The sequence below is a fragment of the Agelaius tricolor genome, unplaced genomic scaffold, assembly GCF_023055355.1.
Source record: "Agelaius tricolor isolate 1412-34295 unplaced genomic scaffold, bAgeTri1.0.p SCAF_2, whole genome shotgun sequence".
NCBI lineage: Eukaryota > Metazoa > Chordata > Aves > Passeriformes > Icteridae > Agelaius > Agelaius tricolor.
The window spans coordinates 9,797,765-9,858,712 of NW_027269262.1; the positions used below are offsets into that span (position 1 = coordinate 9,797,765).

Here is a 60,948-nt window from a genome sequence, read left to right on the forward strand (position 1 = left end):
TACAATGGTGGCACAGGGAGGGCAGAGACCCTGCACACAGGAGGGACAGGGCAGTGCAGCAGCAGAAGCAGGGGCCAGGCTGCCCAAAGGGGGTCTCCAGGAGCTGAGACTCACCAATGAACCTGACAGCCACCTCTCGTACAGTGGCCTGAGGGTCCTTGAGGTATGGCAGGCTCTGATGCAGGTATTCCTCAGCCCTGCTCTTGTCCTTCACCAGCTGGAGAGAGGACGAGGGGATGGGCATGTCACACAGCCCCCCCAGTTGGCTGGGACAGTCCCTCCTGCCAGCACTGATCATTACCGAGAGCCCTCCCTCTCAATGGGTGCAGGGAAGGGAAAGACCCCTTGGGGCTCTGTTCTTGGAGACAGGAACAAGAGTGCAGCTCCAGGCTGTGGGCTCAGGGCTGCAGCAGGGCTGGAGGGGGCTTTGGGTGCAGGGCAACTCTCACCCAGCCTGCACCCTGGGGCTTGTCCTTACCAAGCACTTGCTGATCCTACGTGTCTGCTGGGTCTCCAGCAGGTGCTTGAGCTTCTTCCTCTTGAGGAGCTTGGCAGCAGCAAGGAGAGCTTCCCCAGAGGCCTGCACAACAGCAGAAGCTGTGAGATAGCACCATGGCTGGCAAAGGAGACCTCTTGGCTTTGTTCCTGAGGTGATCCTGCCTTTAGGAAGCTGGGATATGCCCTCACCAAAGCATCTAGGGGTCCCTTGAGGACAGCCCTGAGGTACAGGGATGGAGTCTCAAAGCCCTGGCCTCGGACACATGCCAGGGACAGCAAAGAAACGTGTGGGAACACACCTATTCCAACTTTGGTGGCCATGGGTTGCTGCCAAGCACTGCTGGAGCAGGTAGGGCAGGTGCTGGAAATGGCCATGCCAGCTTCTCCACCCCTGCTCACACTGGTTCTGCAGGGACCTTTCCCACAGGCTGTGCTGGGGGAGCACTGCTCACTGCCAGCAGCCCACCCCTGTCTGTGTCACTGCTCAGCTTTGAAACCTGTACCTTGGCCACACCAGGGCTCTGGTCATTCATGTGAAAGAAGAGTGGGATCAGTACACTCCTTAGGTAGCTGTTGTTCCTCTTGCTGCTCCCCACCACTGCCTCTAGCTGGTCTCTGAAGATGCAGATGGAGAGCTCTCGCAGCTGGCTGCACTCCTGGTAGGAAGGAAGATAGATAAGCTTTGGAAACAGCAGCTCCCTGCCCACTCTGATCGTGGCTGAGGTGAGGGGATATGATCTAGGGTCCGATTCCACAGTGGGGAGAAGTAGTGCCAGGCTGCAAGGCCCAGAAGCCATAAGAGCCCTCAGGAGCAGAGCCTGCTCCGAGTACTGCTCACACAGCTGGGCTGCAGGGCAGCTGTCACTGCCCAGAGCCTGCCTCAGGGCTCAGGGCCCCACATCAGCCTTACCGAGTCAAAGAGGAGTGGGAGGCTTTCCAGCAGCTGCCCGGTGATGGGGCTGCCAACAGCCTCCTCTAGGTTTTGAAACGTGGTGGGTTTGCCCATCACATTTTTAAAGAACATCAGGCTCTTTATCTTGAGGTCTGCACTTCCAACCTGCAGGACCCCCATCATATCTGGCAGGAGGACATGCATTTTTCTTGCCTGTATGAAAGACAGTTTATTTTTTGTGAGAAGATTCCCACCTGGAAAACTCCTCAGGCAGTCACTAAGCCCCACCATGGCAGGGAGGGTGTTTGGAGGAGTCACCTCCCTGCCTGACACCCAAGCCAAGCCAAGCCAAGCCAAGCCAAGCAAGCCAAGCCAGGCCAAGCCATCACATTGCCACAGCCCCAGAGTCCAGCTGCCAACGTGGCTGTCCCCAACACCACCCTGCTCACCATGTCACGCATTTCTGACAGCATGTGGAGGCCTCCGACTAGCAGGGAGGCTGTCACCATTCTAGGATGCCTCTGATTGCTCTCAGTGTCGGGCTTGTCACCCAAGTCCTTGGATGGAAACTGTCTGGAGGATGGCTGCAGAAGTAACCACAGGAGTGAGATACACTGGCAGAGCCTGCAGGCTTCTGGCAGGGGATCAAGGCCTTTTCTGGTAACTCACAGCCATGTCAGGGATGCAGGTGCCCTCTGCAGTAGAGCTGGGAATGTTGGTCATGCAGAGGTGCTGGAGCAAGCTAACAAATGCCATTAATATCTTCTCTTGAATCTGGGGCTTGTGGAACATCTGACCCCACAGCTGCAGGGCAGAACTGCAAGGCAGAGCACTCTGTCAGCAGGGCTGCCTTGGCCACAGCATGGTCTGGGCCAGCCCCATGGGGCTTGGCAGGCCAGGGGCCCTGCCAAGCAGGCAGGAGGGGATTGAGGTGGTGCTCCCCAGGAACAGCATGGTGGCTCTGGGCTGGCTCAGCCAGCTTTGGCTGCTGCAAGCCCTGACAACATATCAGGGCTGGAAATCTTGGTGGGATGGAGAACCCTGCTCCCTGCAGCATTCCTTCGGTCTGGAAGTCAGAGAGTCTCAAAGTCTCTCTCCCCACAGCAAACAAGCCCTGGGATTGTCAGGGCCAGTACCTGTCTCCTTGTGGAGCAATGTTCAGCAGTGTTGTGACTACCGCCTCAGGGTTCTTGTCAGCCATCTTCATAAGCAGGGAGTTGAAGCAGTGCCGAATTGCTAGTTTCTGGATGTCCTTCAGGCTGTCATAGATGCAGCTCACAATCTTTTGCACCTGGAGGGAACACAGGTGAAATTGGTGCTGCCACTGAAGTGCAGCTACATCCTCAGCTTCCCTTTCCATCCTTCTCTGCTGCCTCATGGTGGCTTCAGGCGCCTGAGACACCTGGGATGGGAGGGAGGGATGGAGAGAGGAACAAGGCTTGACAGGGCTGAAGGGCAGGGCAATCCAACCACAGGCCACTTACATCCGTCAGCCAGAAGTCCGGGTCTCCCATGGCTACTTTCAGAATGTGTTTTGCCACTGTCTTGTCAAAGACTGAGGTTTCTGTCATTACCTCCATGGCCGCAAGGATGATGTGTGTCCTCTCACAAGGTGTGAGGTACCTTTCAAAGGGCTATGCCAGGAAGGAAGGGAGCAGAGACATGTCATACCAAGCACCCTGATGGTGCTGCTTAGCTGGGTAGAGTGAGCTGTCACAGGTTGCTGGCCCTACAGAGAACCAGGGCTCACTGGTGGACAGGAGGGCTGGAGCTGCTGCTGGCACACCAGAGTGCCACCCTCAGCTAGTCCCTGCTTGGGGGACAGCAGGAGCTTTCTCATCAGTGAGGCCTCATCAGCACCTGTGATTCTGGGTCCCTTTGCTCTCACAAGTGCCCTGCCCATGGCACAGACAAGAGTGCCAGCAAAGGAGGAGCTCATTACCTTGATATTGCGCAGGTTGACATAACGCAGCAAGGAGGTGGTGTCACCTTCTCCATGGAGCTGTGTGTTATCCTTGAGCCTGGACCTGCCTAAACAGCAGGACAGAAGTCAGTAAGACAGAGCAGCTTTGCCAGCATTCTGGAGGGTGTCATGCTGGGGTTCACAGGTCAGCAGGGTTGAAGATAGTGAAAGGAGGGAGGAAGGAGAGCAGCAGAGGAAAGATCTTGGATATGAGGAGAGCACTTGGTTTCAGTAGCAAATGACTGCTGGATGATACAGGAAGCATCCAGAGGAGCAAAAATGGTCAAGCAGAGAGGCAGAGCTTTGAGGAGATGTCTGTGTGGAGGGGAATGAAGTCCACCACAATGTCCCTTATCATTTTGCTCACAGATGAATTCACTGAGGTAATGAAGAGTGCTCAAAGCCATTTCCTTTTCTCTGGAGGAAGTTTGTAAAAGGAGAAGACGTCCCAGCAGCTGTCCAAGGATTGAGATCTGGATGTCTTCATAGCAGATAGTGCAGTCCTTTCTAATAAAGAGGTCCCAGTCCTGTGTGAGGGAGGCAGAAGAGCAGCAGGGCTGACAGTAGGCAGCTGGTGCTGAGGCCCCACACCCGAGTGTGTCCAGGGCTGGATGCCTGATGAGTGCAGGATTTACAGAGCTATCATCCCAGAGCAGTCAGCTGGGCAGCAGCCCCAGCAAGAGGGTGCCATGGCCTTACCTTCTGTGTGGAATAGTGGTACAGGAAATGGCTCAGCATTTCAATCCTCCCCAAGGCTCTTGACCACACTTCCTGTATCTCAGAACTGGTGAAGTCCAGCAGCACCTGGGCAGAGAGAAGCTGCCAGTAAGCCCTGGAGCAAACACCCGCTTCAGCAGCAGCAGGGCAGCTCCAGCCCTGCACAGGTTTTGCACAATCCCTCAAGGCTTCCTCTGACCTCGAGCAAAGCCTACAGGAAGGTGCCTGCCCCTGAGCTCCCTTGCGAGTCTGGGGCAAAGGCCCTGGGCCAACCAATTGACCATGCAGGAAGACAGGTGCCACCTTCTGTGCTCCTGAAGGAGCCTGGTGACAGCCTGGGGACAGCCCCTGTTCCCCCATGGAAGGTGGGCATTGTCCTGCGAGGCACTGGTCTGGAGGAGCACTCACCCATGAGTGGGCAACACCTCCCTCTCAGGGTGAGGAGCAGCTCTGGGACCCCCACCTTTTGCACAGGCCATACCTGCAAGATGTTCTGCAGCTCCTCGCTGATTTTGGAGGGAGAAGAGCTGAGCACTATTGCCCTCAGCATGGAGTCCATGCTTCTCAGGGTCTGCAAGGAGGTCAGAGAGTGGTGGCAGTGATTCTTGACCTGATTTGAGACTGATCTTTGTTGCCAGTGTCAGAGGAGGATGCCCATGCTGCCCGGGAGAGACCTAGGAGCTGGCAGTCTGCTGCAGACAGAGCAGCCTGCAGCAATGGACATGGCTGGGCCCTGAGAAGGGGATGGCAGGACTAGGGCAGGAAAGCAAAGCTGAGACCCTACCCTGCCTTGGATCTCCGGTCATGGGGCAACACAGGGTGGCCAAGAAGCAGCCCAGAGGGACTGGGAGCTTCCACAGCTCAACCAGAACTTACATTCTTTAAGAGGCGTTTTTGATGTCTGTTTAAATGAGCGCGTGGAGGAAGCCAGAAGACAGTTCTGAAGCATGTCTCTAGGAGGCTTCTCTTTTTGTCTACCAGCACCACTTCCACTGTCTTGCTGAAAGAAAAAGCCTATCTAGACACAGGGAGCAGTGCCTTGGGGCCTTGTGCAGAGGGATGCTGTCCTCTGGGGAAGGGTCCTTGGGAGGGATGGGCAGGTACCTCAACATTTCAATGGTGAGCATGGCCACCTGCCGCAACTCTGTGCTCAGCTGGTACCAGGGCTCATCTTCCAGCAGCACCTGCAGAGCACAACAGAGCTCTCACAGGGTGCCAGTGCTGGGGGCCTTTCCCTCTTCCCCTGAGCACTGTGTGTCCCCTCACCTGGATCCTCTCTACCAGGTTGTATCTGCGGCAGAAGTCAATCAGGCGCCGTGATGAGCCAAAGAATGCGGTGTTCATGCACAGATCCATGATTTTGTAAAGAAAGGTGATCTTGCTTCTCACATCCTGGCAGCCAGGTTTGTTTGATAGACAAAGAGAGAGCATGAGAAGGGGGGATGAATGGCCAACAGGACTGGAGTTCTGAGGGGCAGCACCATGTGCTGCATGTGAAGCATGTGTACCATGTGAAGCAGCAGCCCTGTCCAGCCAGGACACCTCCAGCAGCCCAGCCTCTGCCAGAAGGTGCTGGAACAGTCACTATCCAGCTGGCCACTGTTACCTGACCAAGGTCACTGGCAAGGATCTGGATGGAGTCCAGAACTTCCTCTTCCTCTCTGGACATTTGTAGCCAGCTGGCATCTAAAAGAGGGGTAGAGCAGGGAGGGCTACTGAAGGTCTGGCAACAGGAGAGAGCAGAGGAAGATCTGCTCTCTGCCCAGTCCCCCACGAGTTCCCCTGGCATGGCCTTCCCATGTAGCTCCCAGCTGAAGGGTTCCCAGCAGAGGAGCTGCCATGCTGGAGTGCAGCAAAGTGCCAGTGCCCGAGGCTGAGGAATGTGCTGGCAGACAGATGGAAAAGTTCAACGCTCCACAGCATTGCTGCCTCCCACCAGCCAGCTGCCCTTCACTGCCCACACTATGGAGCAGGAGCTGGGGCCCCTCCTTGGGAGAGGCTGTGCTGGGACAGCCCTGAGCAGCCCCAGCACTCAGGCATCACACCCATCCTCCAGGACCCTCGCTGCCAGCATGCCAGGGAAACATGATCCTGGCATTGTGCAGGATGTGCTGGCAGCCCCAGCCATGCCCAGTCCAACAGGGCTCTCTCACTCACTCACTTGCTCACTCACTCACTCACCTGTCTGCAGTGGATCCACCACAATCATCTGGCAGGGCTCTGCTGGAGAGCAGTTTCTCTGGGGAGCACCATCCTCCACCCAGGCCATCCTGAGCAGGGTAGGGCCTGCCTCCTCCATTCTGCAGGAGGAAAAATGAAACATGGGAAAGGGACAAGTGAGAAGCTTTGCAGAAAGACCTCAGCATGACAGGGACTGCTGAGACAGCAGGGGAAGTTGGGCTATGCTTGCAAGCTCCTTACCTCGAGCTCTAGGATCTCATCCTATCCCATCATCCTGGTGGACACGGCAGCTGTACTGACCCGATGTGCTCTGGTGGGGTGTCACAAAGGGACCCTCTGTGACCTACACCTGCCCCTAGCACTGTTGCAGTGTTTGCAGACATGGAACCAGCCCCTAGCTGTGGGTGCTGGCAATGAAGAAAATCATGCTGTGTTTTGACATCGTATATTTTCAAGTTAATCTTATTTTGAAAAAACATAAAACAAACAAAAAAACCCCACCAAACAAAAATCCACAAAACTTTATTATTATATAGTTTAAAAAAATAAAAGACTGTATAGGGGTAACATTGGGAGTTTCTTCCTAAGCTTATTCAGCCACAAAAATCCTTGTGTCTCTGAGATTTGCTTTTTCTAAACACACAGTGGTTTACTGAACTGTTATTCTTCTTGTAAACAATACTGAGGTCTTACTACTGATTTTAAAAATAATTACAATTTAAGTAAATGCCTAAGCCTAGTACTTCCCATTGGCATGGACTCAAGCTTTGCATATTCCAGATATTATAACTAAGATGATAAAAAGATTTCCTTCTCTGAGATGAACATATTCTTATACTGTAGGTGATCATTTTAAGCTCCTCCTGAGGGCTGCAACTCCTGGTACCAGAGGCATTGCAGCATTTTCTTACCTCTGTATACCAAAAATGCTGCAGTATTTTACCTACCAAAAAATGACAATCAGTATGCATTAATGAAGGTGCTAAGTCTCCCAGAAGGGTAACTGCTCTTCCCTGCAAATTATTATGTTGCCTTGGCTTAATGTATCATCACAGCACCATTGGATAGTTCTGGTTGGAGTGGTCATCTAGTCCAACTCACTCATCAAATGCAAGGCAACAGTATGAGCTCAGAACTCTAGAAATCCTGAAGAGTTCACAAAGACATTGTACATCTGCCATGAGCTGAAAAGGTTTATCTTTCTGTGATTACACAGGCCCTGATGGTCTTTGGCTGTCCCTGTGACATGGATAACAGTGGGGGCCTGGACTCTAGTTTGCCTTGCTGTGAAGCTATTCCACAGCAAAGGAGAAGAGCTGTCTGGACACTGTTCAGTTACATGATATTAAAGCAATTAACTTAGTTTGACAAAAGGCAAAAGTAACTAGTACGTCTATTTTTATTTTTTCCAGTTAGTTTATTGATATTTTCAGTAGATTTCACAGATCTAAAATATTGTATAAGAATTACTTCATTTTACTTGTTTACCTATATATTTATTCTTCCTTAAAAGTGTTACAATATATTTAAAGTCCTCTTTGGTACATTTATTGCCCTTCCACTGACAGGCATAATTCCCTGCTATCATTAATGGGATAAAATTAATCTCAAGAGGACTTCATAATGTTGCAGTGATAACAAAGAAATACTTTTTAAATTGTCCTGTAGTTTGTTTCTAGACTTGTTCTTCCTGAGGAATACTCCATTGTCTTTGCCTTTCAGAAGGAAAGGGACCCCTTCTAAGATTACATGGGAGATAAAGGACAGAGATGGGGCTGACCAGCTCAAGCTACTTCTTCATGGGGAGAGCAAGGCAATTAGTATCTACAATACAGCTGAAGAAGGGTCTGGCAGAGAGAGATCCATCTTTGAGAACATGGGAAAGGTTTTGGATGGAGCCTGGCACAAACTTTCAAGGGAAAGCCTGCTAACTGTGTGTGTGTCAGCCCTGTCAGTCCCTACAGAGCAAGCAGGGCAGATGGAGATGGTGCCCTGGCAAGGTAAGCCCAGGACAATGCTGTTCCCTGGGTGATCTTGGGGACCTTATTGTGTATGGAGATCTCCACTGGATCTCAGCTGCCAAGAGTTAGCCCATGCATGACTTTGGTTATGTGCTGCAATAGCAGGAATTTATCACTTCATCACCCTTGTTATTACTACGATTATTACTGTGATAGAAACAGAGCTGTAGCTAGTGGTCTGAGAACAGTTTTTGTTTTACTCCAGGTGCAAAGGATGCGTTCGCTGTAACTAGAAGTGACTGGCTCAAAAGTCTTTAAAGATTTCATTTATCAAGAGACTGATGAGTGTGTTCTGCCTTTTGCTTTGGTTCCTCCAAAATACAGAACAAGTCTCTCTTCCATAGTCAAAATAACTCTGGAGACTGAAACTAAAGTCATAGCATTTAACTTCCCTGTGTGGCCCTGACTTACTATAAAAAGTCACCACTGAAACAACACAGGGTGATCCAACCTGGGAAAAGCAACATAGGATTTCATACACAAAAAAATTCTAGAAACTCACTTCCTGCTGAGATTACTTAAGATCATACCTCACTCCAAACTAAATGCACAAGATATTTCCTTGATGTTTAATTTTTCCACAATTAGTTCTTACAATGAAAGCACCACCACACCAGAAATCCTCTCTATGCCATGCAGACAAATTCACAAAATGACCAAAGTCCTTCTCCCACAAACTGGGAATTAGTTTTGTCCTATATTTGGAAATGCTCGCTATGCTAGTGAAGGCGTCTGTGTGGATAGGCAAACTGGAGAAGGTGTGTGTATGGGTAAGGAGACAGACGGGACCTAGGCTGTAGCTGTTCAGAAAGTTTAACACTTATCTTCCAGTTCACTTACCCTGTAGATTAATGTGCTGCTGCCTGAACTTCTTCTAGATCATAACATGGCAGCAGAGGAAACCTGCTGTGAAGTTCCTGGAGTGGCAAGCTGACTGACAGCAAATAAAACATCTTTGTGGTTTCTTTTCCCTTTTCCCTAAATTAATTTAAACTAATTTGCCTAGTTTTCACTGTTGCTTTTTCCTTCATGTCTTCCTTACAGGAAGATAAGCAGGCAACTTTCTTACTTTATCAATTTGTAAATATGGAAATTAGGTATACATTTATTTTTTACAACTTGGTACACGCAAGGGAAGTGTATATCAAGTAATGCTTAAATGAACCAAGTTTAGCCTATCAGTTCTTTAGTTGTTTGCTTTCCTTGTTGCATGTTTCCTCCCTTTACCACTAGAAAAGAATGGGAGAGTGTGCTAGTTTGGGATATATGGAAACTCCCTGAAGACTGGAGCAGTGCTTTTCAAAGGGCCAGGTCATGCCAGTTCGCCTGGTAAGAAGGGCATGCATTTACATTATAAAGCAGAGCAAGCATCTAACAATACATGAAACATTAGGGGGTTGCAAGACAGTATTACTCATTTGCTTTAAAAATTGTGTTTGTTTGAAAATATTAAAGGACTAAGGTGGAAAACTCGTCCCACTGGAATCAGTCTGTTCCCTGCTCTTTCTGTAGAGCCAGAACTTCATCCTAGATCTCTAAGAGGCAAAGCCTCTCTCTCTATAGCTGCAAATGAAAGTCCTTCTCATTTCCCTTAATTTACCTACAACTACAAAGAAGTATGGTTACCCTAATTGGGATCTGTATTTGAATCCAAGTATAAATTTCAGTTCTAGAGCCACTGCAAATTTAAATTTTCAGAAGATAGGCTTTGCCTAGTCTCTGAATATTTTTCTTAACTCTTCATGGGCACATTAGTTTTTACCAAGAGTGAACCAAGTGGTTCCAGCTTTTTCCTTGGAACCTGCCTTAGCCCAAGGCTGTATTTACTGCCTAGGGTTAGGGTTAAGCCTAGGGTAGGGTTTTGAAACCACAAAGCCCAGAGCTCCAGGTACAGTGCAGCTGCAAAAAGCATCCCAAGGGCAACACAAAACTGCCACAACGTGGCTTCCACCACAGCTTTTTCCTTAGAACCTACCTGAGCCTAAATTTCTGGCTGGCTGCTGAAATTCCATATTGCACAGGATGCCTCACAGAGCCAAGCTGGCACCAGTGCCAACTTGGGCTGGTTTGACAGTGCCAAGTGGCTCCTGCAATATGCCATCAGGAACCTGGAATGGTGAGTTTTGTTTGCCAGGGAAAAGGGTTCTTCTCCTACTGGGTTGGGAGAAGAATTAATAAATATCAAAGACAGAAAAATGTTCATATTTTATTTATTATTCTGCAATTCTACAATTGTCAGGAGGACAACCATGTAGTCACACCTAGGAATAGCAAATAATACTTATCTGTCAGATGTTTAGAAATGAAATCATTTTTTTATGCTCTAAATTTATTCCAGATACAGAAGACAGTATCTTGCATTTGAACTGCATCTAACTGAAAGTGATATGGCCCATTAATGTTTCTTAGACAGCCTCTCTCTGAAACATTAGAAGGTTATTATGGTTTATATATAAAAGTGCTTTCTTTTTCTATTTATTTCCCTCCCCATCAACCTGCTTTTAGGCCAGCCTAGTACTTGTGATACATAAAATCATAAGGCATGTAGGAGTTATTGCAAAGCGTACTACCACTGGGCAACCACTGCTGTAGAACTGCCTTTCACAGAAGCCCTTCTTATCTTTTTTCCCATCTTTCAGGTACCAGAATATCAGCTTGAAACTTATTTCATCTCATCAGTGATGTCCCTGCTCCAGAGTTACCAATCAGTACTCACTTTATAGTTCACAGGTCGTCTCAGACCCAGCAGACTCTGAAAGATCCTCTGGCTGCTCAGACATGCGGCAAATAATCAGAATCCTTGAACAACACACATAATTACACAGCATATAGCAGTTGCCATGTTCTTTTGTTCCCTTCATTAAATATTATCCTTTTTCTTTATCAGATACCAGTTACCAGGGATTAGGCAGACCAGTTAGTTGGTCTTCAACAGTTTTGGGTTTGTGTGGCTCCAAAAGAGAAAGACTTTTAACACATGTTTGAAAGTTCTTACTTGCATTAAAAAGTCCACATAAATAACTGTCTACATGAAGGAAAAGGTAAAGTTTGTCCTCAAGGTGGAAAAGCCAATATTTTCCATTGCCTCATATCTCAACTTTAATACTAAATATCAGTTATTTAATTAGTACATAACCATCTCACCCTTGTTCAAATGTCTTGTTCACTTGCAAATGAGTATTCTCAATAGTGACATTTCAATACAAGTAGACAATTACTTTACCTTTTGAAAATGTTATTTTTAGGATAAATTTCAGTCCAAACACCACCTCTATGCAACTGAAAATCTCTTTTACCACCTTCCACTAATTTAATGCATTGAGACACATCATTGCTCATTAAGTATCTGTACCAGCCACTGGGACAGGAGGCTGGGATGGATTACAGGTGTGGTTTACAGTCAGCAGCAGCCAGTCCTAAATCCACACCATTCCTGAGCAGATACACATTTTCTATGCCTCTTTTTTTGTGTGTTTTTGTTCCAGTTGTTGCTGTTGGTTTGGGTTTGTTTTGGGTGGGGGGAGAGTTGTTAATGCATTGGTTTCCAGCTGCATCTCTTCTCTGTTCAGGCTGTATAAGAAAAGTCAGTAAAAGTGGGATTAATGCAGGATTTATCCCAGTGCTGGTGCTCCCAAGGGATGCCAACAGGCTCAATACCTTCTAGACCTCACCACTGTAACATAAATGCCTTTAAAAATTCCTATACCTGCTCACTCATGGAAACACCTTTCCCAAAAATGAGTCTTCCTGGTTCCAGCAGGACTGAGTATTCAAGCACTGAGAAGACCGCAAAATCCAGGCTTAAGGAATATTCAGTGATTTTCAGCAGCATTACATGAATGACTAGGACTACCAAAAACTGCCTACTCCTAAGGTTGCTGTTTCTGCACAGATAACTTAGGAAGGACACAAAGCACTTGGGCAATCTCACTGTATCAGCCAAAGGACAGGATTCAAATATACACCCACATGATAGGCAGAAACACTGCAGTGTTGAGATTATTTTACTCATTATTCTAAAAATTAAGGGAATTATTATTACTATTACTAGCCCTGACTGTGGTCTTTGCAAAACATTTTCTAATGTTTGTTATTCAGAGGACCACAATCTTCCTGATGTCATATACTCTGTACCACATGCAGTTTCAGGCAACTCATTTGCAGCGCCAGTCCTTTAATTTCTTTAATATTAATTATTAAAGAAATTCTTTAATTCTGCTTTAGTCAAGATTATATAGGAGGTACAGGAGAGACTGAGAAGGTGAGCATATGCTATTAAACAAGGTCATTTTGAGTTTGGGCCTACATCACTGATATCAATGGTGCCGGAAATTTCTGTAAAGCAAACAATTTTTTAAAGCGATTTTTAGGGATCCACAATGAAAACATTTTTACCCTATTTTTCCCCTTTTTGGAAATAGCCAACATCCTTGCTGTGAAACAGCACCTTATTCTTACTCCTGGAACTGCAATACTTGGAGTCCACTGCATGATGGCATGCAGAAAATGCCTTTCCCTAAAAGACTGTCAGGATCTTTTCTTGGGTGACCATGAACTGGAGAAGCAAAAAACTGTTTGATACATTGTTCAGGTGGCCTGTAATCAAAGTTATACTCTTGATCCTGAAGATGTCTAACTAAAAGCATGCAAGTGGAACACTATGGGCAAATCTCCAGCTTTGAAGCAGTTCCTGATTTGTGTTGGAAATAACTATTAAGTGGTATGAATCAAGATTATCAAATAGCAAAACACAATAGCAAAACAATCCTCTGACAAACCAAGAAATATTGAGCAAAATGAGGGGCTTTATTTGGAGTGCTTTGTCAGTTTCACAGTGATGAACGGAATGTGGGATCTCAGGAGTGGATGGCAGTTCAGGGAGGTGAGTTAAGGTTTGCTTCAAAATTCTACATAAATCAGTTTTCAAGCAAAAAGGCTTATCCTGGCAAAGATTTCATTGTTTGCTCAGGGTCCCCCAGAGACTAGGAGGTAAGAAAGGATTTCTTGGTCCCAAAGACAATAGAGTGTGGCTGGCGCAACAAATCAGTTTCAGTACTCAAAATAACTGGGATGAAGAACAAATAGAAATAAAATTATAGCAGAAAGTAATGTCTTCCAAAACTTTATCTTCCAATACTATGCAACTGACTTTACTGCAAAAGGCCTTGCCAAAAATCTGATAGTGGCTAAAGAACTCCAGATGATTTCACAGCCTATTTTTTTTACTATGATTACAAAAAGAGGCTTGCCATACAATCCAGTAATATCCTTGGCTACTACTTTCTAAGCTTCTCCCTTCCTGCTAGTCAGGGTTGTTGTAAAAATGAACTAGAAATAGATTTTTTTATTATTCCTCCAGAACTAAAAAATAAATAAAAGTTTCATAATTCTTGATAATTGTGGCTTTAAAAACTCTCCAAAGATTCATCTTAACTGCATATTAAACTTGTATCAAAGTCTGTTGTCATTAACTGCCCTTTTCTGGAAGTGAATGATCTCAGATGTTTTCAAGTGCCTTGGCAGGAGATAAGGGTGAGCAGGGCCAAGGAGGCTCCTCAAGAAGACTGAGCTTTATTGTAATACACAGCACACACAGCCTGCATCATCAATAGTGGAACTTGGGTACCAGTTTTAGGTCCCAGTGTGGTACCAATACACGTGACAGTGCACCTGTCATGTGCCAACATAGTAAGAAGCAGCATTTAAATTTTTTTTTTACTTCTTCAAATACTATCTCCAGTTTGCTGCAAAGCCCAGCAGGACATTCATGTCTGGAGGAAAGCTGGCAGGCAGATACCCTGATGCTAAGGCCTAATAGCAGCTTCTGAGGGAAATACATAACTACAGTCTTCCTGTGAATTACGTGGATATCTGGGATGTGGCTAGGACAAAGGGAAGCGTCATGTCCCTGCTACAAGCAGAGTCCTTCTTACCCCTGGAGCAGATGCACATGGCACTGTGCAACACTCAGAGCTCAACGAGGTGTGATGAGAGTTGCTAACAGAAGGTGTTTCCAAAGTTTCCAGCAGAAAGGGAAAGCCTTGTTTCTAGGAGTCACTTTTTGTTTCCAGACACGGAGTAGAGGAAAGAAAGATCTTCATATATATTTCTGGAGACCAGAAATATAAAACTAAAACTCACCAAAACGTTGAGAGAGTTCAAGATCCAAGTCTGAGTTTGACTTTAAGATAAAGATATTTCAAATACTAAAATTAAAGGACAGTAAAGCAGGCAGATGTCGGAAAACCTGTTACAAAAATGACCTTAAGAAGAGGAATAAGCCAAGAGTGTCATACGTGGGTGAATAGGGGGTAGGGGTGGAAAGCAAACTTACAAACCTCTCACTAAGTATATATAAAAATAACTAAAGAAAGTTGATGCACTGTCGATGTCAAGCAAGATATAACTGAACTTTTATGCAGCCTCTGCACATTAGTGCAGAGCTCAAGGCACTGCCTGCTATTTTACATCCTCTGGAACAGGTGAACAGAGAACTGAAAATAGTTCTTACTTGACTTGTGAATATAAGTAAAATGCCCACAGATGTAAAAAGAGCCTAATTCAAACAACAGTAGGAAATCTTTGCTTGCTGGGAACTTGAGAGTACTAATTCAGCTAGTAGCCTGTAATTGCCCTCATAACACTTCCCACATGTACCTATAAGAAATCAAATGAGTTTTATATTACTGACATTTGTGACCTCCTGAACTTGCTCCTCAGGTGTAGAATTCTCAGCCATTCATCACTGCATCAACAAGTGGTGATGGTTTACTCTCATATCTAACAGTTATATCCACCAGAAAGCCTGATCTGCCTTGGCAGGTTGTGTTTATAGAATTAATTTTTATGGTCTTTTAAAAGTGACTCCTGAAATATTAGCCATTTTTTAGCTTCCGCTGCCAATCGTTCTCATAACTGGTTGTGCCTCTTCACCCTTCCATCTTGAATGGAAGGGCAATACCCACTAATATGCAAGCAAGTCTCACCCTCTGCTCAAGAGCACCAACAGTTCTTGAGTGTCCTCCCTACCCCTTGCCAGAAATATGGCATAGCTTAATTGCAGCACAGCAATGAGCTTTCTGAGACAAGTGCCCCAATGATGCTCAATCCAGCTTCACTAATTTTATCCTTTCCAAAGCTCTCAATCACACAGCCCCACATGTGTGCAATACAAGCAACTTGGTCCCATTCAAACATTCCTACATTTGCTAGTCTTAAGGCCTAGGAAAAATGAGCTTTGGCAAGAATATTTCCCATCTCCCAAGACTAGTTCCTCACCACCCACAATTCTGAGATCACCATGAACGATCTGGGGTTCAAAATGGAAGGAATTTTCTCTTAATCACTACCTGCCACAGATCATAGTTGTTCAAACTTTATCTATACCTACCAGATGACCAATCCTGTGATGTCATCTGACAACTGGGCAATTTGGTGCAGACTCTGGACCTGAACACTAGGAACCACTCCAGAAGGTGTGGCAGTACCCAGACATCCATCCCAAATGCTGGAATAGAGGATGACATCACAGGTAGATAAAAGTAACCAACTCTGGATCCCTCAAATTGCCAAAGCAAAGATTTGTAGGTACCTGGCTTTCCCATTAACTTGGCCTGCTAAGTACATCAGTCATGGGATAGTAGTTCAGGATGCTTATTGTGTCAAATGGCTTCAACAGAGCCTGCTCACCCTGCTTTTACAACCTATTCAGTTTTCCCAGTAGAGGCAGCTTAGATATTCCAGCCCATGGGTCCATATATAGGCATACCAAGGTATTTTTCTCGAATGATCTGGATCAATCATATTGAGGGATGTGCCATTTATTGCCTACACCAGACAGCCACTATTCACATAGGGGTCCTTTGCAGGCTGGATGTGGCACTTCTCCTGTGTTTTGAGGTATCAAATCATAAGGGACCTATAAAATTTCTGGAAAAAAAATTTGCATTCCATCCCAAGATTTTCTTAATAGAAAGTCATCTGCAAAGGTCAGTTATGCCCATTGCATTCCATCCCAAGATTATCTTAATAGAAAGTCATCTGCAAAGGCCAGTTATATCAAATGTGTCTAACAATGCTGGGACTCATCCCCTTCCTCCTCCAACTTGCACAGCAGAGGGTCCACAGACAAGAATACATTGGGCAACATTAGATTATAATCTCTAATAGCAACCTGAAAGAAATGGAGGCTGTAATATTTCCAGGCTATAGATAAATGCATTCCTCCTACTCTCCTCCATACACACCCCTCTAATAATTTTCCAGAAAAACTGACATTGCTAGATCAATTATAGCTATTTTGAAACACGTGCTAAATGCTGTGGAACAGATACACAGATGAAAAAAGAGTTAGAGAGGTTTAAAGATTTTCCTGCTATTTCCTAAATGTAAATATTTATAGCAACATTTTAAAATTGAACTGAATTTAATAATAAAGTTCTAAAAATAAAACAATAAGAAAAAGAAATGTTGGATTATGTTTTTAAACTCTTTAGCTCAGCCAAGAAACCAAGCACTATCCCAGTTCTACCCTTGGCTGCTTTTAAAAATCTTTCCAGTACTTTGCTTTCATAGGAGAAAAAAAAAGAGCAACCACATTACTCTTGGCCCAATTAAAAAATAAATAAATAAAATCTGCAACATTTTAAAAAAGATAAATCTAAGCTGCCTGAGCTTAATGGCGAGCCTGGCCCCAGAGGACCTAAGGGATTTTTTTAAGTGAAAGAAACAGCTGGGAATGCAGGTAGGAATCCAAAAGCCCCTAGGGCTGGTTCACAAAGAAGAGTTGTGGCCAGATGTGCTTCTATTATTTTGTGTCCTGCAAGAGACAAACGCTGTAAGAGGTAAAAGGGCAGTTTGGGTAGAGGTCTCTCTGGCATAGACAGATGCCATGGTCTTGGAGGTAATGTTCACACTGAATGAGAGCCACCTCTTATGGAATACTTTCATCCTCTATTTGCCATCAATTCAACCATTAAATGAAATGTTTTAGGCGTGGACAGCATTGTATACAGTATGGGGCTTATTTGTAATCCAATAACAGTACTCAGCAGCAGCAGCTTCCATGCATTTACTGTTGTACCTGTGCTGCGATACCAGTGCTTATTTAACATCTTAAGAAACTGAGTTTACCCCACAGCTCCCACCAAGCAGGCAGATAATGGGATGTGTCCCTAGTCATTTCCCTTGGTGAGAGAAATGGCACAAGCACACATGTTGAAGGAAAGGGAGAGAAAGATGCCTTGTGTTCCAGCAGCCTTTTCAGTGCCAGGGAACCCTGCCACTCCCCCTTAAGCACCTGCCCTGTGGTGATTAAGTGATAATGACCCCAAAGCCCGAAATGGGACACTTAGAGACATGGTTTGGTAGTGGACTTGACAGTGTTAGGTTAAGAGTCAAAGATCTTAGAGGTCTTTACTATCCTCAGTGATTCTATGACTTGCATGAGGAGGGTGCTGCACATACTGGAGAATCTAAGAGAAGGCATGCCCCTACCCAGTGTTTTGCTGCTCAGTTTCCACTGACCTCCCAATCCTCACTGGTATCTCTCATGTGTATGTGCTACACTTGGATCCTCCTCAAATTTTACACTAGTACAGTTTCACCCTGTCTCACAGGGTCACTCCTGATCAAAGCAGCAGGAATTGGTCTCATATTTTTTGGCCATGTGAAAAAAGTATTTTTGAGAGTAGCATTATTCTGAGAGCATTACACAGCCTATAAATTCTGCTCATCTCAGAACAGCTGAGGATCACAGAAACATTAGCAAAGTAAATTACTCTTACAGATTTATATTACAAAAAAATGTATAAAAATTGCAACTAACTCAATCCAAAAACTGACTGAAACCCACCTTCTGCCTAAACACAATTTGCTAGTAATTTAAACATGGTTATACCAAGTCATATTGCTGCTATTCTGTAAATCTCCCCACCTCTCTTCCATATTGATAGGGCTTGACTCTTAATTAACCATGGCAGTGCACATTTCCAAACAGCCTAAGACAAACAAAACTATGTCTTGAGTACTGCTGTGCTGGGAAAACCTCATGGTGCACACTTGGGCCCTAACCAGCAGTCATTTCCCAGCTTAAAAATGAAGGACAGCAAATTCACAACATCAAGGCCATTAAATCAGTCAGTAAAACCCTCATGAATGAATTGCTATCCTGCTCAAAGCCAAGACCAATTCTCTAAAGAGTTGAGCCTGCTAATGAGAACCCTCCCCAGCCGAGTCAGCACACTGGGCACACATTTGCCATTGAACAGGGTGAGAATCACCTACCCCGAGGCACAAGGAGGAAGCAAGAGGCAGCAAACTCAGAGCAGTGGCTGGAAATATGAGGCTGCCAATGAGTACAGCCAGCTCAGCACTCCTCCTGAACAGGGAAGTGCTTACACCTCCAGGCTGAACCAACAGGTACACTCAGGCTTTTCAACAACACGGAGTTACTGTCTCAGCAGCAGAGATCATCCAAAGTTGCCAGCAGTTCATTCCACCTTTGGTGCAAAAGAGCTACAGATCTTATGAACATCCTGCCCCAAATGCACAGCAGCAGCCCTCAACTCATGCCCGTGCTCCTGCTACACCCCACCATAACAAACCACAGCCTTTCTACTCTTCAAGCCCCAGGCAAGGCTCTCCTAGCCCAGAAATGCTGAGCACTGCTGCAAAACACAGTCTCCACACTGCCCTGCTGGGTGTGCTCAGCTGTCATGTCTCTCTCTGCCAGCTGACTTCCCACAGGGCTGCAAAAGAAAAAAAGAGATTCTTCCAAAATTCCTTCCTCAGCATCTTTTGATGGTGGAGGAAAACTCTCCACTTATCTCTTTAGCGTCCCCCATTAGCAGTGCCCTGCCCCATCTGCTGCCTACTGTGGTTCAGCTGCTACTCTGACCCTGGGCACCTGGGTCCCACATAGCTCTGGCACATAAAGCCACCACTAATACCACACTGGCAGGTGCTGCTGGAATGTGTGCAAGGAGAAAGCACTGTCACCATAATTTCTGTGATATCATCTCCTATTTTGGTCACTCTGAGAGGGCAAAACGTTGACTGAGCAGTATAAAAGGTAGAATGCAAAGATGGAACTTTAAACAATGTAACAGAGATGCCAGGAATGCCATGAATAAAACACCTAAGCCCAGTCTGCTGTGGAGTGTGTAGGATTTCTCAGCCCATGCAAACTGGTGTGTGCATCCAAGAGTGAACATTCCTTTGGTAATGACCAGCTTTACTCTTACTGTAGACCCTAGGAACCCTACAGTCTTTTAAAGCTGCAGAATCAGTCTGGGATTCTATTAAGCAGTGATTATTTTTAGGTTTTTTTTCAGAGTTGTTTCTCCCTAGCAGTCAGAAAACCTTTCAGACATTGACTCCTCCTCTGTGGCACAGCTAATAAACTCAGCTGTGGAGAGAAATCTCCAAAGCTGTGAAGATTCCCTAGAAGACAGGACGCACTTTCTCACCTACTTTCTGTGGAAGTCTCCAACACTGATCTGTAAGAATTCCAATTCTAAGTCCAGTAACTGAAGATACTTTATATATGGCAGAGATTTTATACACAGTCATCATCTTCAGGAAACACTGGAAATGCTTCTCAGACTAGAGGGTAAATTTCATCCAGAGACAGCAGGATCAGTACACGTGCTATTCCTTACTGCACAAAAGAAACATTCTACAAAAAAATTAGGCAGCATAATTAACAGTGACTAACATTTATGCCCATCATCTTCTTTCTATACAGGAACTAAAATTCATAGAGCAGCAGGGTTCCTACATGGTTCATGGCTAAAAGGAAGTATGGGAAGAACTTAAGGGAAGAAATTATTTCAGCTACTGGAAAATTATACTAACAGTTTTGTCACTAAAGCACTGTATAAAAGCATAGCATGTTACTGAAGCAGTTGTATAAAACCATACTAAATTCTTGTAACTGATCAATCATTGTATCTGCACTGTGCATCACAGGGGAGCGGACAGGACAGTCCCCATGTATACAAGTAATTTTCTGCACTGGTTGAAGTGGCTTCAAATCACTCCTGTGTCCCCTAATACTGTGGTCATTTAGTTCTGCTCTGGCTCCTCAGCTCAGATAAAAGGAGTCAGCAGGATGCCAGCAGCCTGCATAAAACTGATGACAGCAAGGTATCACGCAAGCACTGATACCCTACTGCAGTTCTCTCAAGCTAGGCTTTCAGGAGCCAACAGAAGAGGTAAAAGGATATCACAAGAGGCAATTGTTCAGGTTTTGAAAGATATTCCTGTGCCACAGTTGGCCAGCTAAGCCAGCCAGTTTTTTGTTCTGCTCACTGCTCAAACTTGCATGGATGTGTAAGGGAGAATCTGACTCAGTCCCTTGTAGATGCAGAGACAATGAGCTGGATCACAAGCAGAAAAAATATGCTTCCTATTATCATCATCAGGTCTATAAACAAGTGTGCAAACAGGCATTCTGCTTCTGGGGCATAGCTTCCATTATTGGTGCTACCTGAATTTTCTTACTGAAAAACCAGTATCAGAAGTCCTCATTCATAAAAGTGATGGCTCAGCGTCATGAAATGTAACTTGCCTGTGCACTTTTTACAACAAAGCTACTATCTGCTTCTTTTAAAAATGGTTCTTTCTCTAATTTGCACTTCCAAGAATGTCCACAGATAAAATTATTAAGTACACACCAAACACTTTAAAACTTCAGAAGTTTATTTTCCAGAATAGCTGACATGGTACAGTTAGATTCTTTTTTCTTTGTTACAGGGAAATAAAGCAAAACAGTAGAAAATTGTATATGGGTTAACAGTAAAACAAAAGCCCAGCCTAATAATAGCCCTTTACTCCACCAAGTTGTACTTCAGAAAATCAGTAGCCAAACATAAAGAAGTAGAGCATCTGAAAGACAGTTTCATGTTTACAGCATAGATTCTAAACCAGTACTAAGGGCATTTTCTGCCCATATTGTTAATATCTTTTTTTTTTCATAATAGCAAATTGAAAAAGGTCTATGTGGATAAAAAGTTAACTACTGCAAGATTTTCAAACCTCAGTTATCAACTTATGGGTTGATAGTAACGGATAATGTGAGAAGGCACATGACACAGTATTTAAAATATACAGAGACCTATTAAAATCCTAAGACTAAGAGGAAATGGAAACCGAAACTCAAAATTCACAAATAGTAATTTTGCATTCCCTAATCTATATTCTATAAGTTTGCATCCGAACATTTTACAGCTTTTTCAGAAGAAAAGTGTAACACACCCAGAAAAGACTTCAAGGCTTTGGTTTGAGTTACTTTGTTGTTTTTTTTTTTCTTTTAGTAAATGGAATATAGGATAATCTAAACGATAATAAAATGCAGACACATTCCCTCACTTATTATTAGCGCCCAATAGACCCACTGCTGAAGGCTGAGTATGAGTAAGAATAAGAAGAGCTTGCTGAGGCATCAAAGCTTCCTCTTCTAGACCCACTGCGTGAGCCTGAACGCGAGCCAGAGCGAGAGCCAGAGCGAGAGCCAGGTGCCGAGGAGACATTGTAAGGACTGGATATGCCTTTAGAGGAAACAGAGGCTGCTTCCAACAGTTTAAGCCCGGTGATGTCTTCCACCATTGACCGGTTCATTGCATCTTTGTAGGATATTTTCAGCTTGGTCTTGGGGCAGGTCAGAATTTTGGGATAGCTGTTGGTGTCTTGTAATTTCTGGGAAGCGCGGCCATCAATCAATCCATTCCTAATGGCTTCTTCAGTAGTTATTCTTCCACGCACTTCCGGGTCCACAAGACCTCCAGTGAGGTACTGGAATTCAAGGAACCGCTGCCCAGCCTCATAAGGCAGCCACTTCTCCTTCACTGCTTCAGCTGCTGACATCCTCTTGCGTCCACCCTTTATGCCTTCGAACCCTATGAAGGCCTTCTGGGCTGGTTTCAGACGTGTGGCCATATCCTGATCGATGATGCCTTGGCTAGTGGCTTCCTGGAGCGAAAGCCTCTGGCCAGTGGTAGGGCAGATTATGCCACCGGTGCAGGCCTGGGCTTCAAGTAAGCGCTGCCCAGTGATGCTATCCACGATGCCCCGCTGTATAGCTTCTGAAATAGAGATTTTCTCCAAGTTTTCCGTGTCAAAAATGGCTGCAATAGGACTGCACTCATCTGGGGTCTCTGAGAAAGAACCGCTCCTGATCACTGAAGAAGAGCTCCTGACACTCAGCACAGTGGGAGACCGAGTCACTGACTCGTGCCGGAACACCTCGTCAGTGCCATTACGGCAGGAAATCATGTCTGCAAACTGGGTCAGGCTCAAGCTGCCAGAACGGTACTGGTCAAAAAACTTCCTCTCCACCAGGCCTTTATCAATGGCGTCTTGGATGTCATACTGGCTACCTGTTTTTCTGTCCACAAGGACGACTCTACTGCTGCCATCTGATCCTGTGATAGTTATTTCTTCCCACTCACACTCCTGTTCAGCTAGTTCTGTGTAGGTGTCATAATCTATGAGGCCTTTGCTGTACGCCTCCTGAACGGACATCTCCCGGTTTGTTTCTGGATCCACAATGACCACCCTGCGCTTCCTAAGGGTGTTCTTCTGTGAGGTGTGCACCACCTTTTTCTTCTCTCTCAGGGGCAGAAGGCAGAGCCCTGTTGCATCATCCTTTATGCATCTTTCTTTCAGCTGTAGGTAGGTCAAGTTTTCCTCAGTGTTGGGATCAAAGAAGCCTTTGGTGTCATCACTTGGATCACTGAGGATCTGGTTGAGCTCCTCATTGAAGTAGCCACGCTTGTAGGCCGTCTCTACTGGCAAGCGGTAGCTCTCTTTGGGGTCGATGATCCCTCCAGTAGCGATCTGTGCCTCCAGCAGACGAATGCCGTGGCCTCTCTCTATGAGCTCTTTGTTCATTGCTTGGAACAGAGAAATTATGTTTCCTGTTTCTGGGTCTTTGTACCCAGTGACAGCTCTTTCAGCAGAGAGAAGTTTCTCTTTAAATTCAATTCCAACAAGGCCTCTTTTGTAGGCTTCCTCAACAGGCAGCCTCACGTTGCTGACAGGATCCACTATGAACCCTGTGGCTGCCTGGGCTTCTAGGAGTTCAAGGGCTGTTCCCGGCCTAACCAAACCTATTTTCATAGCTTGGTAAATGCCGAGTTTCTCTTTAGTAGCCTCATTGTAGATACCAGCAATACAGCTAGAGCCTTGGAGGAAATCAATAATTCTCTCACTCACTTCTTCCACTGTAATTGCACCTCTTTCCAAGTCATTCCTTGTTGATTCCTTAATGATTCCAGCCTCAAGCAGTGCATCTGCTGAGACAGGCTGCCGGATCCCTTGGAATGACATACTCCTCTTCTGCACTGGAAGGAGCAGCAGACCAGTGTGTGGTTCAATCCTGCATTTTTCCTTCAGCTGCATGTAAGTGACTGCCTTTTTGGTGGTGGGATCAATGAAGTTCTTTGTACTGCCTTGGCAGTTGTTTAGCATCCTGTACAGTTCTTTGTCAATCAACCCACGAGATAAAGCTATCTCTTTGGGTAGGAAAACACTGTTGACAGGATCAACTATCCCTCCTACAGCCAGCTGGGCTTCAAGCAGACGAATTCCAGTTTCTCTGTCAACCAAGTTTTTCTTGATGGCTTCAGATACCGGCACAGTTTTTCCTGAGAAAGGATCCTTAAATCCTGTAATAGCCTTTTCTGCTGTATAGATCTGCTCTCTGTCATCGAAGTCAATCAGATCCCTGGCGATAGCACTGTCCACTGTTAATATCTCATTTCGGTGTGGGTCTATCACACCTCCTGTTGCTGCCTGGGCTTCTAGGAGCAGGACTGCATTTTCTGCTGTTAGCAGCTGGTTCCGTTTGGCCTCAACAAAAGAATACTTCTGTCTGGGCGAAAGGGACACCCCTGCAATAGCACCTGCCCCTTTGAGGTAGGGTTCAATGTCAGCCGCAACCTCTTCCACCGACCTCTGCCCCTTCAGCAGTTTATCCAGTGTGAGTTTGTCTATCAGCTGGCACTCGTACAGCTGCATGGCTGTGATCTTCTTCCGCAGCCCACTGAACACCAGCTTGGAGGCATCGATACAGAAGTCTTCCTCAGTCTGTGTAGATCTGTGAGCCCCATATGGGCGCTGTTTGAGCTTCTCGATCTCTCTTTGCAGCCTGAGACGCTCCGACTCCAACTCCGACTGGTTTTTGACAGCGGTCTCTTCCAGTCTGCACCGGTATCTCTCCTCAATTCGTTTGATTTCCATCTGCAGCCTTTCAATCTCACTCCTCAGGCTGTTCTTCTCCCTCTCGCTCTTCTCCCTCTCACACTGAATCTTTCTTACGGATTCCTCTGTTCGGGAGTGCTGGCTCTTCCACTGATTGAGATCATTCAGAATTTGTTGCTTCTCACTTTCCAGGCGTTGCTTCAAACGTGATTCTGACTCCAGGGTAACTTTCAAACGGTTCAGTTCCTCTTCTAATCTCTGCAGTCTGGCTTTGTCTTGCTCCAAAGCACTCATTTTAATCAGCAGGGTTTCTCTTTCTTGCATAATCTGACTACACTGATTTTTGGATTCTTGAATCCTACTGGATGCCTACAATTGTGGAGGAGAAATAAAGCAAGAAAGGATGGTTAGAGTTTGTGCTAGTCAGAGTTATGCCCTCTGCCTACAATGCTCTCCAGCCTGTCATTTAACCTGCAGCAAACCCCAACTGGAAAACATTCCAGTCACAGCAGTGCCTTACCCAAGATTACAGACACACATAAACCAGAGAAGGTACATTATCCCTTCCCTTATGGTATCTTCAGTACTGCCAGACACTCAAGAGACTTCATTCTGTTACCCACAGCCTCAACCTTCAGCTGATTTAGTTCTCTGTAACTTTTTGATACTTCTTACAGTACACTGACAAATACACAGAGCATTTGAGACTCATAAATAGCCTGATGCTCAGCAGATGTCCTGGCAGTCCTACTAATCTAGGGGAATTTGCATCAGCTAAGGACTGGTCATACATGGATAAAAGGAAACATATGACTCAATTTTTGCTTTCCTGTTAGTTTCACATGTCACTCCAAACAATTTTACCTGCATTGCCTTCCATTTTAATTCATGCAGTGTCTTCATGTATGTGTTCATATGCACAAACACCCACAAGCATGCATGTTTGCATGCATATTAAACTGAATTCAAGTTTATCTACTTGTAATACATGCATATATATGTGTACATATATATATATGTATATATATTTTTTTTTCATGGGTGTTATATAATCCTAAATGTTAGTATTTTTTTAATATCAGTATTAGGATTTTTAGAATAAAGGAAACAAAAACTGAATAAAGGATATGAGGGAAGAAATATAAGGACAAGTCTAGGAAAAAATAAATTTTCACAAGTGCTCACTTCTATATATTTAAAGAGTAGCTCTTTTTACAAAAAAACAGGCAGAATAACAAAATATTTTAAAATGTTTTCTTTAACTTGTTTATGTTGTCATCTAAAGTTTAAGAAGTAAGGGCCAATAGTAAAATTTGCAAATGCACTTAGGAACATAAGTCCCCAAATGACTTAGGAACATAAGTCCCCAAAGCAGTCCAAGAAAGATAGGCTTTTAGTACCTTAAGCACAGCTGACAACATGACTCTTAATCCTCACTTGGAGTCAACATCTTACCCAGCTAATCAGCACCTTGACAGCTTGTTGGTTCTGGGGTTTTTAGCCAGTTTAGTTTGTGACAGCACTCAGGTCAGCCTCAAAGAACGGCTCTAACCCATCCTGGCTGAAACAGCCTGTGAAGCACACAGGCAGTAGGAAACTGGTAAAGCACAGTGGTACTCCACATGCTCCCATTTTTCCCTAGGATATTTTGCTGGACACTGGCGCAGAACACAGATTTCTTCTGAGGCAAGGTCTGAGAACAAAGCTCTCCTAGGTGATGAGAGCTTATGGCTCCCTAGAACAGTTCCCAGGGAGTAAAGAGGTTAAGGAAGTGGCCAAATCCTGCCATTTTTCTTTAAAACTTAACCAAGAGGAAGGGTCATAAAGGGAATGTTAGTCACAAGTACAGTGACTTCAAACAGCAAAGAGTGAATTAATTTGTTCAAATTGACACTGCAATTAACTATATATTTGAGAAACAGTAAAGCTGGGATCAAAATATGTGTGAATACCTCTAGAGCTTGCTTTTGGAATTTTTCAATTTCCTGTCTCAATTTTTCCCTTTCTTTCTGTAAATCATTAAGCAACCCCTGAAGTTCCAGGGTTTGCTTGCTGCTCATCTGAAGCTGATTCTTTAGTTCAGCAATGGTGGTATTTTTCTCATCAACTTCATTTCTGACCATTCTGAGGTCATCGTACTCCAATCTAACATTTCGCAGCTCCTCTTCCAGTAACAAGTGTTCCTTGGTAAGGTTCTCGGTGAGAGACTGAAGCCTTTCGATCTCTATTTTGCACTCATTCAAGGCTTTGCTTTTTTCCTCAGAGGTTTTCTGTAAGTGCTCATATCGTAGGTGAGCCTGTTTTAATTGCTCCTGTTCTTGGACCAACTGACGACGTAGAGTCTCAATATCAGATGTGTATTTTCTTAACTCCTCCATGTATCTTTGCTTCTCTCTCACATGACCATCTAATACTTCTCTTTGGTGTCTAAGGTCATCTTCATTCCTCTTCTTTACAATAGATACTTCCTCTATCTGCTGCGTGAGATTAGTTATTTTAACTGATTGGTCTCTCAGAGATCTCCTCATGCCTTCTATTTCCTCCTCCAGTTTTTTCCTCCTGGACGTTTCCTCCATTAAATTTTTGTTCTGTCTGCAAAGCTCCTCCTCCAGCTTATGTTTCTGGATCTGCAAGTCTTTTACAGTGCTCTGGAACTTTGCACTTTCTTGATCCCTGCCTTTTTTCTCTTGTGAAACTCTTTCATAGTCAATTTTCAGTCTGGCCAGCTCCTGCTCTTGGATCCTCAGCTTGTTAATTGTCTCAGTCGCACTCGTGTTTGCTTTCTGCAGGTCGAACTGGACTCTTTTCAACTGATTGTTCTCATCCTCCACTTCTTTCCTCTGACTTGTTTCTACATCCAACAACTTTCTCAGCCTTTCAATCTCCTTGTTTCTTTCCTTAATGGTTTTAGAAGCATCATCAAGTGACTGTTTGTACCTCATGCTTTCATCAGAGTGTCTCTGAATAACTTGTTTTAGTTCAATCTCCAGCTGCTGTTTCTTCTGAGAAAGCTCTGAGCCAGCTGCCTTCTGCTGCTGAGCATTCTCTTCTATTTTCCGTAGATTATCTGTTGTCTGACTTATCGTATTCTTCAGTCTCCTAATTTCCTCACACAAATTCCTATTTTCTCTCATGGCATTATCAAGCTGTGTTCTATAATTATTTGTCTCCTCTTCTTTTTGCATGGTGACCTGGTGAATTGTGTTCTTTGTGATATTAATCTCAGTTTCATATTTGTTCTTTAAACTAATAATTTCCTCATCATAACTGTTTCTTACCTTAGCCAATTCATTTTCAAGTTCCCATCGGCTTTTAGCCTCTTCCTGAAGCTGAAGCTTTAGCCTTTCCAGCTCCTTAGTTTTATCCTGAATAGTTGAGGCAGCCTCCTCAAGAGCCTGCTTGTACCTTGAGTTGTCTTCCCCACGAAGCTGAATGATCTGTTTCAGCTCCAGCTCTAACTGGTGCTTCTGCTGTGACACCTCAGAACTGCAAGCCTTCTGCTGGAGAGCATCTTCCTCTGCCCTCCGCCGCTGGTCTGTTGTTTGCAGAATGGCATCGTTCAGCCTCACGATCTCATCCTTAAGGTCTCTGTTCTCTCTTGTCAGTCTGTCAACCTGGGCTCTGAGGCCTTTTGCATCATCATCTTTTTGTGCAGCTATCTGCTGGATTGTTGTCTTCTTAATATTAATTTCTGTTTCATACTTGTTCTTTAAATTACTCATCTCCTCGCTAAACTGGTTTCTTACCTTAGCCAGCTCATTTTCATACTCCCTCTTCCGTGTGCCTTCGTCCTGAAGAAGAACCCTTAATCTTTCTATCTCGTACTCCTTCTCCTTGATGACCTTCTCAGACTCTAACTTCTGCCAACCAAGGCTGTCTTTCTCATTTTGCCTTGTTTTTTGCAGTTGGTCATAGTCATTCTTCTGCTGCTCATATCTATCCTCCAGCAACTTCCTTTTCCTTTTCTCATCTTCAGTCTCATAAGTCAACCTGGTTATTCTGTCATTTAGATCCTTTATTTGGGCATAGCATTTGTCTAGGTTTTGCTTAGCAGAATTTCCATCCATTTCAGCTTGTCTTTTCATTTCCTCCAAACTCATCAGCTTTGCCTTGAGCTGAGAAATGTCCATCTGGTACTTCTGCAGATTTTGCTCCAGGAATTTATGTTTGTTGCTTGTCTCTGAATTTGAATCCCTAGCAAGTCTGAGTTCCTCTTCCAGGAGTTCAATTTTGGTGTTTTTCATCTGCAACATGATAGCAGAAAAACAAACTGAAAAACTCCCATAAATATTCTGATAACTGTTTCAAAATCATCACATGCAATAAAATATATATTGTAACACTGACAACTTAAAAATTAATTTTTTTGCTGCCTCAATGACATTTTAACCCCCTTTTCTTATTTAATGTCATCAGGACAGATTCTGGAATCTTTATTTATACAGAAACCTTACTCAGAAATCAGCATATAATGACTTTCAGAGGGGCAAAGATACTTGATAGGGAGAGGGAGGTGATTTTACTGATAGTAAAATGTGGTCTAGCAGAAGTTCGCCAGGAAAGTATGGAACAGTCACCCTTAGAACCTCCCCACTTTTCAAACAGGTGAAAATCACATTCCATATATGCACCTTCTTTAATGGGCATCTCTGTTTCACTGAAGTATCAAATCAGAAGTTGCTTCTTTCAAAACACTTTAGAATATGGTCTAAAATGAGGTGCCCTCAACCATAAGGAGCAAGTTTTCAGCACTGAGGTATCTGTGCTGTCACTGAAGTCAAGGCTGGGATGGGCAGAGAAGGATTGCTCATGTGCCTTGATGAGCACCTCCTTCTTTACCAAGGAGACCAGTTCTCTACCTCACTTCACACATCACCTTGGAGGTCCCCTTGTAAAACACTGTACTCTTTCACAAAAGATGCATGACTCTGCTGGTATGACTCCTTTGTAGGACACCTCTGAGTTCTGGATACAGTTTTGTGAGCTGTTTTATACTGTACTTTCTGCCTCTGATCAGTGATAGTTTTCTAAACTGTGGTAAAAATGAAAGCTAGAGAAAATAAAAGACTTAGAATACCTTCAGATCCTCCATGCTCTTTAACATTTCACTCAAGAATCTGTAATAATCTCCTGATCTTGTAAGAAGCTCTATATAGCGGGACTGAGCCTCATTAGCCTTGAAAAGAAACAGAATTGTTAGTAGTTTGTACTAGAGTTAGACATGAAAATACTTATGTCCAGACCATTTAAAGGATTCCAATCTACTTGAGCAAACACATCACTCGACAAAGTAAAAAGCAGATTCTCCTCCTCACAAATTCACACAGCATTCTGAGGACCCAAAAAGTGTGAATTCTTCCTTACAAAAAATCCACATCTTTTTTGGTTTTTCCAGGATTGTTTGCCCCCCACTGCTGATGTGATATTAAATTCAAGCCTTCATTCCCTGGTTCATCCCGCTCTTCCTGTCTGACAGTCACAAGTAATCCAAGATAAATTTTTAATAGCAGTTAATTCCCTGGCTGAAAGTGACTAAACCACTTGGGGCAAGAATCTACCTTTCTCACAGTATGTATGCAGTGGACAGTGCATAGGAATGAGATAAATTCCTGAGGGCTAATCTAATGTCTGAACAAGCCCAGGTCTGATTTTACAGCACAATGACTATTCTGCACTAATTCTTTTTGCTTACGTGCTTAGCGCACATTACCAGTGACAGTGCTAAGTGTTAGAACACAGCTGGGTATGACTCATAAGGGCTCACACAGACAAACAAATGCATTCAGAAGATTAAAAGGGAGGAAAGAAAGGTACCTCTTGTAGGATTAGGACTGCAGGAGACTGAACCACACTCTTCTTGATAGGTATGTTGAGCAATGTTTCTAATCCCGAACTATAGGAAGCAACCTGTAGTTCATAATCCTGAAAAACAAGACAAAAAGCAAGACCCATTTAGAAACTGCCAAAGAATTATCTGTGAAACTATTTCAGAAAATGCAAGTTTTTGGGGATTTTTGCTTTTGTTTCCTTAATGAAAAGCTACATTCCCCCTTGTTTATATTTCTGACCATGTAGAGATGATCCTCTGTCATAAACAGAAGCTCATCAGTTCAAGTACCCCTGTGGAGATGCATGGAGGAGAAAGAGAAGGGAAAAAGAGGAAAAACATTTTGCAAAAACAAGAAGACAAGTGTTTCTGTAAGTTGAGGGCTACACAGAATTGAAAAAGATTCACAGGAGTAACTGGTCTAAGTACTGTTATCCACGAAAACGTCATCAGAAATAACAATCTCTTTTGTATCACATATGCCATGTCACATATATAGCAAAACCTTTGTCACAGAGAGTAAGATTGAGCTGGAGAAAGCACAGATATAAGGATGACATAAAAATGCAAGAACCACAAAACCATTCCCGCTGTATGTTATTGATTTTCATGGCTATTGCACACCATTCCTCCTGCTAATCTGCATTTGTCTTGCCTCCTAGATCAGATCCTAATCAGACCAAATTTGTTAAGCACCAATCTGTTCTTGACTTCTTTATGTTTTTTAACATGTGAACTGGAAGGTTTGGTCTGGCTAGAAGGAGGCTTTGATTCACCTGAAGAGAAGCTCTCACTGGTATCTACTGCATGATCCCATAGTCTTCAGGTGGCAAGTACACAAATTGCTTTCATTGTGTTTTGTACTCAGAAGTACTTCACCCCAGCAATTTCTGTACACACACATCAGGGAGTTGACTTTTCACCCGTCAGCAGAGCAGAGACAATGGGATGTGCCTGACCATGAAAAACCACACCCCACAAAAATGCTGAGATCCAAGTACCTTAATTGCAGCTGAGCACTGATCTGCATGCTTGAGAAGCTCCTCAACTTTGTCTCGCTTCCCACAGATTTCACTGTGCAAGTTCTGCCAAGAGAAAAGTGAGCCATGAAACACTCCTGCAAGATTTACCAGTATTTCCTCCTGTACACGCTGCCTCCATCAGAAAGCACCTGCAGCAGGAGACTACTGCAGCCCTGGAGGCTGAGGCCTGAAATGACCTGTACCTGGGCAGTTTTTACAACAGCAAGCTCTTTGGGCATGAGAAGGTTTTTCTCAGAGAGAACACTCAGCAACTGAAAAACCCCCAGAGTTGGGAAGGCAGAGTTCCTTGACTTTAGCTTAGATGTATTTACTTGATTTTTATTTTTGTGCTGTAATTTGTCCCATAAGTTGCACCATCTTATGGTCCCTTGAATTAATTCAAAGCTGATGTGTAAAAGTGTCAGTGAATGTGTAGGAGCCAAACGCAGTCTTGTTCATAATCTGTTGCAGTGCTGACAGAAAGTAATGAGGACAATAATATTTCCTCCCTCTTGCCTTCTACATATGTGGTGTTTTTTGGTAGCTTGCATACTTTATAATTCAAAACAGGCCACTGTATTGCAGACTGTGTTGATACTGATATTTTCTGTATAGCAAAACAATTTAAATCCAAATAGCTGAAGACAACTCATTCAGGTGCTGCATACCTTCTGATCATGTAGGTATCTCATGATAGTGTTGGAATCACACAGCTTCATGGACTCAATAGCATCCTGACGGCGCTTGGCATCACAGATCCACTTGCTAAGAGCCTGGTAGAGATCTCGGTAGGTTTTCAGCTGTTTGATCTGCCTTTCTAAATCCCATGACCTAGGGAAAAAAAGGGAAAAACCTGTCAAAATGGAAAGTGCATTCTCTTTCTCTCTCTTTACACAGTTTTCAGAAATAAGACACAAATAAACTTACATAAAACTGTGGGAAGCTCTGAAAAGGAGATTCTGAACAAAAATTTTAAATAAATGAGAATTGTACTGGTTATTAGTCACCCTATATGGGGTTTTAATACCTCACTTTTGAGTAACTCTGTCATACACAGAGGTTCGGCCTTCCTGTCAAAGTGAGGAATAAATAAAACTTGCAGTGATAAAAATCAAGTTTGCTCACTTCGGTTCTCTTGTTCTCAATTTTCACTGAAGAACCAGCAACCAGTTAGGACTACATTTTGTCCTCAGATAAAAACAAAATAAAATAAAATACAACAAGCCATACCTCAACTTCCACCTCTCCCCCTCAAACAATCAGAATATGCCTTCTGTTCATGATTCAGATTCAACGTTCAATTTTGTTACTTAATTCTTAGTGTTACTTTTTTAACCCTAAAGTATAGGGTGTTGAGGAATAAGCATGGTTGCTTTTTTGAGGGGGAAAATGTTGACTGGAAGTACTTAATCCAAAAATATTAGCAAGAATTAAAAAAAAAAAAAATTGGAACAACTCTTTAGCATATAGGTTAGACATTTGTATGGCTAACTACATTTTTCTGCTTGGTCTTACACAATTCCTTTTGAAGTATGTTCAACCTATTCACAATAGCTCAAGTCTTATTGCCCTGAAGTCACCATTTGTCCTTTGAAAGCAAAGATTAGTGCACATCAGGTCTTTTAGAATTCACTGCTAAGATGATCTTGGTAGCAACAGCAATAAGGAAAACACTCTGAAAACATGAACAAACCTGTTATCTATCTGCTTATCAGCCCTCTGCCAGCGGTCTATTAGCTGGGTAACTTTGTCACAGTACTTTCCAATGTCCATGTCATACAGGGTGTAGGACTGGCAAGACTGTGAGTGAATCTGAAGTGTTCTCTGCAGCTCATTTTCCAAGGTGTTCAGTAATGACTTCTTCATATTTAGGTCTGCTTTCATTTTCTGGAGAAAAAACCAAAATATTGTCATTTAATTTATTCTTGAGAAGATACTAATACTTAACCAATTTAACAGCATGCACAGTATGTTGGGATTTAAAGATACGGTTTTTAAGTCAGTAAGGAAATTATAGTGAGGTCAGCTGGACTTAAACTATTTAAAGTGAAACACATATTTTGGTAAACAGCTCGGCTTAAAAATGTGTTTAAAGTTAGACTAAATAATTTGCTAAACCAAAGCCCTCTGCTATTATATTCTGAAGACAACATTTCAGTTTCTCAGAACTCTGCAGAGCAGTTACCAGAGCAGAACAAGAGCCTTGCTTGTTCCTAGAAACAACTGACTAGAAAATTTCACTGAAGTATAAAAGATTCCTGCACTTGCAACAGCTGTGGAATCAAGTCTCAGGAGTGACATATCCAGTTTTTAAACACCTAAAAATCTGCACATTTTTTTGTTGTTGTTTTATTTTATAAACATCTTCCATGGAGATGTTTCTTCACACACACACACACACACACACACACACACACACACTCGTTTGGGTACACATATCTGCTGTGTGGGCATACCGTGGGCATCACCAAATGGAATATACAGCACAGGCAGTTGTCTGCCTTGCAGCCCCCAATCACAGGGATGGCTACAGTCTTCAGTGATATGCTCAAGCTTTTTTGGTTGTTTTTTTTTTTTTGTGTAGCTCAAATTTACTCCGGCTAAGAACAACTCCCAGCTGCGTGGAAGGTCTCTGTAACCCATTTCTGTACACTATTATCTATGGTTATCACTAGTGAATGTAGATTTGAAGGCAGGATCTCCTTTCTTGCATATAGGCTTGTTAATTGCCCTTGTTGTCCTCTAGGTGTAGCAGCAAGTAAATTTGAGTGTTATTGAGTGTCCTGGTTTTGCTACAGAGTCTATGTCAAATCTTAGAGTGAAAAGTATTCAGCCTGTACGAGGGGAAAAGGGAAATAACTGCTTTGCTGAGCACAAAGTTGTCTTGCAGATCCAGTCTTTTATCCGCCTTTATCTGCTGGTCCTTTTGTGCGCTGAATGCATTTGGGAGAAGAAGAACTCTTTCATTATTTTCTGTTCTTACCTTTAGTAGGGAAAAAAGTGTGTAGGTGGTGCAAATGGAGCACAACCTTTTTGTCATGTCAAATGAGAGCTACAGAAACCTTCCAAGCAGCTGCCCTTGCTCTGGGGGCAGCAACAACCAGGGGGTGAAAGAAGTAACAACCTGTATGTTACTTCCAATAATTTCATAGAATCACAGTTTCCTGAGTTGGAGATGACCCACAAAGATCATTGAATCTAACTCCTGGCCTTGCACAGGACACCCCAAGAGTCACACTACATGCCTGAGAGTGTTGTCCAAACGCTTCTTTAACTCTCTCAGGCTTGGTGCTGTGCCCACTTCCCTGGGGAGCCTGTTCCAGTGCCCAGCCCACTTCTGGATGAAAAACCTTTTCCTGATATCCAACCTAAACTTCCCCTGACACAGCTCCTTCCTGTTCCCTTGGGTCCTGCCACTGGTCACTACAGAGAAGAGATCAAAGTCTGCTCCTCCTCTTCCCCTTTTGAAGGAGCTGTAACTGCAATGAGCTCTCCTCTCAGTCTTTTCTTTTCCAGGCTGAACTGACCAAGTGACCTCATCCACTCCTCATACAGCTTCCTCAAAGCCCTTCACCAGTCTCACAACCCTCCTTTGGATGCTATCTAATAACTTTATATATTTTTTATCTTGTGGCACCCAAAACTGACCACAGGACTCAAGGGGAGGCTGCACCAGTGCAGAGCCCCAGAGCAGGAAAATCCCCTCCCTGGACCAGCTAGCAAGAATGTGCCTGATTTACAAAACATTTTGTGTCTATACATAAAATACAATAGGATCAGCATTTCTATCTCCTGTGGTTTTGATCAATAGATCAGTGCTGGCAGGTACAAATTTTGTTTTGGTGTGTCATTGGGTTTTGGCCCCTCACCTTCAGACAAGCCCGATAAGCCTCCACTTTATCAAGATCCAAAGGAACAGTCTCCTCTTCAGACAGCCTGACTTCAAAAACTCTGATCACATCTTCTGTTTGCAGAATAACCTGGAGCAGACACCTCAGTGCATTCAAGCTAAAATAAATGATACAAGGCAAATCCATTATAAGGAAGACTAAGGAAGGACTAAGGACTAATCCATTATATTAGGACTAAGGAAGGAACAGTGATATTTTTAATTAATTGCAGATGATTGGCTAAAAAGAATAGGTAAACAAGAAATTTCTGTGATACCCATGCTTCTCACCTTCTTTTTTAAAATGCTCCAGAAAAGAGAAGAAATTCATGTGTCTGTTTCTATCAACATGTACACAATTTGCAGAGAAAAAGGTGTAATTTTACACTGGTGGTTACAAAAGGCAACTTTTTTCTGGACTATGAATTATGGGAGAGAGTGCATATTTATTGCAAAACCCCCAATTTACTTACCTGTCTAAGTAGCCAGCAGAAACACCATTAATATTTTCCAGTTTTTGAAAGAGGGCATTTATCTCTGATTGCAAGTACACATACTTCTCACAGCCTCTGAAGTTAGGCAGCAAGTCCTTATGCTTATTGAGGGTTTCAGCCATTATTTGAGAGTCGTTCTGCACACCCTAAAGAAAAAGAGAATGCCTGGTTTACACGTTTTTGGTTGGCTGAATGTTCATTCTATTCTATATTCACATGGAATTGGTCTCCTTATCCAAGCAGCCTGCTCTTTATATATAACCAGCTTGACTGAGGACTGAAGAAGTGGCTGAGCTTGCTTTCTTCAAGGCAAGCACTACTGAGCAGTTTCTTTTTTGTCCACAACAGGTCATATGTCTTTTTGAGAATCTACACTCCAAAACTCAGCTCTGACATGCCAAGGTCCTTCTGCTCTTGAGACCTTTGCAACCTCATTGCCCCATGGGAATTTCTCATATGCCAAACCTGTTACCTTTTTGTACCAATCTTCCCTCCATGGTTTCCTACAAATCTAAAGAGCGAGGAGAGGGATAGTAAGTCTCGTGTATCCAGTCTGTATCCCACAGACAGCACTTTACAGGTAGGTGGCTACATGAAGTCCTTGGTAAAGGATTTTAATGGTGCTTTACTTTGTATCAGGCTTAACATGAACTCACAGTGACCTGACATCAGTCTTTCTGTATTCCTTGCCTGGCAGAACTTGATTTCTAAAACTCAAGGGTCAACTTTTTCTACTTGGAAGGTAAATTCTAATCCAAATCATTTTGGTTAGCCTCCATCTGAGATTATTCTGCACAGGATGTGTGATCTTATGCTGATCATAAACAGAATTGCAGTGTAGAGTCATACAGAGCTTGAGATGCATAAAGACAAACATCCATGGTTACCTCTAAGTCCTTTATTCTGGCTGAAAAATCGTGCATAGCCCCTTGATCCACTCCAAGAGGAGCTCTTTGAACCATCTGAATCTCAGCAGCTTCAATCTGACGCCGAAGTTTCTGAAGCTCCATCAGCAGCCAGGCCTCCTGCTTCTCATACTCTCGGTTTCTCTCATTAACGATTATGGTGTTTGAGGACCCCACGGGACAGCACTCAGTTGGGACCACTGAAATGGTAAAATGAATTGGGTAAGCATCAACTGCCAGAGAGCTGAGCAGGAACATGTAGAAAGCCAAGGCAGTGCCCAAGTGACCCAAGCACTGAGTTGACCTGTAGAACTGAGAACAGGTGGAAGATCCGGGCCTTAGGCAGCTGTTTCAGAGAATGAAATCTCTCCTTCACAAAAATATAAATTTGCTTCCTAAAATGCAGCAGTCAGATTTAGCTTCCTAATAATAGAAAATGTATCAGATGGACTAAATTTCTCTCATTCTCCCAGCAGGTTCCATGAATTTTAGAGCACTATTCCCAGACTCCCATCAAAGGAAGGAGCCATGCACTCACCTGTACATGGCCAGTTTTGTTATGTTGGGAGACAGCAGAACAGTTCTTGAACATATTCCTATTCGTATATTGAAAAGAACATTTTCACATAAAAGAATGCAGAACTGGCCATCTCTGGAACAAAGAAAGCCCCGCAATCGAAACTCCACAAAAGTCAGGACGACAACAAACCTGTTTGTGGTGGTCGTGCTTGATTAGGCAGTTGTATGATCAAGGTTTGGTAGTGCTTCTGAGCATCAGTGAACTGAGTCTGGATCTTTCGTTTGTCTTCATCACCAAACATCTCTGAGCCTTGGCTGTTTCTGAGGAATTCTTGATAATGGATCTCCAGATCAGTTATTATTTTTTGGTAATCTTCCTTACGCATTGTTTTCAGCTGAAATAAGGAAGAAGGGAATTTTGAAATAAAAGGGAAAAAAAAGCAATTGGGGAAGTTTTATGACTAGTTAATCATTAAGGAACAAACTAATAAATCTATAAAAAAAACAAAGTAATCACACTTTAGAATAAATCCTCACTAAGCTACCTCTAAAAGTATGGTGCTAAGAGTACCAGCTGAGTGAACCTATCCTTCTTACCATCATTTCACACCTTAACAGCAGTTTGAAATTCTACCTCTTATTCTGTTTATCCATGCCCCTGTACAGTGGGAGCTAATACAGCAAGTATGTAATAAATTCCCTTAGCTAATCTTCCTGCTTATCTGTTTCTCCTTTAATAAAATTACAACTCCCATATGTGAGAGTTTTTGTGCAACCTAGCAAAAGGAAGGCCTGTGGTTTTGTAGAACCAGAAAAGGAAGGTGGTTTTGTAGAATATACATCTGTACAGGATACTGCAGGGTCTGCTTGGGACAGCAGACATCAGGTCATGGATGTCTCTGGTCTGCAGGCAAGGCCAGCTGGTGTCTTACCTTGGCAATAGTCATGGCTCTGATTTTCTCAATGTCAATCATGCAGTAATGCCAGGACACCAGGCTCTTCATGTTGATATACAGCTGGTTCCACAAAGCTAAAATAGCTTCATAGTATTGCTCAATTCTGGCATGAAGAAAAAAAAAACGCATGATCAAAATGCATCTGTCCTTGTAGCACAGATACAAAATATCTCAAGAAACAACGACCAGATGTGGAGCATGTTAAGGCTCTTTCTCTACTTGAAAAAAATCTTGGAAATTAATTATACATGACTTTCATTAGTACATATGAGAAAAACCGTGTAGACGTTAACTTTTAAAAGTTTCTAGGCCCCAACCTAGATCTCAGCAAGTTTCACTGCAGTGAGTTTCCTCAAGTCAAGGGTCGAGGCCTTAATCCCCCCACCTTTAGGGGCAGGGGCAGTGCACTCTGAGCAAGCCACAGAACATATTTTGTGACTGGTTGCTATTTCGAGTGAACACTAACCCCAGAGGCAAGCATCCAAACTGAGGCAGCAACTCACTTGGTAGCCAGATCCACTGCCAATGGATTGGGGGGTGGGATGATAAGGCTAACAGATGGCACCAGCATGTCCACTCCTCCGGGGCCGGTCACCAGCCACTTGCTGCGCTCATTGTTGTCCTTCAGGATGCACTCATCTCCTTTGCGCACCGTTTTCTGCAAGGGATGCAGAAGAGGGTTTCTCATTAGCTAACTAAGGTGGGGCTTCCAGGAGAGACAGACAAGGGAGGTGCACCTGGATGACAGAAGCAGGAGCGCTTCCCAGCTGCCAGGTCTGGGTTTGTATCTCAGATTCATATTGGAGCAATAGATTAGTACAGATCAACCCCTTCTCCCTGAATCTGGTTTCCACGTGAAGAAAACCCAAAAAAGCCCAAGAGTGAGCCAGAGAACCCAAGTCTGCCAGATCATCAGATCTGGGGCTTGCCCTGACAAAGACTGAATGTGGACACATGGCCTGGTAAGCTACACAACCATGTGTGGCTTTCAGCCAGTGAGTTGAAGGCATGAGGACATTTAGTGCTGCATCCATATTTGCAAAGGGACTGGGAGTGAGTGTGGCAGAGCCAGATTCACCAGCTCCAACTGCCAGAAATCCTGACACCGGGCAGCCACAGGTGTGGCCATGGTGCAGGAAGAAGCACATAAGCAGAAAGCACATCTACATTTATTATTAAGAAAAAAAAAAAAGAAATAAATCCAAGCAGCCTCAGTACTGAGGAGGAAGAAAAACCGTAATTAATTTCATAGCCTATCCAGAAAAAAAAATGGGAATAATAATGAATAACTGCATATTCCTCACTTTTGTTAGATGAATTATTCACCTAAGAATCCAGAGAGGCACTGGAAAAGTGAGCAATCACCAAAAAGAAAGGTGTGGATGCACAGAGGCATCCGTACAACAATTTCAGTCTTATCAGCAATAAGACTTTTATGTTCTAATTTCAAATATGACTATTAATGCTATTTAATAGATTTATAATAGTAATTTTGACTAGCTCTATTAACCAATAAAAACCTACTTGTTTATTCATAGTGGCAAGAAATGCAGAGCTTCTTCTGTCAAAGAAATTCAAGCTGACCAAAAGCATATAAAAGGGTTACACCTATCAGCTCAATGGTCTGCTTACTAAGTAATTTGCAATGTTCTAGCTTACACAGTGTTCATTCACAGCCAAAAAGGAATACAATACCAGATCCTGTTTGTAGTCACACAGAGCCTTGAGGATAATGGGTTTGTTACTTCGATAGTCTGGGTTACGTGGCTTCAGCTGCACAATCTTCCTGGATTTATTCACCAAACTCTGCACTTGCCTCTTGTATTCAAGAATTCTCTCTCGTTCATTCTGCAAAGATTAATCATATGTTACAAATTTATTCTAAAAAGAAAAGGCATCTAGTTCCCGCTGTTCTCTTTAAGAGAGGGATACATCTGGAACTTACAGTAGGCAAAACTTACTTTAGCTCCAATGGGATGAGTCTTTGGCCTACAGTGTAAAACTGCAGTTTTAAAAAGAGCTGAGAAACATCTAAGTATCTTTGCAGCTCTGGCAAGATGCAAAGTTTGCAAAATTTGCATAGCAGGTTTTTCATACAGATCTTCAAAGTGGTTAAAGTGGTGTTTAAGAAACACAGGCATAAATTGAAAGAATCTAACAAAATGAATGCTAACAAAAAAAGGCAACAATTACACTTTCAAACCTGACTTCATCAATTGGCCTTTTACACCACTGACCATTTTTTCTCCAATTTGGGACTGTAGTGCTTAACTCATGATAAGAGCTAAAAAAGCTGACTTCTTTCAAGGAGACTGCAGTGATAGAGCGACATGATGAATCATTTATCAAATGTCTTTATCCTTTGAGGCAAAATCTATTCTACCACATAAGAATAAAAGTATTTCTTTTTTTTTTTTTTTTCATTTGTTAGCATGTCAGAAAATTGGGGATTTGTTGGACTCATTCCAGACTTAAAAATATAGTGGTGTCAAGTTCATACAGTACTGTATTCAAATATTGCAGTGCACTTGGGTTTACATTTGTTATCTAAAGAGGGCAGCTGGTTTCCCAGAAAAGCAGAACATAACCTGTCAGGTGAGTATGACAGTACCTCCAGCTCTTTGATCTGCTCCAGCAGAGTCTGCAGTGACATGCTCTTATCACAGATGAACTTCTTTCTGATAGAGTCTTGTAAGTTTTTCAGGTAGCACTCCGTGGCTTGGGCCTCTTCAAAGAACTACAGGAGAAAAGTTGTGAATTTGGCTGTGTGTAGCTCTTAAAAATGCCTGCTAAAAATTGATGGACTCCTTTAATGAGAAATCCCAGTTCACCTCTGGCACAATGGTAGCATTTATAGCATTGTGCAACAGTGTACTATAGTAAATATATGTGTGCACAATAAATATATCTTTGATGGGGTTCATGCTTTTTTAAAAAAAGTGTGAATTCTCCACATCACAACTCACCTGAAAGTAAGCTGCATTCTCCTTCAGATGAACATCAATACATTTGGTGATCTGAAGAATCCAGCTCCACTGAGTTTGCAATGTATCCATGTAAGCCTAAGAAAAACAGTAATACACACAAGTCAGGCCACCACACTGATCTCTCTCCCACACCTAGACTCAAGCAAAATTATCTGTGCTCCACACAAATGCAAATGAAAAATCTGCTAAAACAAATTCACGGACACCAGAACTATGTAATTCATGCAAATGGTTTCGCAACTTCTAGGATCCACCTAACTGAAATGAGTTAAATACCTGCTTGTGAGACACAAAGAGAAATCTGTTCATGACCTGAATTTGTTTGATCAACAAAAAGCCCCAGGTGCGTTAACAAAAAGGGGTGAAATGCACAAAGAATAGTGCAAATAAAGTATTTCAGCTGCAAATAGCCATGTTCTCATTCTTTCAGGGAACACCTCCAAACACGATATTTTATGATGGTTGTTTTTAGATTCAAAACACTTAAGCAGCCATGTATATTCTTTAAAAAATGACGCTCAAATTTCAGTTCACTGCTGGAGCTTAAAAGAATCTTTTCTTTTAGAGAGAAACTGACTACAGGAGAAATAGGATTTTACACAATATGATAATAGTTAACCAAGTAAACATATTGAAAGGCAGAAAAGATTTTTTTTTTTCCTTTTAGCTTCTTCAGTTGCAGAGTTCTTATGCACTCTTGAAACTGCAACAACTACAGCATCTCCTAATAAAATGTCCAAATTGTTGCAGCCTTTTTAATTAAAAAGTAAGTGTACACCAAGCTGTGAAAGCAAAAGCGTCTTGGCTAAGCCATAGAAAGACACTATGAATTTCAGCTGCAGAAAGTATTTGCACTTGGATTAAACATAAACCCTCAAAAAAGGGTGTGGCATTTTTCAAAACATGCCTACTAAGACAACAGAACAGCAATGACATGGCTTCCTATCATAAATCCTGTTGCACTGTAGTCAGCACAATCAAGATACAGCAATTTCAACACACTCAGATAGCACCCTAAGCTTAGATTTCATTTTTACTTGCATCTATCACCATGCAGTTGTTAATGGCCAGGTTTGTAGAGGAAGATAGTAACATTTATTAGAGCAGCCCCTAAAGCTGGGTAAAATGGGCATGATTTTGGGCAGGCAAAACCTTCTTGAGCCCAAATGCAGCACTTCGTATGTGAACTTTCACTGAGAACTTTTTCCATGTAGCAACTAAAGAAGCAAGTGAAATCACACAAAGTCTAACTCACCTCGATTTTGTCTGAAGCAGGATGCTGATTGAGCACTAGCTGGTCACTTTCTTGCTTTAGCTTGTTGAGTTCTTTTTCTTTAACCTCCAGTTCACTCATACGTTTCTAAATAACCAAAACACAGCATTAAACTAACTCCAAAGGTATACTGCACAGGCAGAACAGTGTTTCCATTTGTTTAAAATTTCCCAGATAGTTGTGATGATATAAAATTATCCCCTCTAACACTATAAAGTGTTTCCATGAGGTGTACTGAAGTTAATTATGAAGACATTAGAATCAAAGAAGGTGCAATCATCTCAATTCTAGTCTCTGGGCTTGCTGTTTCAGAGAGCAAAGAACATTAAGTTCTTCCTTTCTTAAGAATGATGGAAGCAAAAATGACTGCATCTTGCAACATCCAGAACAGCTGAACTAAAAAAAAGGCACTTCCATAACAGTGTGAACTTCCATTCTTTTTTCAGTTTAGTGATCAGCACCAATACTGGTTAAACAAATACACATGCTCAATTTCCTTACACACCTACAGACCACAAGGAGCAGGGCAAACTACATCTGACTGTGCACGCAGTGTGCTGCTGGCAGAACCATCAGAGGAAGAGAGCACAGCTCTACTTCCTGGTGACAGATAATCAGGGCCAAATACATGGACCTCTGACCCCTGCACAGTCCCAACAGGGAGAATTAAAACTGCTTGATTCAAGTCCCTTAGGTTGGCACGCCAGCACAATGACTGTGCTGTGCTGTGTGCACAAGCAGTAGGTCATCACTGGTCTGTAGTGGACTGCACAAAGAAGGCCACATTCCAAGATCAAAATAAACAATGAGAACTCCCTGAATGGGAGCAAAATCCTCCAAAAAATATCCTGTCCTGACTCGAAAGGTTATTACATAGTACTTCACTGAAAACTGTTGATAAAAAAACCCAGGAACTCCAAAAGAGTTCCTCCACTCCAAAAGAGTTCCTCCACTCCACTCTTCTCCACTCCAAAAGAGTGAAGAAACACCCTGTGATGAGCCTCTCCCAAGAGAGGCTGTTTCTCCCTGACTATTCCAAGAGAGGGCTGATGGAAAACATAGGGAGGTTGAGCTATCTTACAGAGAAGGATTCCTGCTTCCTGGCAATATCAGTGTTCCTGTCACTCCAGTCATAGAGGAGCTCCTCTTCCTCACAGTCATTGATCCACATGATCTCTCTGCTGGTGGCCTGGATGAGGTTCTGGAATTGGCGAAGTTGATCCATTCTCTCAAAGGAATATTTCTGCAAGGAAGTACAGATACAAGAAGCCATAAACATATAAATGCCTGAGCTGTGTGGAGAAAGGGAAGCTAAGAGCACAGCATGGCTTTTTCCTTTTTTTTTTTGTTTGGTTGGTTTTGGGTTTTGATGGGTTTTTTTGGTTTTTTGGGGTTTTTGTTTGGTTGGTTGTTTTTTTGTTTTGGGGTTTTTTTACGTAAAATAACAATAAAACCCACATGTCTGTAAAACCTGTTGGCAATGGACAGCAGATGTGACTGGGTTTATTAAATCATGAAACCTGTTAGTAATAGACAGTGCACACCGTGTCAGGATTTATAGAATAGGAACATGATGTCAGCACCTTCTCAAAATTATTTCTAACACACGTGTTAGAAGACATGTAGAAAGGCAAGCAAAAAGGCATGGGGGGAAGAACAAGAAATGCCTGAACACTTAACATCCTTTTGTTGCATTTGCTGCTCATAGTACATCCTTGATGTTATAGCAGCATCTTTTGCACAGTTGACACTTCAAGAAAAAATTCTTTGTCTTCAGATCATAATATACATCCTGTTACTTGAAATCAGGTTGCCAGGAATCAGATTCTGATCCCAAGTGTTAAATAAACCATTTGCACGAGATTCTCACTGTGTTTTGCATGAAGATCCACAGCAGGGAAGATGCACAGCCCTACACAGAATTTGGTTGGTTCCAGTCCCACCTTTGAGTAACTTTTTAAGCTTCATATACAGCCTAATTTCATCACTACGCTTACTCCCATTAAGGAGGTAGAGGTCTACTCTTCACCTGCTTGGTGACCAACTCCCTCCACCAGGTGCAAACTAGAAACTTCCTTGTGAGAACAAGTCAGTTATACAGCAGGCAATGCATTAATCTCAAGTCCATAACTCAAAATGAATCTTTCAGAAACTACAGAGCACTTTCAGTTTACTGCTGAATAGAATTGTTTAAATGTGCATCTATCACTCTGTCAAAACCTGAAGTGTGCCTTGACAATCACATAGGTGTTAATAAAGCAAACAGGGTCTCAGAAATGACCACATCCCTTGCTTACCAGTAGGCCTTCATATTCTTCCTCCAGCTGATGAACTGCAGCCTTCTCCCGCTGGAACAGAGACAGCAAACACTTAGTGAGCCTTTTACAAGTTTCCTATTTGCTGCTATTTCATTTACAGAGTCAATATCATAATAATTGCAGGTGGTAACATGCAAATGCCTGCAAGAGACATCTGTCAATAGCAGATTTGCTCCGCTGGATGACTCAGGAAGTACAAAACCGAGGCTTGGACAAACTTACTATTCTCATGGATGCTCGGTATATATATCCAAGCCTGCACATAATCTGTAACACCAAAACAACACTCGAAACTGGATTTCTTTCTCCACCAAACTCCTGCACCAGCTAGTCCTAGAGCAAGCTTTGGAGATTGTGAACTAGTATAAATTACAATGTGAGCAGACAGCTCCGGTCTTTATCCCCATTTCTATGGCTGGGAACCTGCCCAGCCTTGGAACTGGTATTCCACAGGGCAGACTATCACCTTTCCTGTTTGAAACAGAAGGGGAAATGGAGCAAAATCTTTTCCACTCTTCAGCTTGGTTGAGAGATTAGGGCTACAGAACAGACTACCTTTTCTTTAGATTGAACACTCTCCTGCCAAATAAGAGAAAAGATGAATGGAAATTAAATAAGCCTCCTCTCTCCTATACCTAACTGCTGGGCTGATAGGAGAGGAAGTTAACACAGTATTTTCAGTCACTTCTTTATTCCAATCACAAAATCCAGAGGGTAACAGAAGTCTCAGAGGAAAAAAAGAAAAAAATAATATCAACACATAAGAAAAGCTTTCATCTTATTTTAGCCAAGAATTCAGGCATTTTTCACAGAAAAAACCTGATGACTCAAGGCTGCATCTGAACACCCACCTTATTCTTTCACTTTCTTGTTTAATATACTGAGACAGCAAGTGAGAAAAATCACTCTTAGTCATCTGTCTCACAAATAATATGGCAATATTTATTTGCCAGCCTTGGTGCACAACAACAAAAAGCTAAATAGCTACTAAATTTTTATTTTAAAATTCTGAGGAACTATCGAGGAATTAAGAATTGGAAGTGGTTGCTATCATGACACCAGTGCTTTTTCAAGAGAGGATGAACTTTCCAACATTCCTTTTTTTGTAGTGGAACACCAGTGAGCCAATGCTATATACCTAGACCAAGCAAAGTGTACGGGAGGACAGCAATTACCAGATCTGTTTTGACTTTGTCCAGGTGCCAACGATAGTCTCCGATGGCATTGTGGGTTCTCCTGTGCTCACAAATTTGTTGCTCAATGGATGCTGCTTCAAACCCCCACTTCACTTGCTCCATTTCAACCTAGGAACAAGAAACAGGATTGGTACTTTCATTTCCAATATTACTGCCTAAATTGGAGCATAAAGGAATTGAACTGAAGGCAACTGACTATGTGGTAGAGAGTAAAACTGAAATAAAGAGAAGTTCAGGATAGGGTTTTACAGTTTCTTTAAATTGCCATCAATTAAACTGTGTGACAAGCTCCCAAAGGAAAAGAAACAAAATAGGAAAAATATTTCAGTTGTTTAAAGTTACACTAGATGAAGCACACTCAGTAGTGTACTTTCATCTTCATAACAGTTGTCTTTGGACCAAACTGTTATTTTATGTTCTACAGTAAAATTACATTCTTATCACTCTGAAAACAAACCATGACTTTATCAAACAATGTTATTCATGCAATTCATGTGAAAATGCCCAATTAAGTTCTATAGCCCAGTACACCAGATTTCCATTTTAATTTTGCTCATGTAAACTTCAACAACCTCAGTTAAATGCAGTCATTCTAAAAAGCTCCACAGAATATAAACTGAAATTATTAGAAAATGTCTTGTTTGTCTTGCATTTTAGCAACATTTATTGTAGGATGACAAAAGAAAATGTCTAGAAACAGCCTTGAAAAACAGTAATACACCTGCTAATTACTAACCCAAAAACTGACTGCATTCCTTGTTTCATTTTTTTCCAAATATTAAAAGCCACCTCACTTCAAGTTCAGGTCCTCAAACTCCAAATTCTCTTCTATGCTGCAAAGACACACTGCAGCTCTATCTGAATACCTGTCTATGCACATGCCCAGTAAAGAAAGAGGTATCCTAATCTTGGGTTGGAACTGAATTTGGTAATTACCAGCCTGGAGTCAAATCTCTATGAGTCAACAGATAACAATAAAGCCAGAACTCAAGCGTAGGGGTTCAAAGGCAGTGCTGAAAACAATCCAAGAAACAAAACCATTTTTCATTCAGACATTTGAAAGTTAGAGGACTTTGACCCTTCTTGTTATATTTAAACAGTCCAAAGAGACTGTAGCAACAGTGGCAGTCATGGCTGGCTGCCATATGCGAACAAAGGCTGTCTGGATTTCCCTGCAGTTTCCCCAGCTCTGCACTGGAAATTTGACTAACCCTCCCTACCATCTGATTCTCCTACCAGCAAACCATGCAGACAAAAACCAGAAAAACAGCAAAAAACATCAGCTGCTCAGAACTTTTTCCCACATCTCACCACATTACAAAGGGAAACATTATCCTAGTCTTGATGTGAGCAAGTAATGGGACACAGCATGGCACGACAGAAAGAAGCAGCATCGTGGCAAGTTCAAAATAAATTTTCCCAGTGAGGTAAGTGCTTACTGGCCCCACCTCAGCTTTCTGTAGGGATGAAGGGGAAGAGAGAGAGAGAGCCTTTTACTTTCACAGGAGGTTTAGTGTGGGAACACAGCTATTAAGCAATTGCTTATGCTCCCTGTGTTCAGCAAGGAGTGTCTGAGCAGGGCGTCACGTGGTGTCTTTGGGAGGTGCAGCCTGTTCCCCATCTTTCATCGCTGGAAGCATGCCCAGAGTCTGTCCAACATCACTCCTCAAGCCATGGCAGGTATGACAATCAGCCTCCTCTCCCACAGCATGTGAAGAGCAATGATGTGGGCTGTGGCTATCCAGGCACAATGCTTATACACATTACTGCTCAAGGAGTGCATCTCCACTTCCCCTTCCTCCTCTAAAACGTGCCACACAGAAAGACTGGACTGTAACTAGCACTCACTTAAAAATACTGCAACTCTACAGAGTTCTACCCTCCCCATTTGGTTTGCATAGGAGCCACCTGACAAATGCCATACGCAGATAATAATGACAGAATCACAAAGCAACAACCTAATAAAGAGAGATAAAAAGAATGCAATTTCAATTTACAAGGAGTCTGCACGTGTGACTTCAGCCACCTTGTTCCATCCTCCCTACCTGTCTCTCAGAAAGGGCTGTCCAGCCACAAACTCACAACTCTCACTTCAACACACAACTTTCACCTCAGCAGCACAAAAAACAGTGTGTGTTTTCCACTCCAGGTCACATCAGCAACAGCTGTGAATTGGCAAATTTGTTCTCAGACTGCAACAAACAGTAGCTTCAGCACTTCTGTGTGGATTTTAGCACTGACTTCTGAGAGCCTAGTCCTGTGGCAATCAGCCCTACCTCTCTGAGATAAAGACAGACTAGAGGGGGAGAGCAACTGTAAAACACTGGACAATGGTTAAATCTGTGAAGATGGTCCTGTCTGTGTAAAAGGTTAAAATAAATATGAATCAAAGGAAATCTGTGCAAGGAAGGAAGGAGGGAAATACTGAGCGTAATAATCTCTAACACAAAAATGTCAATGTTTTTGTAATGTTAACACCAGTGTTTCATTTAGCTTTCAAATCTAACTTCTACATCTTTTCCTCTGCAAAAGACCCCAGTCCATGTTTGGATTTCAATGGGAATTCACTATATGTATAATACTGGGAGGGTAAAAAAAGGAACTTGAAATAACATGCGAGCATTCACGTGTACCTTTACTTTTCTACTGGCACCCAAAACATTACTACATATGAGGCAACATTCATAAACAACACCAAATTTTAGCATTGTCCCTGGGTTTTGCACAGATTTACCTTCTGCTGCCTCATCCAGTTTAAGCATTCACTTGTGACACGTTTTGTGTACTCATCCCAGCCCGAGCCACTCTGAGAAGAGAAGCAGCCACCACCTTTGGAGCTGGCCCTCCTGGCGCGGGGAACGCTGATGGCTTTGTACAGGGCACGCATCTGCTCCTGGAGCTGAAGCAGCCTGAAAGGGAAGGAAACACTTCGTGTCTGAGAGCAAAACACCCAGAAAACACACAAACAATGCAATTTGTCTCTCCTACTGGACCACCAACTATTCAAAACAAAGTGTTGAAAGCAAAGACTGTGGAAAAAATATACAGATTAAGATTTCATGGAGACAACTAAGGGGTCAATTTCTATCAGAAATACATTCCTGCAAGACCCTTCTCCATGTTAGTGTGACCAAAGAGATTTAGTTCCACCTTACTGATTTCTATTATGTCCTGCAACACCAAGGAAGGTGAACACTTGAGGTACCACAAACTTTCATCAGTCACATTCCCCACCCCAACCCTTCCCTGGCAATACCTTTTCTGATACATGTCACAGGGCTGGCCCATCTGCCTCATCTCTCTGATCAGTCCATCCAGGATGTCCATTTGGTCATTTGCCTGCGCAAAACAGTCTTCCAGATCCCTGTTCCCTCTAAGTGGGACACCATCCCCATATTTCAATTCCTAATGAAAAAAAACAGATGGGAGATAAATTTAAATATTCATCATCTAAGCTTCCTTTAGTTGTCTTAAAAAAGGTGTTGTGAGGACTGGGGGTTTTTTAGGAAGCATGATAAGTTTCAACTGCCAGGTCTCTGACTGCCAGTTTTAACTGGCAGAAGGTTGATGATCCACAGTCACTAGAAAGTGCTTATTAAAATAAAATATGGAAGAAAATTATTAAAATGTAGCCATCAAACAAAACTTTCCATAAAGAGCAACACATCTTGATGTTTATTTCAGTGGAGCCAAGGCTTCACATGGTGTGCTAACTTCTTAAGACATTGTGCTTCTGTGTTCAGAAGATGCGAATGAAACACTGTCCTAATAGGAGATAGTAGATATTGCTCCTGATTTTCCACAAGGTTCCCTGAGGTTCTAAGACCTCCTCCTCCTGCAAAAACACAAGCAGGACTATCTGCCTGGGTCCAGCTCCATGCCCCATCACATTTGCATCCCATCTTATCACCCAAAGTCTAGGCAAATTCTCCATGCACCCTCTCAGTGCAGTTGGATCAGCATGGCCATGGTGCTTCAACCAGGAAGACGTGGCTCATTGACCTCACTGCACACTGACACAGCCATGCTGAGCAAAACACAATGCAGCTGTGACCTGATTTTCCAAATAAAATATTATGGACCTCATTGCTCTGTCCCTTAGAAAGAAAAGAAAGAAACAAAGCAGGCAATGCATGTTGTGGCACCAAGCTGGAAGTAAACATCTCTTTCTTTCAAGTTCACTGGAATAATATTAACCCTGAACAAAAGGCAGTATTTACTCTGGCATTGATTTTTGTATAAACATGCTCACACGTCCTGTATCTGTGAAAAGGAAATGAACTCCTAACCACAGAGTTCATTTCTGAAAGAATTTTCTGTCCACAGAGGGTCCAAAAGTGTGCATTAAATCATATCTACTGCCAGGACTGTTGAAGTGTTTCACATCTCAGTGGCCTCAGCAGCAGGGTGCACTCACCACCCTGCACCTCCTCTGCTTCAGCAGGAACAGAGGACACCCCATGTTTGCCAGGAATGAATTTACCATCAGTGAGTAACCCGCCCCCAGGCACTTGGGGTTTGTACCAGAGTAGCATCCTGCAGAGATTATGTGTATGCATTTGAGCTGAAACAGCCAGGAAAACCTTAGTCTTGTTTCATTTACTTCTTTGGGAATTAACTGGAAGAATAAAATAAAGGTAATGAAGGTATTTCCTAAGGTGGCTCAGGTTCCTTATGGCCCTGAAAACGATGACAATATTCTAGAGAACACACTAAGAGAGTGTAAGTAGTCATTAGTAACAGATGTGAACACTGACAGTGGTCCTGATCTAAAACTGAAAAATAAGATGCAGTAGAACCTGTTTGAGGGTGGGTTTGTTTAATCAAACAATTTTTAAACAATTCTTTTTTAATCAAGAAGACCCCTTTCATTAACCAGATGCATTTCAATTGGTTTTACTGAACAGTGTACAGAGGGAAGAAAGAGACCTAAGAAGGAGGTACATCATCCCACTCCCAGTTGCCTCACACAAACAGCTGACAGGGGAGAAAGGAGATGAAGAAGCAGAGCCTGTGAGTCCAGATAACAACACAGAATATGTATGTAATATTCATAATCAGTTTGGATAAGGAGAACAAGAAACACTCACGGGCTGTACTATGAGCTCAGCTCGCGTCAGGCAATCCGAACAGTTTTGCAAAAGCTCCTGGATGGTGTTCTGGCGTCTGGACATGGTACAGGTCCCATTCTGGCTGTTGTGGGGGAGAAAAAGATGATGAAGTAAATACAGAGCAATTGCAGGTTTTAAAGAAATACAAGAAACAGAAATTCAGAACACTTAAGAGAAGTTACACGGAATAATCCACCTCATATAGGTTCACAGACACACACACGCTTCAACTGCACTGGGAAATTTTAATGACAATTCCACGATGGCAGAGCCACTTTATAGTCCTGCAACAGCAGGCATGCACTGACTTTGCCACAGGACAGAATAGAACGTGGAAACTGGCTTGCCATAAAGGAGAAAGTTTTTTCTTCCAGCAGAGGTATTTGCTGCTTTGATAGACAAAACTTTGGCAGGTTTACAGTGAGAATGAATTATTCACAATCTTTGTTAAAGTCAATACATTAGAGCATAGCCTTTGTGTGATGTAATTGTTCATGTTATCACACCAGCCATCAAATGTCAGGGCACACAAGGAAAGCAGGATCCTCAGCTAGGCAAGCACAGGAGCACACAAGTCCACACAAGTGTAAGAAGGGCCCTTTTATCAGCAGAAATGCACAAAGCTAGTGCAGTCTCTAAGGAATAAATTGCAAGACACACAAGCTACTACAAAAATAGATGTAGAGCCTGGAGTCAGAGGACATGCTTTCTTACAAATACATAAAGTGTGAATTTGCAGTCTCCAAGTAAAAAACACTAGTGGGGGAAAAAACCAAGCCAGGTAACAGGGTCCTTATTGTTGTCTTGCACATAACCTACTGCATCCATACTGCCAGAATGTGGCTTTTCCAGCATTTAGGGTTCAGCCATCAAAGTGAGCCACTGTAGTTGTAAGGGGGTGAGGTGCTTCAAGTGAGGAACCATTCCTTGGTGATGGGATCAGACCTCCCAAGCAAGTCCAGGCAGCTCTTAAACCCAAACACTTGCCAGTGAAACTAAAACAAACCTAACTAACAGACAGTAAGAGCTAAGGTGTTCCCAAGCTTTGCCTAGTTTTCTAACTCCTGTGCTCACAGTAGGTAACCCTTTCCATTACAAATCACTGAAGAGACAAACACTCCTTACAACACTAATGCCAACAAGAGCACCAGTGTGAACCTGTCCAAATCGGAGCCAGCAAGCAATCTGGATTCAATGAAAATCTTCCCACTGACTTGAACAGACTCTGACAATTCTTCATAAAAGGAATTGTGACAATGAAATAGCACAACTGTCCTTGGCAAAATCACTGGAGTGGTGAGAAACATGTAATATTTTTAAGAGCTCTTCTGCAGCGTGTGCTTTTGATACACCAGCAGCATTGCCATTCTCCTATCAGGTCATCTGGAAGAAACAGAAAAGGCTGGAGCAACTTTTCAGCAGCTTCCCCCATACCAGAGAACAGACCCTCAGAGGTGCAGAGACAAAACTGCAGAGTCACTGGGTGACATAAAACAAGCTGAACACATGCAGCCCCCAGTTGGTGCTGTGACCCCTTGGCTGCACAAACGCTACGCCCTACTGTGCTATGCACCCCTGTGTGTCTTGGAAGCTGCTTAAAGAAAACAATTATGGAAAATAACATACGGGTCTGATTTTGTGCCAGGCTTTGTGTCAGCTTCCTTTTCTAAATCATTCCTTCTCCTTAGGCATCACTGCTGTGTTTAGATATAGAAATATCTGCATCTGAAATTTACATTTAATTACACCCACAATTATTCTCATGAATGAAACATAATAGAGAGAGGAACATTCCAAGCAATTTTCTCTTTTTAGAACACTGGAAGAGCTTTTTTCTTGAATCACTTTTTCCATCATGTTCTGGCAGCTACAAATGCTGGATATCCATTAAAGCCAAATAAAGTATAGAAGGTGACCAGATTTATACTGTAACCAGTCAGTTTATCTCCACTGGCTTCAGGATAACTTCACTGAACTCAAAGACATTACTCCACCATGACAAGAGGTCTAAACAATAGCTATTATAGTTAACATGGTAAGAAATTGTGAAGAAAAGCTATTTTCAAATAAATCAAACTATTAAATTAAAATACAAAGAAGTAGAAATACATTTTGTGTTCATTCTAATGATGTTTGAATGCCACATCCGTAATTATTGCCCAAATAATTAAAAAAATTGAAAACCTGAAGATAGCTAAATATAAATGCACAAAACTGCTACAAAGGCAGGAGCAGAAGCCTTGAAATGAGAGACTTAAGTACACCCTATCTAGGTCTTCAAATAGAGTAACAACAAGTTACTTGTTTACAGTTCATAGGGACCTTCACAAGAAGAAAGCAGTACATATTTAAGGCTCTCCAATCCAGCAGATAAAGATATAACCAAAATAATGGCAGAAGCTGGAGCCATACAAATTGAAAACAGAAAAGAGCACACTATTTTATTAATCCTTTCTTGTTGTTAAAAATCTAACCAGTTTTGCCAGTGAAAAAACAGAGGTAAATCCCATGATAACGATAAAAAGGTCATGGCCTGTTAGAGGCACTTGCTTTTAAATCTGTCAGAAGACCAGAGCTACATGGGGTAATCAGAAGCATAGAAGCTGATGTTTGATGCCATAGCTCCACCAAACCAACAGAAATCAAGAATTTCAAATCTGAAGGGGATTTAGCTGTACAAACATGCCCAAGGGCATAAATCAATCTCTGAACTTTAAAAATAAAAATACTTGGTGAGACAACACCTTAACAGACATATACTGATGTTGATACATCAGATGGCACTAGCACAGTCTCACAGGGACACATCTTCAATACTTTTCACCCTTGTGACTGGAAGGTACTCCATTAGCAGTTTCAAAGTCCTTCAGTGTAATCTACCTCTTAATGAAACCAACAGGCCTTTAATGGGGATGAACAGATCAAAGAAGAAGCTCCAGTTCAGAGTAATAATACAACCAACCTTGAGGCAGTAGGAAACAGACAGCCAAAGTAAAACCATACCCAACACAGAAAATACTGGACCAAAGAAACTGAGGCAAGCCCAGAACATGCTGGACAGGCAAGAACAAAGCTGGATTTTTTAAGTAAAAACATGTAACCTACATGTTACATAAAAATATATTTATGTCCCTTAGAAAAATGTAGGATACCAACAATCCTCAGAAAACACAGATTAAGTGGGTTACATTACATAGTATTTTGTCAATGTCTCTCTTGTTTTGTCTGATTTTGTTTACATAAAACTGAATGAGTTTAGAGTAATGTTTGGCCATTTTAACACCTACTGCTGCTATGACAATTTGATTTAACTCTGGCAGCATCTAAACCTCGCACCTATGAATAGGATCCTGTTGTATACAACACTGTGGGCACACCATGCAGTGAAAATATGGGCAGATTTTTCATTTGTTTTACTGCACCCCTGCCAATGCAGCATATGTTATCAACCATTCCAGCAGAACTGGCAAGAACTGGAAGCTGGTCTTTTAGAAGGACTCATAACAAAAGAGTGCAGGGTCTATCACTAATAAATATATACATTTGCAATAGCCTGACTATTTGCTGTGCTGCTTTGGTTTTGTAAACCCTGCAGAACAGTGCTGAGGGAAACAGACTGGACTGCTTCTGACCTTAGCTACGTATTTGTCCCTACAACTCATTTTAGACCATGGCACTTATTTGGAAGGCAACTCATGAATTTCAAAAAGGTCCTATTAAGCAGAGTTCTTCATTAAAATAATTTTAATAGTCATTAACTATTAAAGGAACAAAGGAAAAGAAAAGGGGATAGTGCCTTTGTTTTAAAATTATGAAAACACTTCAAAACACAGATGAATTGCTTTTACTTGGGATGTTGAAATGGCCTGTTGCTCTCCACTGTCAGGAGAGCCCTAGGAAAGGCATAGCATCTCCCTGTCATCATTCTGTACAGGATCCACCCTTTTCAGTGCATGTCAAGGCAGAACACATTGCTCCCTTTCTGTTCTACCCTCCTGCTCTCCCTGAGAAATTAGAGGACAGCCCAACCCCTGCTGCCACTGGGATTTGGGCAGGATAGCAGTTCAGGCAACACCTCCCTGCTGGAATATATCCCAACTGAGCTAAATCCACCCATTACTGTTGAATCCCCAGTGTCTGAACTAGGAATTGTGTTTAACTGATGAGCAGTACCCGTGATCCTTACAAGACCCCCAGCTCTACTGAAACAAGAAAGAACTACTCCTGCTTTTACTTTAAAAGGGACTGAGAAACATGTTCAAGGCCATATGATGAGTTATGAGCACAGAGACAGACACGTTAGCAGTGCCCACCTCCCCAGAACACAGCAGGGCTGGGTACTGCTAACACCAATTTATTCAAGCAGTCAAAAAATTATCCTAAAGGATGTGTTTTGAATACCCCAAATACCTTCTCTAAACACTCAGATTGCACCCTCACAGCCCTCTGTGGGAGTTGATATTGCTGCAGAACCCAAGGGGCAAGGAAGCCAGCTACCTTCTGCTTTCTCACTTGCCTCCTGCTGCTGCAAGACCTGCACACCCCAGCACAAACACCTCCACCGTGGGGGCTGCTCCAGTGTCTGCCTTTGCTACTGCACATCCAGAGGCTGCTGGCTATCCAGAGTATGATCAGTGCCCAGAGAGGCATGGCAAAGGAGACACAGAAACACATCCAGCAATTCTGAGGAGCCTTCCCACAGCTTCACAACTTGCTAAGCTTTGGGAGGTTGTACAAAGAGACTACTCTTGTCCTGAAGATACTATTTAAAATTAATTAGAATACTCTTTGTTAAATTTTCCAAGCCCTCCACAAAACTTCCAGCCTTTCAAAAATTCAAAGCTTTTTATTTTTTTTTATTCATCCAAAAAATGGAGGAAGCCTTAGGAGAAAGTCTTCTAGCAGATCCAGAATACTGAACGATTCCCATAATTCAACAAGAGCAAAAAAATAGCGCTTCTTTTTCTTCACACTTCCCATCCCCCTCCACACAAACCTGTTTGAACAAGCAAAAGATTCATAAAGGGATTACCTGGTATGCCCAGGGTAGGCAAGTCAGAAGAAAAACCTGACCTGGAATCTGCATTCCCAGCACAGAGCCTGCGCATACCACCGCCCATCCGCCACCACCTGCCAGCTGGGTGTGTGTATGCTGGAAAATGCAACGGCATAAAGGTGGTGAATCACGACATCCATAAGAAAATAACCAGGAGTTGAAATGCCACAGTCCAGCTTTCCCCCTCCTGCCTCAAAGGAGGTGAATACAAACTGTCAAATCATCAAGAGTTCTCCCCATATGTCTCTGCTCTAACTAGAACCAGTTTTGGCACACCACAGCCTCACCAAACTAGTCTCATCTGCCAAGTATGCACATAGACTAGGGCTTCCATGATGGCTGGAAACCTCAAAAGACCTCTGCATCTGGCACAATCAGGCTCTAAATACCATTTTAAATGTGCAAAAATCTAGTAGTCACTAGTGAATTATTGAATTGTTAGGACCCCCGAGGCTTAGTGCCTTCACAGCATGCAGGGTTTCACAAGGGATCGTGCCACACCTGTTCACAGAAAGTCCTCTTGCTTTTTCCCAGCGGTATGAATCACCAGGAGCGACAGAACGGTTCCCAAGGGCCGTACCTGCCCAATGGAGCAGGCTGCTCACACGCTGCCTCTCCCACCTCCGCCTCTGGGAGAGGGAGGTGCCAAACGCCGGCTCCAGCCCGGACCATGGAAATACACCTCTGCTGCAGAGCAGCCGCTCCAAAGGCAGCAAAGCCCCTTCTCCTGACGAGAGGCTCTCACACCTGCACGTCCCTACGGAACAGAGACCTGGAAAGGCTCAGCCTGAGTCTCTTCTCACGGCGTGGCAGCATTTCCCTGCCAGCCAGAGCGCGGCGCAGGCTCCGCCGGCAGGGCAGGTATTCCACAGCAATATTCAGACACATTCCTCCCTCCCTCCCTCCCTGCCGCGCCGTATGAGCAGCTCGGAGGGGAAGTTACCACGCCAGATCTACCACCACTCAGCTTAGCCAGGACTCTACGGATCCTTGCGAGACTTATGGGAAAGGCAAAAGTGTGGCTATGAGTCGGTTTTCTCCACGTTTACTTTGTTTCTTGGCTCCTCAAAGTAACGCCAGGGTAGGGCAGGTAATTGTCTGACTCCTTTTCTAAGCACAGAAGTTACATTAATCCTTAAGTAGAACTGTGTAAATTAATTTATTTTCATGTCACTCAGTGACCGTGAATCCTAGGCTATTTTTTCCCCTAATCCCAGCAATGACAAAGAAAACTGCACAACTTTGCATTTTTTTCTTTTCTCTCATGGTTTATCAGATTTTCTATCTCCATAGCAAAGACATTGATAAATATTTGACTGATGAATTGGCAGTTTAGCAGCGTGTGAGTCACTGTCAAGCTGAGTATCTGTACTCCGGGCCAAGCTCATCCTGAGTTCCCAAGCCAGAAGAAACAGGGAATGTTGTAAAAGCACCTTGCTGAGCCCTAAGGCTAGGGAGCGTCCCATATTGCTCTGTGAGTAATGTAATGCTCAGCACAGACTTGTTTGGCAGAATACGCCCCAAAACTTACAAGACTAGACCCTAACTTGAATCCTGCTGCATTTAAAAATTAGGGTAGAGTGATCTTCCCCATAGAAAAAAGAAGCCTTCATTTTCTGAGTTCAGTAGATGCCACTAAACTTTGACACTGAATATGTCAGGCTAAATGTAATTAATAAAACCAGTTCCATAGATGATGGCCCTGGTCCCAATAGCACAATATGCAGAGCATTTAGTGGATTTTCTGCACATAAACACGTACAAAATCTGGCAAAACTGCTTTTTTCATTAACTGACAATAAACCACTTGTTTTGAGACACATTTTAACGTGTATCAGCACTGCTTAAAAATAAACCTATGCAACTCAGTAAGGTGGCAAACACACATACTCTGTTGCAAAAAATATTTAAAGTATTTGGGATGGTCAGATTTTTGCACATAAAACAATACATAAATGCTTTTTTTTTTTGTCATCTCAATAATAACTGGTTTTAGTTCCACTCAGAAATCTCACAATAAAGTGAACAGGAACTTTCATTGCAACCCCCTTGCCAGACATACCATCCCAGAAAGGAGATATGAATATATGAATATTATGTTATAAAAAGCAAATGAAAGAATGCTGATACAAGGTTGTTAACCTCTCAATCAGGACTGTCCTTTCCACCCTTGCTACACCACCACTGAATGCTACAGAAAGAAGAGCCTAACTACAGACTGGCTTAAAATATGTAACTGTAGCCAAAGAATGCTAAATTAAAGGAAAGCACTTCTCCTCTAGTGAAAGTTGGGAGTGATATGGAAATCAGCCTGCTGAATCCAAATAGAGTTGCACCAGTGAAAAGTGAGGGAAAAGAGAACTCCTGGGATGTAACATGCGCTGCCATTCATTTTTCATGGCTGTCTCTTGTTAATAGGTAAAGGTAAGTAAAGGTAAATCTTGTAAAGGTATTTGCAATGAAGCATGACCAGCAAAACAAATCCTCACACAGGCAATGCAGCAATGGCATTTTGGAGTCCTAGTGTGTGCACTCACCAATGCTACAGTACTGAATTGTTCTTATTCTATAGCAATAAATAGATATTATCATACTACTGTATTGGTAAGTGGATGCGTTCTAGCTGCAACTCGTTGTAACTAACTTACCTATGCACACAACAAACCGAAAGTCAAACAAAGAACTAAAACTAAGAACTGGGCAAAGTAATAAACAAAAAATCCATTGAATGCAAGTATTTCATTCATTCCATGGTCCTCTAGCAACTGGTTTGACTTACGTAGCTGACGTAGAGTGTTCTCTGTGCTCTCTAGAATAACCCTAATTCTCTATGGCCACTTATAGATCTGCTTGATTTTAAAAAGCCTGCCTTTTCTCATCTGCTGTTTATTTACTATGCATGTTTAATTCCCACCCTTCTGCAATTTAATTATGTACTATCCAAAAAATTAGGGCTTAAATTCTAATACAACATACATGACAGGGCTTCTGCATCAATTCCTAAGTCACTGGCATCCATAATGAGATCAGCAGACTTAATACAGCCATTCCACACACAGAGACCAGTCATCACCAGCTGTGATGGTGCTGTACCATACATCAGCACTGCTTCCTCCAGTGACTCTAACTGCTGCCTGCTTTTCAGTCCTGTGAACTCCCAGACAAGGAGACAAATGGAGAAGTCTTCATGATAACTGCACTCTGCAGAAAGTCCTTCTCAGACTTGATGTGCTCAGATTGCTGCATCCATGAGAAGAGGCATTCCCCAAGCCAGGATTCACAGCTGGCACCCTGCCTACAAGATCTTGACTGTGCTCACAGCACCAGGGGCAAGCAGAAGGTTAAAATGGTAAGAGGTGAGGATGTTACTTCTCATGTCTCTCTGCCCTCCTGACACCAAATGTTAGGGATGACTCTATAAAAGATCATGACTTAAATTCCCAGGCCTCACACAAGCTAGAAACAAACTCAAAAATTAACAAGAGGACATTTCCCACTACTTAAAATGGTTTTATAGCCCTAGTTATGCAACTAGTTGGGGAAGGCAGAGCCTGGGTGTATGGGGTATAAAGCAATTCACTTCAGTTCAGCTTGTTTTGCGTCACTGAGCAAAGCAGGGGTTTATCAGCACAGAACTGTTGGGTCAATAGAGCCAGCACCGACCCATTTACAGCCCTCAGCGCAAACGGGAGACATCGCTTTTAGTCCTGCTACTCTCTTCGAGGAGAGTCACCACTAAAAGTGTTTTTTTACAAGTGAGTTCTTCGCTTGCATTTAAAAGCCTTTTAGAGAAGTTAAGACGCCTCAGGGAGGAACAGCAAAAGGAAACTTGCAAGCTCGCACATCTAGGGAATCCCACCGCGAGCGGGCTCACGGCAGCTGTCCAAGGCGGCCCCGAGGGAGCGGGGCCGGGGGCCGGCTGGACCCGCACCTACCCGTATCCATCGGAGGCGTAGTCCCCCCCGTAGGTCTTCTGGTAGTAGTAGGTCTTGTGGGAGGTGTGCGTGTGGGTGCCGCCGCCGCCGCCGCCGCCGCCCCCGACATGGGAGCTCATCTCGTAGCGCAGGTCGGTGCCCGACTCTGCCCTGGCCATGCGGCCCAGGGTGTTGATGCGCGGGTGGGACCCGCCGTTGATGCTCATGGCAGCGGGGGAGCCGCCCGGGGCCGCGCGGGGCGAGCGGCAAAGCGACGGGGACACCGAGCCGGAGCCGACGGCAGGAAAAGCATTCACGGCCGGCAGCGCCCGCCGCCGTGCCGCCGCTCCCTCGCAGTGCGCCGGGGGCCGGGGAAGGGCCGGGAGCCGGCGGTGGGGCGGCCCGCAGGTGAGGCAGGGCAGGAGCGCGGAGCGGAGCCGGGCGGGCGGCGAGGGCTGCTGGCGGCGGCGGCGGCAAGAGCAGAGGTCCCGTCCCGTCCCCTCCCCGCCGGCAGAGGAAAGGCGAGGCCACACCTTTCCGCGGTGGTTTTAAGCGGCGCTCCTGGGCGTGGAGCCGCGCCTCGCCTGCGTGCTCCGCGCCTCCCCGGCGGCCGCCCCGGGTTCCTCCGCGGCCCCGGCCCCCGCCCCGCCGCGCTGTCGCTCCCCGGTGGCCGCCCGGGCACGGCACGGCCTCTGTCACCGCCGCACCGGTGTATGCAGCACCTTTCCCGGTGCGTGTGCTGCCCTCAGGAGTCGCCAGCGGAGGTTGGAGTCCACTGGAAACTCCCTCCCGACCGGTGTCTGCCCTGAGATGCCCGTGTCTGCGGGCTGGCGCTCCGAAGCCGCGGAGCACGGAGCGGCTCGTCCGAGCGCTGGGAGCGCGGCGGGGAGGATGGACCGGGCCACGGTGCCCTGGACGCCAAACACCTCCGCGCCTCTTCGGAAAGAACCCGGCGCCTGAGCAAGGCAGCACTGGGTAAATCGGCACCATTCCGTCGAGGATGGGT

The 60,948-nt window shown here is 43.4% G+C and overlaps 1 protein-coding gene across 3 annotated transcripts; it reads right to left on the reverse strand.

The window, feature by feature from the left end:
* Positions 1 to 20,956: 20,956 nt before the first annotated feature.
* DSP (desmoplakin) lies at positions 20,957 to 60,442 on the reverse strand. 3 transcript variants are annotated; one of them, XM_071452349.1, is made up of 24 exons: positions 59,964 to 60,442; positions 50,952 to 51,054; positions 49,118 to 49,266; positions 48,596 to 48,770; positions 45,841 to 45,969; positions 44,645 to 44,695; positions 43,429 to 43,590; positions 42,330 to 42,434; positions 41,054 to 41,149; positions 40,699 to 40,824; positions 39,783 to 39,935; positions 38,591 to 38,745; positions 38,064 to 38,190; positions 37,322 to 37,526; positions 36,595 to 36,812; positions 35,687 to 35,853; positions 35,194 to 35,332; positions 33,018 to 33,211; positions 31,993 to 32,155; positions 31,304 to 31,387; positions 30,290 to 30,397; positions 29,553 to 29,651; positions 28,222 to 28,719; positions 20,957 to 24,844 (listed from the first exon to the last, which is right to left on the reverse strand). In XM_071452349.1, exons 1-24 carry the CDS (start codon positions 60,167 to 60,169, stop codon positions 21,650 to 21,652), a joined length of 6,807 nt encoding a protein of 2,268 aa, XP_071308450.1. In that variant the 5' UTR covers positions 60,170 to 60,442; the 3' UTR covers positions 20,957 to 21,649. The 3 variants fall into 3 exon arrangements, with proteins under 3 accessions (XP_071308450.1, XP_071308433.1, XP_071308441.1); XM_071452332.1 differs by having other exon boundaries at positions 26,428 to 28,719; XM_071452340.1 differs by having other exon boundaries at positions 27,754 to 28,719; positions 59,964 to 60,320.
* Between the last annotated feature and the right edge of the window lie 506 nt (positions 60,443 to 60,948).

What these genes read in the sequence shown, in the direction of transcription:
- DSP (XM_071452332.1), bottom strand. Translation starts at nt 60,169, where the DNA reads ATGAGCATCAACGGCGGGTCCCACCCGCGCATCAACACCCTGGGCCGC. An exon ending in CTTATCGGGCTTGTCTGAAG is followed by an intron (nt 33,212 to 35,193) that starts GTGAGGGGCCAA and finishes TTTTTTCTCCAG; the next exon opens with AAAATGAAAGCAGACCTAAA. An exon ending in GATAAGCAGATAGATAACAG is followed by an intron (nt 32,156 to 33,017) that starts GTTTGTTCATGT and finishes TTTTTTCCCTAG; the next exon opens with GTCATGGGATTTAGAAAGGC.